This window comes from Oncorhynchus mykiss, chromosome 6, assembly GCF_013265735.2.
Source record: "Oncorhynchus mykiss isolate Arlee chromosome 6, USDA_OmykA_1.1, whole genome shotgun sequence".
Taxonomy (NCBI): Eukaryota; Metazoa; Chordata; class Actinopteri; order Salmoniformes; family Salmonidae; genus Oncorhynchus; species Oncorhynchus mykiss.
This window is the reverse complement of record NC_048570.1, coordinates 78,632,279-78,704,367: the sequence shown is the minus strand read 5'-3', so window position 1 is coordinate 78,704,367 and position 72,089 is coordinate 78,632,279. Positions and strand designations below refer to the sequence as shown.

General features: G+C 44.4%; 2 protein-coding genes across 3 annotated transcripts; one reads left to right on the top strand and one right to left on the bottom strand.

Moving 5' to 3' along the window:
* Nucleotides 1-20,961: 20,961 nt before the first annotated feature.
* LOC110526641 (tetraspanin-3) lies at nt 20,962-28,173 on the top strand. The gene is made up of 7 exons (XM_021607786.2): nt 20,962-21,191; nt 24,243-24,434; nt 24,545-24,619; nt 24,758-24,859; nt 24,991-25,143; nt 25,992-26,075; nt 27,042-28,173. The coding sequence occupies exons 1-7, from the start codon at nt 21,129-21,131 to the stop codon at nt 27,132-27,134; spliced, it is 762 nt and encodes a 253-aa protein (XP_021463461.1). The 5' UTR covers nt 20,962-21,128; the 3' UTR covers nt 27,135-28,173.
* Nucleotides 28,174-28,209: 36 nt separating this feature from the next.
* On the bottom strand, nt 28,210-47,258 carry LOC110526640 (proline-serine-threonine phosphatase-interacting protein 1). 2 transcript variants are annotated; one of them, XM_036981011.1, is made up of 14 exons: nt 47,005-47,258; nt 45,850-45,950; nt 45,630-45,704; nt 41,138-41,172; nt 40,953-41,059; nt 40,783-40,845; nt 36,052-36,150; nt 33,129-33,174; nt 32,832-32,911; nt 31,745-31,843; nt 31,422-31,518; nt 31,096-31,192; nt 30,615-30,846; nt 28,210-30,156 (listed from the first exon to the last, which is right to left on the bottom strand). In XM_036981011.1, exons 1-14 carry the CDS (start codon nt 47,035-47,037, stop codon nt 30,025-30,027), a joined length of 1,296 nt encoding a protein of 431 aa, XP_036836906.1. In that variant the 5' UTR covers nt 47,038-47,258; the 3' UTR covers nt 28,210-30,024. The 2 variants fall into 2 exon arrangements, with proteins under 2 accessions (XP_036836906.1, XP_036836907.1); XM_036981012.1 differs by having other exon boundaries at nt 30,615-30,816.
* Nucleotides 47,259-72,089: the final 24,831 nt, after the last annotated feature.

Genomic DNA, 72,089 nt, shown 5'->3' with positions numbered 1-72,089 from the left:
ATACCCCGGCGCGAACCAGGGACCTTCTGCACACATCAACAGTCACCCTCGAAGCATCGTTACCCATCGCTCCACAAAAGCCGCGGCCCTTGCAGAGCAAGGGGAACTTCAAGGTCTCAGAGCAAGTGACGTCACTGATTGAAACGCTATTTAGTGCCCACGCTAACCAAGCTAGCCGCTTCACATCCGTTACACTCACCCCCCTTTTGACCTTCCTCCTTTTTCCGCAGCAACCAGTAATCCGGGTCAACAGCATCAATGTAACAGTACAAATTTAGACCGTCCCCTCGCCCATACCCGGGCGCGAACTAGGGACCTTCTGCACACATCAACAACTGACGCCTACGAAGCGTCGTTACCCATCGCTCCACAAAAGCCGCGGCCCTTGCAGAGCTACTACTGGGAACTACTACTTCAAGGTCTCAGAGCAAGTGACGTCACTGATTGAAGCTAGCCGTTTCACATCCGTTACACTCACCCCCCTTTTGACCTTCCTCCTTTTTCCGCAGCAACCAGTAATCCGGGTCAACAGCATCAATGTAACAGTACAAGTTTAAACCGTCCCCTCGCCCATACCCCGGCGCGAACCAGGGACCTTCTGCACACATCAACAGTCACCCTCGAAGCATCGTTACCCATCGCTCCACAAAAGCCGCGGCCCTTGCAGAGCAAGGGGAACTACTACTTCAAGGTCTCAGAGCAAGTGACGTCACTGATTGAAACGCTATTTAGTGCCCACGCTAACCAAGCTAGCCGCTTCACATCCGTTACACTCACCCCCCTTTTGACCTTCCTCCTTTTTCCGCAGCAACCAGTAATCCGGGTCAACAGCATCAATGTAACAGTACAAATTTAGACCGTCCCCTCGCCCATACCCGGGCGCGAACTAGGGACCTTCTGCACACATCAACAACTGACGCCTACGAAGCGTCGTTACCCATCGCTCCACAAAAGCCGCGGCCCTTGCAGAGCAAGGGGAACTACTACTTCAAGGTCTCAGAGCAAGTGACGTCACTGATTGAAACGCTATTTAGCGCCCACGCTAACTAAGCTAGCCGTTTCACATCCGTTACACATATTCAGTCTTCCCAGCCTGGTGCAAGTCTACAATTTTGTTTCTGGTGTCCTTTGACAGCTCTTTGGTCTTGGCCATAGTGGAGTTACGAGTGTGACTGTTTGAGGTTGTGGACAGGTGTATTTTATACTGATAACAAGTTCAAACAGATAACAAGTGGAGGACAGAGGAGCCTCTTAAAGAAGAAGTTACAGGTCTGTGAGAGCCAGAAATCTTGCTTGTTTGTAGGTGACCAAATACTTATTTTCCATCATAATTTGCAAATAAATTCATTAAAAATCCTACAATGTGATTTTCTGGATTCTGGAAAATTACAGGCCTCTCTCATCTTTTTAAGTGGGAGAACTTGCACAATTGGTGGCTGACTAAATACTTTTTTGCCCCACTGTACATACACTACTCTTTTTTTTTTTAAACAATATTCTGAACCGATGTTTGCCCTTTTGACATACAGTGCCTTCCGAAAGTTTTCATACCCCTTGACTTCTTACACATTTTGTTGTATTACAGCCTGAACACACAATAATACCATAATGACAAAGAGAAAACATGTTTAAAAAAATGTTTGCACATTTATTGAAAAAAAAAAAAAACAGAAATGTTTCATTTACATAAGTGTTCACACCCCTGAGTCCATATATGTTAGTCACCTTTGGCAGCGATTACAGCTGTGAGTCTTTCTGGGAAAGTCTCTAAGAGCTTTGCACACTTGGATTGTACAATATTTGCACTTTATTTTATTTTTAATTCTTCAAGCTCTGTCTAGTTGGTTGTTGATCATAGCTAGACAGACATTTTCAAGTCTTGCCATAGTTGTTCAAGCCGATTTAAGTAAAAACTGTAACTAGGTCTCTCAGGAACATTCAATGGCATCTTGGTAAGCAACTTTAATTCAATGGCCTTGTGTTTTACATTATTGTCCCGCTGAAAGGTGAATTTGTCTCCCGGTATCTGTTGGAAAGCAGAGTGAACCAGGTTTTCCTCTAGGATGTTGCCTGTGCTTAGCTCTATTCCGTTTATTTTTATCCTAAACAAACTCCCTGTGCAGACTGCATTATTTTCACTCTGTCATTTAGGTTAGTATTGTGGAGTAACTACAATGTTGTCGATTCATCCTCAGTTTTCTCCTTTCACAGCCATTAAACTCTGTAACTGTTTTAAAGTTACCATGGGCCTTATGGTGAAATCCCTGAGTCGTTTCCTCTCCAGCAACTGAGTTAGGAAGTACGCCTGTATCTTTGTAGTGACTGGGTGTATTGATACACCATCCAAAGTGCAATTAATAACGTGACCATGCTGAAAGGGATTTTCAATGTCTGCTTTTGTTATTTTTACCCATCTACCAATAGGTGCCCTTTGCAAGGCATTGGAAAACCTCCCTTGTCTTTGTGGTTGAATCTGTGTTTGAAATTCACTGCTCGACTGAGGGGCCTTACAGATAATTTTATATGAGGGTACAGATATGAGGTAGTCATTAAAAAAAACATGTTAAACACTATTATTACGCACAGAGTGAGTCCATGCAACTTATTATGTGACTTGTTAAGCAAAGTTTTACTCCTGAATTTATTTAGGCTTGCCATACATAACAAAAGGATTGAATTATTATTGACTCAAGATATTTCAGAATTACATTTTTTATGAATTTGTAACAATGTCTAAAAGCATAATTCCACTTTGACATTATGGGGTATGTGATGCAAAATCTAAATTGTATCCATTTTTTATCATTCAGGCTGTAACACAACAAAGTATGGTGTGAATGTGAATACGGTGTGAGTGTGAATACGGTCTGAAGACACTGTATATGCTCTCATGGTGGGGAGGAAGAACTAAGAATAAACAAAGTTACTATGAAGGATAAATATTTGCCTCTTCAAATCAAGAGTTTTAAAGCTTTGGGACGCACCCTGACAAAGGGCCTTATTCAATAAACACTGTACAGCATCCAAATATTCTTGAGACGCGGCCAAACAGTATTCCTCCCACACCGTTAAAATTGTTACACAATAATACAATAAATACAACCATATTTGATACATTATTTATTAACAGATATCAAGGCATATTTTGCTCAGTCTTCATTTGATTGTTTCCCTGATGGTATGAGTTAAAATTCTAATTAACCGTGGGTGGTCACAGTCTTAAAATCATCTTGCATTTCTGGAGGATGTTGCTAATGTAGAGTGATAGAAGGTTTGATGGTGGTAGACTGGGATTTTAAAGCACAGCAGTTACTGCAAGTTGTTTTACTTCACATTCAGACAATCTTATAAGGACATGCAGTCTAGATGTGGTTTGCTTATACCGGTTCTAATTTATCTAATGGTGAATCCTATATGTCTTTATATAGAATACTGGAAATCCCTCCAACATAGTCTAATCCCCATCAAAAGGTTAATCAGGTATGTTTGTGGGACACCAACACTTTCCAGGTCTCTAGGGAATTACCTGCATTGACTCAGTCTGTAGGTACTTCACACATCCTTCAGGCACTTTAAGATGAAATAACCTCTAATCCTTGAGCCCTTCAAATTCATGGCTTCCATGCGAGTCGAGTCCAGCTCGACCATAGACCTCAATCAACCTTTCAAGTATTGTCCTTGTCAAGGTCATTTCATTTATTAAGAGACAGTTTCCCGGTCACAGATTAAGTTTAGTCCTGGACAATGAAGCAACTTGTAATTTTAATCCCTTTGTGTTATTGAAAATGGCTCGTAAATTAACATTTTCATGGTTAAGTTTACACCTGTTGTATTCGGCGCATGTGACTAATACAATTTGATTGGATTTCATGGAGATTTTACATTGACCATGCTTTTATTCCAGAACTAGGCTTAATCTTTGCCCTGAGAATCGGCCCCAAATGTCTGAACGTACTTTGTCTCTCTTGCATCAAACTCCTTCACCAATGCACTTGGTTGTCTTGATAGTCCATTCATAATATCCTAATTTCTGTCACACAAACCCACGGCACCCAAGCTAAATGAAGGAACAGCGTGACTGGAGTCTTGGATGTCAAAGGTTAGACAGGGGACAATACCAAGTAGTAGGCCTAGTTCTCTTACTTAACTTCCCAGTTAGCACCCCGAAGTGTCAAAAAGGACACTGTCTCAACAGATTTAATTTTAGGGTGAGAATCAGCAAGTCCTCTTCTGCATCTCAAAGGGCACCCGGTTCCATAGTGCGCTACTTTTGATCAGTACACTACGGGCCCTGGTCAAAAATACTGCACTACATAGGGAATAGGGTGCCATTTGGGGTCCAAGCCCTCCTGTCCTAAGACCGGAGGCTGAGGTCCGCGGGACTGAGACCCCGGTCCAGTGACCACGACTGCCTGTGTGCCACAACTGACAGCCAAATGTCAGGCTACTCATGTGGAACTAAGGCCTTGGGGGTGTCTTGGCAGGAAATAATGTTTGCATCCCAAATGGCACCCTATTCCCTACATAGCCCATAGTGCTCTGGTCAAAAGTAGTGCACCGTGTATAGGGTTCCATTTGTGATGCATCCAATTTGTTGGCCTGAATTTCCTGCCATGCATCCATGATGTAAGGAAAGCTGAAGGGATCTGTTGTGGGCAGAACTGATAATGGACCTAATTTACACGTCCAATCATTTCCCCTAAGATTTACATTTATCTCAAGGGGCTAATACTGACTTCTCTGTTGATAATACACATTAGTAGAGCTGCTGCATGACCCCCAGAAACATCTGAATAATACAAAAATATGAATAAAATGTTGTTGTATAAAGATTTTTTTTTTTGTCCAAAAAAGTAGTGCCTTTACCAGTGCTGTATTAGCGGACTGATAAAACCGTCTGTAATATGATCAACCACTTCAATAGTTGCATTGCAGAGTTCTCCAAAATAGGCCTATTCATCTATAGATTAGTCTTCTAAACCCCTGCAGTGCCCTTAATTGAGTTTACTATAGACTAATTCATTATGAAATCATTGACATGTTTCCACATAGCTGTTGATACTGATAGGCTATGTTAAAGCCACCTATTGTTCGAGCTAATCGCCCGTAATTTACGCAAATATAATTTATAGATTAAAAGATTACGCACGAATCATTACGTTGTGACCGATTTAAACTGTGAGAATGACTGACAGTTTGGGTTTGGTCAACAACCATGCTTGTGAATTGCTCTGCATAAAATTCCCCTGACTTCGTGTCGGTGTCACGCAAGAGAGCCCACCCAGATCAGCATGGTATAAATGCAGCATCGGATTGGGTTTGAAAGTCTGTCACGAATAACTGCGCTTCTATTGCCATTTGGAAATTTTGCGTCCAGGAGGAGAGTTCTATAGCCCATTTCTTCCGTAGAGATGTCCGGATTTTTTTTGAACGTTTGCCAACTTGGTTTTTTTACCTACCTTGTGCTTTTTTCTTACATTTCTGTAACCACTTCAGTGAGTTTTGATTTAACCGAACTTGGAAATAAAGTTGCGAAAATTAAAGTTAATCAAAGAGGAAATCTTTGGGCAACAGGTAAGGCATGCGAAGGCTATTCTCAATCTCATCTACAACACAGCATACAATTGTGAAAGTAAAATCTGGCAATTATATATTTTTTATTCCTAATTAAAACAATGTATTAAGTCTAGCTCTTATCACAAAAAGCTATTTTTACTCTTTCAAAATATAGACTTTCAACATGTTAGGAAATATTTCATTTCACTTGAGAATCAAATGACCAAAATATAACTTTCTCTTACCTCCAAGGTCATTTTATGGGCAAGAAGAGTGTCATGGATAGCCCTCTGCTCCAGTCTCCCGATGGACAGTCTGTTGATGCGTTCGAGGTCGCCTTGAGTCCGGAGCAGAACGGGATGGGAAATCTCTTCCAAGATGTGCTGAGGGTCGCGTTGCAAGCCCAACTCAGAGATGACACAGAGAACCGCTCTAAAAACCAGGTGAGCTATCAACAACACCAACCTCTATATGACCATAGATTTATCTATACAATTTATAATGAGACTATCTTGTGTCACAATTGCATTGTTTAATGGCATTATCTTAACCGGTCTGACAAGAGATTTAACTGTGCAGTAGAAAATACATGTCTACTGCATTATTTAATGGCATTCTCTTAATATCCCATAGGAGACTGGATTGTTGATGAAGATATTAGAGAGCTACATTCAAAACAACAGAAAGTGATGCAGAAGTCTATCATAATGTTCCTTATAACCAAGATGAAGTCATCCAGTCTATGTCTATAAAGGTTTTGGTCAATATGGAATCAAATCTCATATGCTTTAACATGATTGTAACATGTCTGTTCAGTTTACAGTTGACCAAAATGCTATTTGCAATGTCACTGGATCTGAAATGAAGGGTGAATCAAATGTACATGTGTATTTATCGTTTTGAGGATGTGCTGCGTTGTATTGTTGATATTAAATTATTTATATTCAATAAAAACAAATATTTTCAAATTCTTTGACATTTACTGTACATTAAATTATTAAAAGGTTCCAAAAAGGAAAAGGTAAGGTTTTCATACTTGAGGTATGAACAATTTATCAGGGTTGCAGAGTGTAAGTCCTGTATACTGGACGGTTCTGACTTAGAATACGTGGACAACTACAAATACCTACGTGTCTGGTTAGACTGTAAACTCTCCTTCCAGACTCACATTAAGTATCTCCAATCCAAAATTACATCTAACTTCACTCATGCTGCCAAACATACCCTCGTAAAACTGACCATCCTACCGATCCTTGACTTCGGCGATGTCATTTACAAAATAGCCTCCAACACTCTACTCAACAAATTGGATGCAGTCTATCACAGTGCCATCCGTTTTGTCACCAAAGCCTCATATACTACCCACCACTGCGACCTGTACGCTCTCGTTGGCTGGCCCTCGTTTCATACTCGTCGCCAAACCCACTGGCTCCAGGTCATCTACAAGTCTCTGCTAGGTAAAGCCCCGCCTTATCTCAGCTCACTGGTCACCATAGCAGCACCCACCCGTAGCACTTGCACCAGCAGGTATATTTCACTGGTCACCCCCAAAGCCAATTCTTCCTTTGGCTGCCTTTTCGTCCAGTTCTCTGCTGCCAATGACTGGAACGAACTACAAAAATCACTGAAGCTGGAGACCCATATCTCCCTCACTAGCTTTAAGCACCAGCTGTCAGAGCATCTCACAGATCACTGCACCTGTACATAGCCCATCTGTAAATAGCCCACCCAAACTACCTCATCCCCATACTGTATTTATTTATTTATCTTGCTCCTTTGCACCCCAGTATCTCTACTTGCACATTCATCTTCTGCACATCTACCATTCCAGTGTTTAATTGCTATATTATAATTACTTAGTCACCATGGCCTATTTATTGCCTTACCTCCCTTATCCTACCTCCTTTGCACACACTGTATATAGACTTTGTCTACTGTTTCATTGACTGTATGTTTGTTTACTCCATGTGTAACTCTGTGTTGTTGTATGTGTCAAACTTCTTTGCTTTATCTTGGCCAGGTCGCAGTTGCGAATGAGAACTTGTTCTCAACTAGCCTACCTGGTTAAATAAAGGTGCATTTTTTAATATTTTTTTAAATACTCCAGGGAATTGTAAGAACGGAATCCTTTAGTTTACCTGACAAAAATAATGCCTCGTCCCCTCGTAGCCTACACACATCATAGCCTACACAGACCAAAAACTAAGGGGAACGCAGCATACCATCGTAATAATCATTCCAAAATGTGAAATTCCAGGAATGATATCAACAGGCACTTCAGAAGACCAATAAAGGTATTTAATAACACAGAGAGATGTGAACAAGACCCATTCTTCACTTAAAATCATCTCATTACTACTTGTTGACTGGAAGACTAGTCTACTAATTGACTACATTCTCATGTGTTTGTCTCCTGAGGCTTTAATTGAAGAAACAGAGAGAAAACTCCAAATTGATCTGACTGATAAATAACTTTTTTATTTTAATACAAAGATTCTGTACTTGAGAATAGAATAAATCACATTATCACCATAATGCTCTGACTAATAAATAAACGTTTTGATTCTGTCCTTGAGAATTGAAATCCCATTATGTTGTGGAAACAGGGTTTATTAAAAATGCACAAAACAGTACAAGTGGATAGATATTAATTCTGTCAGTTTCTGCCCCCTTTAACACTGATATTGACTGATATTCCATAGGGGCCTATACCAGATTACTTTAGTCAGCCAGGGAAGAGAAGCTTCACTTTTCCTCAGGCTATAGCAGGACTGAGAAATCAACAGATTGTACTCACAGCGTGAGTGAGAGAAAATAACTTGCTTTTTATGCGAGGAAATATAACAAGTGTGTACTAAAAACCAAGTTGAAGCAAGCAACACTTACTTACATAAACACTACATGTGGGCGCCTTACATAAATAATGTATATTCATGATTTAATGTTTAAATCTTGTCTTCAAACTGAAAAAAATCAATATGGTACTCACATTCACCATTTCTCTCAGTATCGTCCAGTCTCTAAGTATTCAATCTCTTATTATCCAACTCATTTTTTATTATCTGCCTTTTTTTGCATGAAGGGATGATCTCTGGCCTTCTCAATCAATAATGGCAATGTAATATATTTCACCTTTATTACCCCGAGACAATCCATTGTATTATAAACTGAATCAATAACATTAGCCCACTGTATTTCAATGACATTTACCAATATGTTCTGCCAGTCATGACAGTTCCTGTAGGCAGGGTATCACATTTTTCCAAACTGTTATTTGTTCTGTGTAGCTTACTTGACTGAAACTCTATACGTCTATAATGAAACATTTACTAGAGTGTGGCCCGTTGACATGTAATACATTCAACTTTGCTAACAGATACATCATTCACAAACAAACAGGGCTTACACTGTACATATGAAGGCTGACTCAATGTAAACTCAGCAAAAAAAGAAACATCCTCTCACTGTCAACTGCGTTTATTTTCAGCAAACTTAACATGTATAAATATTTGTATGAACATAACAAGATTCAACAACTGAGACATAAACTGAACAAGTTCCACGGACATGTGACTAACAGAAATGGAATTATGTGTCAAAAATAACAGTCAGTATATGGTGTGGCCACCAGCTGCATTAAGTACTACAGTGCATCTCCTCCTCATGGACTGCACCAGATTTGCCCGTTCTTGCTGTGAGATGTTACCTCACTCTTCCACCAAGGCACCTGCAAGTTCCCGGACATTTCTGGGGAGAATGGCCCTAGCCCTCACCCTCCGATCCAACAGGTTCCAGACGTGCTCAATGGGATTGAGATCTGGGCTCTTCACCGGCCATGGCAGAACACTGTGTGATGACCCTCCCACTATGTCTGCCATATTCTTTCCCTTTGCTCTTGTTTTCCTTATTAGGATGTTGGCGGGCAGAGCTGGGAGGGTCGTTAGCAACATGGGACACACCTGGGCCCGGGTGTGTCCCGGGATAAATATACCTCTTCCCCATTCATTAAGGAGACTCTCTCCATGCAGACACACTGTTAGATTTTGGTTGTGTCCGTTTTGTTTGTTTGCTTTGGCACCTTTCAACACCCCTCATTATCACATTTATGCACGCAACCACTCACTTACACTACTGATTACTGACTACACACACCATTGTTAATTGTATTTACGTTACTTCAGTTAATAAATATGTTTGCTATTCCTTATCTCCACATTGTCTCCCTTTTTGTTATGGACTTCGAGCCGGTTTGTGACAAGTGGGGGCTCTATCCAGGTTCCTGTAAACTGACAGTGTGGGGTTTAAGTAGTTTTATGGACATTTACCGCACACAGCATCTAATACATGTAGATGTTAGGAACAAATGGTGGCCAATAGCCACATTTCCCCATCTCACACTATGGGTGCTTGATCATTCAGTAAGGTCTGCACCCAGGGTCTGCTCACTCCCACCACACATCTGCCACTTCAGTTCAGACCCACTTCAAATGTTCTGTTCACGCTCAAAAACACAGCTGAGAACACACCTGTTTAGGATTCCTTTTAAATAACCCAATGATGTTCTCTCTGATGTATTTGTGTCCTCGCCTGTCTGACTCCTCCCTCATGTCTGATGTCTGATGTTCTATTGTTTTGCCTCTGTATTTGTCAGTTATCTATCCACTGCTCTGTAACCAGGGTTGGGGTCAATACCATTTACATTCCAGTCAATTCAGAAAGTAAACCAAATCCCAATTCCATATTTTTCTAATTGGAAAAGCATTAAAATGGGAATTTCTGAGTATTTCCTGAATTGACTGGAATGGACCCCTACCCTGGTCTGTACTGTCTGATGTTTGAACTCTTCATTTTTTAAATCATTATGTTAGGTGACCTCCTATGTCACAAATAAATGCCATATCCTCAGCACCCAATGTCTGAAAAGCATTCATACAACCCAGTCAAAAGAGGTCTCTGTATAATAGAGGTTAGATGATTGATTAGATTAGGATGTTTTTTAATTAAGTGTATTAGGTATTGTCCTTGTGTTCTGTTCACACAGCATGAATGTATTTGTCCCTCTGGGTCTTGATTACTTACAGCTGTGTAGTTCTAATACACTAACACCTCTTCTCACATTGTTGTCTCATGTGGTTGATTTATGATTGTTCCTCTTCAAATGTTTTCTGATTAAAGTTTCCCAGTTGCAATTACTGTTTATAAACTGGGTGGTTTGAGCCCTGAATGCTGATTGGCTGACACCCGTGGTATATCAGACCATATACTGTATACTGCGGGTATGACATAACATTTATTTGTACTGGTCTAATTACTTTGGTAATCAGTTTATAATAGCAATAAGGCACCTTGGGGTTTGTGGTGTGGCCAATATACCATGGCTATGGGCTGTATCCAGGCACTCTTCGTTGTGACGTGCATAAGAACAGCCCTTAGCCATAGTATATTGGCCCTATACCACACCTCCTCAGGCCTTATTGCTTAAATATATGACACACAAGTATACATTATATATTTTATACATGTAGATTACACATTGATATTACCATATTTATACATCAAATCAAATCAAATCAAATTTGATTTGTCACATACACATGGTTAGCAGATGTTAATGCGAGTGTAGCGAAATGCTTGTGCTTCTAGTTCCGACAATGCAGTAATAACCAACGAGTAATCTAACTAACCATTCCAAAACTACTACATTATACACACAAGTGTAAAGGGATAAAGAATATGTACATAAAGATATGTGAATGAGTGATGGTACAGAACGGCATAGGCAAGATGCAGTAGATGGTATCGAGTACAGTATATACATATGAGATGAGTATGTAAACAAAGTGGCATAGTTTAAAGTGGCAAGTGATACATGTATTACATAAAGATGCAGTAGATGATATAGAGTACAGTATATACGTAGACATATGAGATGAGTAATGTAGGGTAAGTAAACATTATATTAAGTAGCATTGTTTAAAGTGGCTAGTGATATATTTTACATCAATTCCCATTATTAAAGTGGCTGGAGTTGAGTCAGTGTGTTGGCAGCAGCCACTCAATTTTAGTGGTGGCTGTTTAACAGTCTGATGGCCTTGAGATAGAAGCTGTTTTTCAGTCTCTCGGTCCCAGCTTTGATGCACCTGTACTGACCTCGCCTTCTGGATGATAGCGGGGTGAACAGGCAGTGGATCGGGTGGTTGTTGTCCTTCATGATCTTAGTGGCCTTCCTGTGACATCGGGTGGTGTCGGTGTCCTGGAGGGCAGGTAGTTTGCCCCCGGCGATGCGTTGTGCGGACCTCACTACCCTCTGGAGAGCCTTACGGTTGTGGGCGGAGCAGTTGCCGTACCAGGCGGTGATACATCCCGACAGGATGCTCTCGATTGTGCATCTGTAGAAGTTTGTGAGTGCTTTTGGTGACAAGCTGAATTTCTTCAGCCACCTGAGGTTGAAGAGGCGCTGCTGCGCCTTCTTCACAATGCTGTCTGTGTGGGTGGACCAATTCAGTTTGTCTGTGATGTGTACGCAAAGGAACTTAAAACTTACTACCCTCTCGACTACTGTTCCATCGATGTGGATAGGGGGGTGTTCCCTCTGCTGTTTCCTGAAGTCCACAATCATCTCCTTAGTTTTGTTGACGTTGAGTGTGAGGTTATTTTCCTGACACCACACTCCGAGGGCCCTCACCTCCTCCCTGTAGGCTGTCTCGTCGTTATTGGTAATCAAGCCTACCACTATTGTGTCGTCCGCAAACTTGATGATTGAGTTGGAGGCGTGCGTGGCCACGCAGTCGTGGGTGAACAAGGAGTACAGGAGGGCTCAGAACGCACCCTTGTGCGTAACATGTGTTGCATAGTGTTATTATTATTATTATTAGCCTTGCATAGCTCCCAGATACACCGTCAGTATGTCAGTATGGAGTAGGAGGAATACATTCTCCTACACAGCATTCATTCTGCGATATTGAATTTGGCTATAATCAGTGGCCCCTCAACTAGCCTATGTACATGCATGACACCTCTGGGGAAATGCTTTTACATTTAATTAGGCTGTCTCTTCAGAATGATATGCTAAATCTCAAATTGTCATCGTGATGTCATTTGTGGATACAGTAAATAAATAAACAAACAATCAACAGTTTGAATGGTCAGATGAGGTAACACCCACCCATGTATAGGCTACAGTGTAGCACATCATATCATAGTCTTAATTGTATTTCGCAATGAACAGTTGATTGAATCGAAATGTAATTGTCTTTCCGTGACTAATAGCTCGCAGCCTCGCACACATCGCACCGAATCTGTATCTAGGGTTTGTCTGCCGATCGTCCCGCGCGCTGTGTTTTGACCAACCACTGTAGACGTCTGACTGCCGTCATTTTTCAAGCGGTTCCACAGGTAACATCCGTGCGCACTGCGTTCGCAAATTACGTTCCGAGGTGTTAAGTACTCTCGGCCAGCAAACGCTATTGGTGTGTCTGAGCCCTAAGAAGGACATGACTGTAATGTTTTCAGTGTTGGTCATTGAGTAAGTAGTAGGCGGCATCCCCAGTTAGAGTATGACGTGCTAGTCCAGCCCGCCGGCCCCCAACACTAGATCTCCACTGACATATGCTCCTTCTCTCCTTGGGGAAGAGAGATTGAATTTGTCATCTCAATGGCCTTTCCTTGCTTCCCACTCACTCCAATACACAAGTCCCAGTTTTGCCTTCCTTGCGTGGTAGAAGATACACAGTGATCTGTCTCCTCTAACAGTCACATACACATCTGCTGACATGTCTAGCTGGAGGCTGATAGGATATTAACCAGGTTAATGATGAGGAGTGCAACAGGCAGACAGACAGCCAAGGAAGCAGTAATTTTCTCTCATTAACGCACTAATGTTGATTGGGTGGACAGCTTCTTTATTAAGAAAGTAAACCATATCCTTATATCATTTGATAGTGACACAGATATCACATTCATATAGATGACTCAAAGATATCCTGTATGAAGCCAATTTTATTTGCTTTTGGAGTTGTTTTGAGGAAATCATAATTTTGCAACGTTGGGTTGGCAGATGTTTTGTTTTTCTAAATTTACAGGGAGATATGAAATGGATTAAATGTATTTTGGGGCAGTAACTCCCAGCACCACAAACTACCTAAACTTGTTAGTGTGTGTTAACCCTCTTCTGAATGGTTTAAATTACCCCCACAATAAAATTATACTGAAGGAACAGGTCAAGCCATTGCAATGCTGATGGTGAGAGAGAATGAATCATTACACTTCTGTTTGTGACATCAGTATGATGAGTAACTGATTCCAATATAACAACAATTGTTCCTGGTTCAAATGTATGTTTGTAAAACAAAGATTATAGCATATTCCTGGACAATTTGAGTGAAATAGTAACAGTTTGTCTTGTTAGATAGGTCAAGATTTCCCGCCCTAAACGGATAAAAAAAGAAAGAATTTGCTCTGAATACCAATGAAACTCTTGGTGAAAGTTAGAGACTTGTTATCATGATGCACAAATGCATTTGGCTCCCAGCTTATAATACCTATGGCTGACTGATAGATGGATCTAGGTAGCATTTAATAGCTCAATAAAGGAAAGGCATTAGGCAAGGGCTATAGCCCACGTCCTCAGAGATAATGTAGACCCTAAGGTATTCATTCATCTGTCTAATTTCAAACCCTTGATGTTGGCTGTCAGGTAGAGGTAATTAATCCGTTTTATAATGCAAACTCACGAGACCATACCGGTATGTGGTTTTAACCGTTTGAATATAATCAACACATAAACCCCCAGTGGATCTGAGAAAGACAATGGGAATCCTCTCACAGGAGCTTTGTGTGTGTGTGCATCAATATTTTGTCTCCTATTGTGCAGAAACTGATGCAAGTCAAAGCTAACAACTGAGGGGTTATACTGCCACCTTCTGGTATGAATTATCATTTTCCTGTCTGTTTTTCTAATCTTTTACTGCTTACTCACTGCCTATCAATTTTTAAACCCTCATTTATGGTAGCTATTAGTATAGGCCTTGTATGTGTGTACTATGTACAGTGTGTGTGTATGTGTGTCATATTTTGTGTTTGATTGATATATTTTGATAATTAAAAGCTACTAGGCATGTTGGAGTTAATTGAAACTAATCTGTCATCTGTTTTAACAAAACAAGTTATACATTGTATCAATTCATAATGATACAGTATCCAACAGTTTACTGTCTGCAGGTACTGCTGGATATTGGGAGGTCTTTATTTGCAGATGATGGCGCCTTAGGGCTACTGTATCATTATGAATTGATACAATGTATAGATGACAGATTAGTTTCAATTAACTCCAACATGCCTAGTAGCTTTTAATTATCAAAATATATCAATCAAACACAAAATATGACACACACACACACACACACTGTACATAGTACACACATACAAGGCCTATACTAATAGCTACCATAAATGAGGGTTTAAAAATTGATAGGCAGTGAGTAAGCAGTAAAAGGGGGACGATATGTACCATACATAGTCAGGAAAGTACAGGAAGAAATTGATGAGGTAGAGCGGTGGGCATTAATGTGGGGATTCTGGTTCTCTGTAGAGAAACTCAGACAATGTTCTTTACCAGGAAGAAAGTGGGAGATGAGGTTGTACGGGAGAGAACTGGAGAGTGTGGGGGTCTTTAGGTTCCTTGGGGCATACTTTGACATTAGACTGACCTGGGCAGAACACATTGAGAGAGTGGTGGGAAAGTGTAAGAAGGTGCTAAATGTGATGCGCTGTCTGACAGGGATGGAATGGGGGGCTGTGTATTCCTCACTGAGGACCATGTATGTTGCATTGATTCCATCTGTAATAGACTTTGAGCATATGGTTTGGGAGCCCGGACCTCACTGAAAAGATGTCATACAGGCACTAGGACTCAGAATATGTAGTTGGGTGTTTTGGACCTCCCCAGTGTCAGGTGGAGATGAGGGAGATGCCATTACAGATTAGGAGACAGCAGCTGGCAATTAACGATTGGCTCAACCTACAGGGACATGGGGTGTCTCATCCTGTGAAAGGGATGCTACAGGCATGCTGGGAACATGAGCTTTGGGTGGTGGGTAGTTATTCCCTCCATAAGGCAATCAAACAGGCAAACGTCAGTACAGAGACAAAGTGGAGTCGCAATTCAACGGCTCAGACAGGAGACGTATGTGGCAGGATCTACAGACAAACACGGATTACCAGCCACACCGACGTCTTGCTCTCAGACAAGCTAAACACCTTCTTCGTCCGCTTTGACGATAACACAGTGCCACCGATGCAGCCCGCTCCCAAGGACTGTGGGCTCTCGTTCTCTGTGGCCGACGTGAGTAAAACGTTTAAGCGAGTTAACCCTCGCAGGGCTGCCGGCCAAGATGGCATCCCTAGCCGCGCACTCAGAGCATGAGTAGACCAGCTGGCTGTTTACGGATACATTCAATCTCTCCTTTATCCCAGTCTAGTTTCCGCACCTGCTTCAAGATGGACACAGCTGATTGCATAAGACAGCATCCAACAGGAAGGTGTGATTTTTGCCAGGAAACAGACAGTGGTGCATGTGTTGATATAGTGTGGGCAGTATGAAAGGGAAAAGAGACAGATCCAGTATGAGGTAGAGGGGGACACAGGAATTGAGTTTAATGAGCATACTAAGTAGAACATCATCAAATCAAATCAAATGTTACTGGTCACATACACATGGTTAGCAGATGTTTTTGTGAGTGTTGCAAAATGCTTGTGCTTCTAGTTCCGACAGTGCAGAAATATCTAACAAGTAATCTAACAATTCTACAACAACTACCGAATACACACAAATCTAAGTAAAGGGATGGAATAAGAATAAGTACAGTTGAAGTCGGAAGTTTACATACACTTAGGTTGGAGTCATTAAAACTCGTTTTCAACCACTCCACAAATTTCTTGTTAACAAACTATAGTTTTGGCAAGTCGGTTAGGACATCTACTTTGTGCATGACACAATTAATTTTTCCAACAATCCTTTACAGATTATTTCACTTATAATTCACTGTATCACAATTCCAGTGGGTCAGAAGTTTACCTACACTATGTTGACTGTGCCTTTAAACAGCTTGGAAAATTCCAGAAAAGGATGTCATGGCTTTAGAAGCTTCTGATTGGCTAATTGACATTATTTGAGTCAATTGGAGGTGTTCCTGTGGATGTATTTCAAGGCCTACCTTCAAACTCAGTGCCTCTTTGCTTGACATCATGGGAAAATCAAAAGAAATCAGCCAAGACCTCAGAAAAAAAATTGTAGACCTCCACAAGCCTGGTTCATCTTTGGGAGCAATTTCCAAATGCCTGAAGTTACCACGTTCATCTTTACAAACAATAGTACGCAAGTATAAACACCATGTCACCACACAGCCGGTATCTATATCCACAGTAAAATTAGTCCTATATCGACACAACCTGAAAAGCCGCTCAGCAAGGAAGAAGCCACTGCTCCTAAACCGCCATAAAAAAAGCCAGGCTACAGTTTGCAACTGCACATGGGGACAAAGATTGTACTTTTTGGAGAAATGTCCTCTGGTCTGATGAAACAAAAATAGAACTGTTTGGCCATAATGATCATCCATCGTTATGTTTGGAGGGAAAAGGGGGAGGCTTGCAAGCAGAATAACACCATCCCAACCGTGAAGCACTGTGGTGGCAGCATCATGTTGTGGGGGTGTTTTGCTGCAGGAGGGACTGGTGCTCTTCACAAAACAGATGGCATCATGAGGACGGAAAATTATGTGGATATATTGAAGCAACTTCACAAGACATCAGTCAGGAAGTTAAAGCTTGGTCGCAAATGTGTCTTCCAAATGGACAATGACCCCAAGCACACTTTCAAAGTTGTGGCAAAATGGCTTAAGGACGACAAAGTCAAGGTGTTGGAGTGGCCATCACAAAGCCCTGACCTCAATCCTATAGAAAATGTGTGGGCAGAACTGAAAAGGCGTGTGCGATCAATGAGACCTACAATCCTGACTCCGTTACACCAGCTCTGTCAGGAGGAATGGGCCAAAATTCACCCAACTTATTGTTGGAAGCTTGTGGAAGGCTACCCGAAATGTTTGACCCAAGTTAAACAATTTAAAGGTAATGTTACCAAATACTAATTGAGTGTATGTAAACTTCTGACCCACTGGGAATATGATGAAAGAAATAAAAGCTGAAATAAATAATTCTTTCTACTATTATTTTGACATTTCACATTAAATAGAGTGGTGATCCTAACTGAACCAAGACAGGGATTTTTTTAGTAGGATTAAATAATAGGAATTGTGAAAAACTGAGTTTAAATGTATGCGTCTAAGGTGTATGTAAACTTCCGACTTCAACTGTACATATAAATATACGGATGAGCAATGACAGAGCGGCATAGCCAAGATGCAATAGATGGTATAAAACACAGTATATACTGCTGTACATATGAGGTGTGAGTAATGCAAGATATGTAAACATTATTAAAGTGACCAGTGATCCATTTATTAAAGTGGCCAATTATTTCAAGTCTGTATGTAAGCAGTAGCCTCTGTGTTGATGACGGATGTTTAACAGTCTGGTGGCCTTGAGATAGAAGCTGTTTTTCAGTCTCTCGGTCCCAGCTTTGATGCACCTGTACTGACCTCGCCTTCTGGATGATAGCGGGGTGAACAGACAGTGGCTCAGGTGGTTGTTGTTCTTGATGATCTTTTTGGCCTTCCTGTGACATCGGGTGCTGTAGGTGTCCTGGAGGGCAGGTAGTTTTCCCCCCGGTGATGCGCACCACCCTCTGGAGAGACTTGCGGTTGTGGGAGGTGCAGTTGCCGTACCAGGCGGTGATGCAGCCCGACAGGATGCTCTCAATTGTGCATCTGTAAAAGTTTGAGGGTTTAAGGTGACAAGCTAAATTTCTTCAGCCTCCTGAGGATGAAGAGGCACTGTTGCGCCTTGCTCACCATACTGTCTGTGTGGGTGTACCACTTCAGTTTGTCCGTGATGTGTACGCCAAGGAACTTAACTTTCAACCTTCTCCACTGCTGTCCCGTCGATGAGGATAGGGGAGGTGCTCCCTCTGCTGTTTCCTGAAGTCCATGATCACCTCTTTTGTTTTGTTGACGTTGAGTGAGAGGTTGTTTTGCTAACACCACACTCCGAGTGCCCTCACCTCCCTGTTGGCTGTCTCGGTGTTGTTTGTAATCAAGCCTAGTACTGTTGTGTCATCTGCAAACTTGATGATTGAGTTGGAGGCAACGCAGTCATTGGTGAACAAGGAGTAAGGAGGGGGCTGAGCACGCACCTTTGTGGGGCCCCAGTGTTGAGGATCAGCGAAGTGGAGATGTTCTTTCCTACCTTCACCACCTGGGGGCGGCCCGTCAGGAAGTCCAGGACCCAATTGCACAGGGTGGAGTTGAGACCCAAGGGCCTCTAGCTTAATGATGAGCTTGGAGGGTACTATGGTGTTGAATGCTGAGCTACAGTCAATGAACAGCTTTCTTACTTGTCCAAATGGGTTAGGGCAGTGTGCAGTGTTATGGCAATTGCATCGTCAGTGGACCTATTGGTGCGGTATGCAAATTGAAGTGGGTTTAGGGTGACAGATAAGGTGGAGGTCATATGATCCTTGACTAGCCTCTCAAAGCACTTCATAATGGCAGAAGTGAGTGCTACGGGGCGATAGTAATTTAGTTCAGTTACCTTTGCTTACTTGGGTACAGGAACAATGGTGGGCATCTTGAAGCATGTGGGGACAGCAGACTGGGATAGGGAGAGATTGAATATGGCCGTAAACACACCAGCCAGCTGGTCTGCACATGCTCTGAGGACGCGGCTAGTCATGCCATCTGGGGTGGCAGCCTTGCAAGGGTTAACACGTTTAAATGTCTTACTCACGTTGGCCACGGAGAAGCAGAGCCCACAGTCCTTGGTAGCGGGCCGTATCAGTGGCACTGTATTATCCTCAAAGAGGGCAAAGAAGGTGTTTAGTTTCTGGAAGCAAGACGTCGGTGTCCGTGACATGGCTGGTTTTGTTTTTGTAGGTCACGATTGTCTGTAGACCCTGCCACATACATCTTGTGTCCGAGCTGTTGAATTGCGACTGCACTTTGTCTCTAAACTGACATTTTGCTTGTTTGATACCTTGTGGAGGGAATAACTACACTGTTTTCGGCTATAATCCTAGTCATGGTTAAATGCGGTGGTTCGTGCTTTCAGTTTTGCGCAAATTCTGCCATCTATCCACGGTTTCTGGTTAGGGTAGGTTTTCAATAGTCACAGTGGGTACAACATCTCCTATACACTTCCTTATAAACTCACTCACCGACTCAGCATATAGGTTGATATTATTCTCTGAGGCCACCCGTAACATGTCCAAGTCATGTCCATGATCAAAACAATCTTGAAGAGTGGTTTCCGATTGGTCAGACCAGTGTTGAATAGTTCTTAACACAGGTACATCCTGTTTGAGTTTTTGCCTAAAGGAAGGGAGCAGCAAAATGGAGTCGTGGTCAGATTTGCCAAAAGGAGGGCGGGGGAGGGCCTTGTATACATTGCGGAAGTTAGAGTAGAATTCTAGGTCAGGTGAACGAAAGGACTTGAATTCCTGTATGAATTCCTGTATGTTGTTACAATTACACCACGAATCATGAAACACACCCCCGCCCTTCTTCTTCCCGGAGAGATGTTTATTCCCGTCGGTGTGACGTACAAAGAATCCAGGTGGCATTATCGACTCCTACAGCATATCCCAAGAAAGCCATGTTTCTGTGAAACAGAGTATGTTACAATCCCTGATGTCTCGCTGGAAAGCAACCCTTGCCCTAATGTAATCTACCTTATTATCTAGAGACTGGACATTAGTGAGTAATATACTTGGAAGCGGTGGGTGGTGTGCGCGTCTCCGAAGTCTGACCAGAGGATCGCTCCGTCTACCTCTTCTCTGGCGGCGTTGTTTTGGGTCAGCCTCTGGAATCAGCTCAAATTCCCTGGGTAGTTCGTACAAAGGGTCCGCTTCGGGAAAGTTGTATTCTTGGTCGTGGTGCTGGTAAATTGATGCCGCTATGATATCTTATAGTTCTTCCTGGCTGTATGTAATAACACAAGATTTTCTGAGCTAACAAATTAAGAAATAAAACAAAAAAACAAAATACTACAACATTTCCTAAGGACTAGAAGTGATGCAGCCCTCTCTGTCAGCACCATTTTTTTAAACATTAGATACAGTATAATTGTTTTTATTTTTTATTGGAGAAACAGGGCTGGCAGGTAGGATTTATGTATGATTCCTCTCCCTCACACTTCAGTGCAGTAGGTGGCAGTAATGACCCATAACAGTGGATGCCATCCGTCGATAAACCCCACAGAAGAAGTTTACCGTCGGGTTGTTTTGACAATCTCATCTGCACACGTGACATATCCGCTCTTTTGGCGATTTTGTAGAAGAAGAAGGCAGTGGGGCAGAACCTACCACTGCACTGTAATAAGAACGGACAGGACAGCCATTTTATTATCATAACATCCATGATCCATCCGAAATTCCAGTAACATATTTGGATTCCAGCGCAACCATGGGCCAGTGTGGGATTACTTCATCAAAGACAGTCCTGGTGTTTCTGAATCTAATATTCTGGGTAAAATATCACGAACTTGTTTCAAAACATGTATTTGACGCTAGGTAGTCAAGGTTGGGATTAATTACAGTACGCAACAGAAATTGCTAACGTTAGCTGCAGCAAAGAGAGGCGTCTGCTAACATTAGCTAGCTCACGTTAATTATCTACAAAATGAATATGTGGAGCTTTCCAACCATCTTGTCTAGGTTGTTTATTAAAATATACATTATTTCTGAAATGTATACTTTGCTGTTATTGCAAGCACGAGTAGAACAAGGACAGGTAGCCAGCAGATCCGACCCGTTAGTGGATAGGACAGCATTCCTGTATATACGACACTTTCCGTAAATGGCTGCTGTTGCCACATGCTAGCTAACTTGAGGAAGAGAACCACTACTAGTTTTAATTATACAATCTTCTCAGTGTAACAGTTGGGAAATGTGACAATTCAGAGTACAACGCATTTCCCATCTATGGATTAAAGTACATTTAACGAGTCATATCCCGGGCCGGTTTCGCGGTGTCAGAGACTAATGCAGCTGTGAGCAAGCGTGTCGGATCTGCTGGCTAGCGCCGGACAGGCTTTTTCCATTGTTGTTAGCTCTAGCTTTTAGCTAGCTAACCGTCTGATATTTACTGCTGCAATTGGTTGCATGAAAACTAGCGAGATTTAATGTGAGAGTGCATAACGGTAGGTAAGACTATATGCACGATTGTAGTTTGTGCCAGTCAGTTTAGCAGAAAACGTATCACCACAGAGAACAATGACAAACATATTTGGTATCACTGTGAGAAACCTAGCTAGCCTGCTAGCTAACGCCTAGCCGCCATGCGCCGATGTCCCCGACATTTCATTGCAGTATCAGTGTTTTAACAAGTTACTATTTCATATTGTTTAGGCCTAACCTCTCACCCAATCTCATCTGATAGTAGCCTGACGACTAACACTAAATTATTAAGCTGCTCTGTCGTTCGCGATATACTTTAATTACCGATAAGAAATTAACGGTCGTAGAGTTTGGCCGGAGCAAGGAGTCCGGCAGCCAGACTTTTAATTTATTTAAAAAAATAAATAATTTCAAATCAATACATAAAGCACATGAGGGAAAACAAGCATACATAGATTACAAACAATAAACAATCGAGCTAGGGGGTACAATATCACATTACAATTACACAAGGGCCTAAAGGGACATGCATATACTTACAATTCTAACAGCTTTTTATGTTAGTAGAGCATTTAACTGTCTTAAAATACAGTTCAATTTCTTTTTGTAGGGTACGAAAATGTGGTTTTCTGTTTGTAAATTTACATTTGTGTATATGAAATTTGGCCAAAAGAATAATGAAATTAATTACATAAAAATGATTCTGCTTATTTCTATTGTATGTAAAGAATCCAAACAGTATATCTCTCCACAATAGTGTAAAATCTTCATAAATGTGTTCAATTATAAACCTACTGATGTCTTGCCACAGTTTTCTTACATGCATACAATGCCAAAAAATATGCTGTTTGGGTGGGTGGTCATTACAAAAGGAGCAATTTGAGTTGATGTTTTCCTTAAACTTCTTCATATAGTGGTTGGCAGGATAATATTTATGAATAATTTTAAAGGAAACTTCCTTAATTTTGTTAACAAGTAGGTGTAGATGTGTGTGGCAACATCCAAACTTTTTTCCAACAGATATTATCAATAAATCCATTCCAATAAGGCATGACATAAGGTATAGATAGATACAACATCCTGCTGAAACAAGGTTCGTATCGCTCTGTTGTTGAATGGACCAAAAGAGAAACAAATCTTTCCTACTGATGAGTCAACAGGGTCAACAGAAGGTAGGCTCTGAGGGTCAGGTCTTGACATGTTCCTGAATAACATAGCAACACCTGAGGGAATGGCATCTAAAACAATTGCAAAATCTTTAGGTGTTACAGGGACCTTGTAAAGTGATAAGAATTCTTTATAACTGAGTAAAATACCCTCTGCATTTACCAGTTGGCTCACCAATAGGATATTATTTCGGAACCAATATTCTAAAAACTTTATTTATTTATTTTATAAGTTATTTTTATACAATATATCCCAATTATTCCATATATAATATCTGTGTGGAGAAAAATTGTGTTTATAAATTAAGGACCATGACAAGAGAACCTGCCGATGAAAAGCAGAGAGTTTCACTGGAATCATGTCAATATTATAACTGCAAAACAACATGAAGTTAAGGCCACCAAAAGTAGAGAAGACATGATGAGGAATAAAATTCCAGATAGAAGTGGGGTCCGGCAGCCAGACACATCTGATAGTGCTTGGTAATAGTGTGCTGCAATGTTCACTTAGCTTAACTTTACATGACTGAGGATTCCCTTTTATTTTATTTTTTCCCCAATTGTAATATAATAGCAAAAAACATAGGACATCACTACACATGTATATTTCTCTGAAGAAACATAAAATAGCATTAAAGTAAAATAATAAACAAGAAATAAAAATCCCTATCTATACATGAATTGCCAGTGACAACAGTTTTAAATGTTAAAGTACCTCAAATTAAATAGAATGTCAGGGGTTACAATTGTTGTAACAATATATTGTTTTTTTAAAATATTGACTAATTGTAGGTATTTTATAAAATATTGGATTTCAAATAAAAATATATATTGCATTTAGGGATAGATTTCAAGTAGTTTTTTTTATTTGAATAAGATATTACCTCATTGTAAATACATGGGTCATATTAATGAAAAAAAAATGTAATTACTTAACTCACTTCAGAGTCACACTTTATCACAAAAATGGCATATGTCTAAATTCACGGACTTAAGAGGACAAGTTATGGCAAGGGTATATTTTGTGCAAGTTTTTAGTGAAACTGAGTATACCCTTGCTACACACCAGCAGCTAGCCAGTGACCACATACCAACATTGTTTTAACAAACACACATAAAGCCATGTCTGTCTGCACACAATATTGGGGTTTCTTTCTGATAAGCCAAAAAACTTTGGATGTTACATGCCACACTCTTTCTCTTGCTCTGTCTCCCTCTCACTGCCCCCTCTCTAGGCTGCAGCTGGAATTCTGTGTTACATTGGAGCCTATGTGTTCATCACATATGATGACTATGACCACTTCTTTGAGGATGTGTACACCTTGATCCCAGCGTCCATTATAATAGCAGTCGGGACTCTGCTGTTTATCATTGGGCTGATTGGATGCTGTGCCACAATACGGGAAAGCTCCTGCGGACTAACAGCTGTAAGTATTGAAATGCACATGGATACAAATGTAATTTGTATAATGCAAGTAAATGTAATTTCTTATCTTTGGACTAGATATTGAATTGATCATATCTCTTCTCTTTGCAGTTTGCTGTCATTCTCCTGCTGGTGTTTGTCACAGAAGTTGTTGTGGTTGTTATTGGCTATATCTACAGAGCTAGGGTTAGTATTGGCCTACTGTCTAGTGTCTTATCACACAAAAGCAATAGAAAAGGGTGAATGGGAATGCAGTTTGTTAGAATTGAATATGAATGTTACAATTCTTACACGGATGACATTGACGTTGTTGCTTGTACTCAGGTGGAAGATCAGGTGAACCACTCCATTCAGAAGGTGTATGATGAATACAATGGCACCAACACAGATGCCCCCAGCCGAGCCATCGACTATGTGCAGAGACAGGTGAGAACAACACCACTGGATTTATTTCTCCTGACATGTTAACAAAAAAATATGACTATAGGTGAGTTTGCAGGTGCCTACAGCAGTCTCTCTCTCTCCCCATCTCTCTCCTACCCTCTCCCCCGTCATAGCTCCACTGCTGTGGCATTCACAACTACTCTGACTGGAGGAATACTCGCTGGTTCAAGGAGTCCAGAAACAACAGTGTTCCAGTCAGCTGCTGTAAACCCAACATCAGCAACTGTACTGGAACCATGAGCCGGCCTGGTGACCTCTACCCAGAGGTAAGAGAGAACACGCACACCCAAGAGTTTCCTTTAACTGGTAAATAGCCTAATGAAAATAAATATGGTCTATAATTGGACCTTTGTAGCTCAGTTGGTAGAGCATGGCGATTGTAACACCAAGGTAGTGGGTTTGAATCCCAGGACCACATCAACGTAAAATGTATGCACGCATGACTGTAAGTCACTTTGGATAAAAGTGTCAGCTAAATGGCATTTATAACAAATCCAATTGGCTATGAATGGTGATTGGTTCAGGTTGTCTTTCAATCGCATCATATCTCTACTATGCCTGGTTGTCTTGATATTGCGCTCTCACTAGCGAACTTACAGCATTGTATCAACTGGTACCGGCCCACAAGGTTTCCTGCACCTGTGAGTCTGAAAAGTGTTCACTGTATTTTAAAGAGAATTTACAGATGTCCACCAAGGAGGAATATTTAGATTAAGTCATTTTGCTTCCCTCTTCCTCCTAATCTAATGCCTAGTCAAGTAGCTTACAAATGCTGGATACCGTGCAAATCAAGTTAGCTAGATAGCTAACTAGCTACTGTACCAAGGATGGAGGCACAGAATTTATTTTTAAATTAACACTGAAACAGGATATTGTGCAAGGAGCCAACGTTCACTTCATAGGCCCTCATTTCTCCTTGCATATTTATTGTAGTCACTTGCATGTGGTGTCAATGAATTGTCAGTGGGGACTCCTAGAACACCATTACCTAACACATGACGGCATTCAAATGGGAATCTATTTGATTTGATTGGACATTCGACTCGCGCATGTCTTTCCTAAAGAAAATACTGACATACACACACGTTTTTAATATTTGTCTTTTTTCCTCTAGGGCTGTGAAGCTCTTGTTGTGAAAAAGCTGAAAGAAATCATGATGTATGTCATTTGGGCTGCTCTGACCTTCGCTGCAATACAGGTAAACAAGATTGAATCCCCGAGCCGACAAGGTAAAAATCTGTCATTCTGCCCCTGAACAGGGCAGTTAACCCACTGTTCCTAGGCCCATATGTGAGTCCTTCTGTAATAACATCTGAACCATGTGTACCAGGTGCATGTTAACTAGAGCTGCAGTAATGTCCTCCTGCAGTGGGAGTATCTAGCCTAGTCGGCTGCTGCTGCTGCTGAGAAGCTGACCTGATTGTGTCAAATTGCTTTTTCAATGTTTCAACACTACCTTACGGGGACATCACAACATGAGTTCTGCTGACCAGTCACTTCCCTTCTCCTTATGAGGATAACTTGATGTATTTGTGGAGTCACTGGATGTATAGTAATTATGAAATGCATGTTCAAATGCAGTCTCATGAGTCATAACAATGTAGAACGCTTCAGGTATCCCAAACAGCCACGGTTACCTCTGGGATGGGGGAGATCAGGAAGAAACATATCCACCAAAAAGGAGTAAAGTGGTAGAAAACTCGAGGTTGAAGCGCTCTAGTGGGTTTTAATATAGAGAGCCTTTATTCTCCAGGCATGAAGAGCATTTAAAAACCAGCCCTGATGAAGGCATGTGTCACATTGTGCAGGTGTTAATGTTCAATGTACCCGGTTAATGAAGACTAGAGTGCCTCGACCTGTGTTTTATTTCTACCTTTTTTGTAGGTATGATTCTTCTGGTTCTCCATTTTGTTCTCCTTCATTCGAAGAACTTCACTTCACACACCAAGTTCTCTTCAATTTATCGAATCACGTGTGATGGCATGGCACAAGGCTGGGACAGAAACCCTGCACTACTGTCGCTCTAGGAGCAGGACTCCTGGAAATTCTAGTCTTTCACAACAAGACTCAGTAGCTGGCCAGTGCACGTGAAATTTTATTCTGGGTGCAGCGGTGATGATAATGCTAACTATGCATACTGTTGTACTCCTCCATCTGCCCGTAGATGCTGGGGATGCTGTGTGCCTGTGTGGTGCTGTGCAGGAGGGGGCATGACCCGGCCTATGAGCTACTGGTCACTGGCGCAACCTACGCATGAGGAGGACACAGGCCCCGCCCGCACCAAGGGCTCCACCAATAAGAATGAAGAAAAGAAGCCTCACCTGACATGTCCACAATTTGTAGTTTTCAGCAGTAGTAAGCTCATGCACACCTTGCACAGGATAACTATTGGGTATACACTGGTGATGGGGGAGGGGGGATCTGTGAAAATAATTATTTATTGAACATGCTTTGTAACTTTATATTAATTTTAAATGTTGTTGTTTTTTAGACACTATGGAAAGCCTAAGGCCAAAGTTGTTAAATGGTGAATTGATATTGTTTTTCTTTTAGCTCAAGAAATACAGCCTTGTCTATTTTCTTTTCCCTTTTGGGGCACAATGGATGATAACTACTGCTCAGTGCAATATGTGGAATGTACTCCTGTCTCCTGTCATTTTGCCCTATGACTAGAGCTCTGGAGGTATTTAAGGAATATTTAATCATGTGAATATTAGTACCTTTATCTATGAGGGACCCTGTAGTTTACCACTAAATTGTGAGTCAGTCAACCCATCTCCAGTCTCCATTCATATGTAGTGTAGAGGTACTTTACCAGTGTTACCTAAGACCCATGTGTAGATAGAGCTTTGTGTTACAAGTTGGTACATATGTAGGTGTTTTCTGACACACACATTCTAATACCAAGTATGAAAGGGAAGGGGTGAATCTCAATTGTATTTTCTTGAGTCCCTTGTCCTCTCTCCTTGCCTCCCTTTTAAAATGCATTGGAGGAGAAGATCCAAGTGGAGAAACCTCAGATCTGTGCATTGAGAAGCTGAGGAGGGAGGACATGAGGAATACAATTGAGATTCAACCCTGCCTGGGAATTTGATATAAACCACCAAAGAATTGGGTCTGGGACTGAGGGAGTCACTTTTGTTTTGTGTTTTTGTGGCATTGTGTATTATTTTTCAAACGGAAGTTGATATTTAGACTTGTAGCATTGCAGAAAATAATGTGAAACAAAATCATGTAAATAGATTGGGGAGAGGAAGAACTTTGATTGAAATAAACCTCCTACATTTAAACTAAAACATGTTTTATTGTTCACTGATGAATTGAAGCAGCACTTTTCAATGTATCCAAACTAAGGAAACTTCAAAGTAAACATTACATATTTTATTCATCAAATATCACATCAAATACAGTACAGCTGTTGGTCTTGATTCAGATACTTTTCTACTTTCTCTTGTAGATCACTTCTCAGGTTGGTGTAGACCAGTGCAGTTATTTTATCCTCACACATATTTACAATTGATACAGTTGGAAGTTTGACTTGTTTTCTGTATGGTATCTGAGATTCTCTACAGTGCTGTGAAAAAGTATTTGCCCCCTTTCTGATTTGTACTTTTTCATGTTTTTGATACTGAAAGTTTTCAGATCTTCAACCAAAACCTAATATTAGATTAAAGGGCCGGAGTTTACAAATTACGACAAATTTAATATTTATTTTACTTATTTAATTAAAGTTATTCAATTCCCCTGTGTGAAAAAGTAATTGCCCCCCAACGCTCAATAACTGTTTGTGCCACCTGTAGCTACAATGACTGCAACCAAATGCTTCCTGTAGTTGATCAGTCTCACATTGCTGTGGAGGAATGTTGGCCCACTCTTGCATGCAGTACTGCTTTAACTCAGTGACATTTGTGGGTTTTCAAGCATGAATTGTTTGTTTCAAGTCCTGCCACAACATCAAAATTGGGATTAGGTCTGGACTTTGACTAGGCAATTCCAAAACAAAAAAATGGGATCCATATCATCCAAAAAGTTGATTCAAGTTTGCAAAAAAGCACATGCATGATCATCAAGACTCTTGAATGTTCTATGGACAGATGAGTCAAAAGTATAACTTTTTGGATGACATGGGTTCCATTATGTCTAGCGAAATCCAAACACTGCATTCTACAGTAAGAACCTTATACCCACGGTCAAGTATGGTAGTAGTGTGATGGTTTGGGTATGCTTTGCTGCCTCAGGACCTGGATGAGTTGATTAAATAGAAAGAACCATGAGTTCTGGTCTATATCAGAATTCTACAGAAGAATGTCAGGCCATCTGTCTGTGAGCTGCATCTGGGTTATGCAGCAAGACAACGATCCAAAACTCAAGTCGACATGAAAAGAGCTAAAAAGCAACATGTGTTTTGGAATGGCCTAGTCAAAGTCCAGACCTAATCCCAATTGAGATGTTGTGGCAGGTCTTGAAACGAGAAGTTCATGCTTGAAAACCCACACGCCTCTGAGTTAAAGCATGGAAGCATGGGACAAAATTCCTCCACAGCGATGTGAGTGATCAACAACTACAGGAAGCTTTTGGTTGGAGTCATTGCAGCTAAATGTGGCACAACTAGTTATTGAGTGTAAGGGGGCAATTTCTTTTTCACACGGGCATAACTTTGTTTATGAACTAAATGAAATAAGTATACAATTGTTGTTATTTGTTCACTCAGGTTCCCTTTATCTAATATTTGGTTTTGGTTGAAGATCTGATACAATTCAGTATAAAAAATGTGTAAAAGTAGAGAAAATTCAAAAGGGGTCGAACACTTTTTCACATCACTGTATGTATGCAGTAGGCCTGTTGGGTGAAAAGACTGACAATCTCTGGTGCAGCATAGCCTAATAGTTAATGGGGAACACACTGTCATGACTCATGTTCCAAGTCAGTTCAGTGAGTCATCTCTACTGCTGGAGAATCTATTAATCCGAAGTCTTGAACCAAGGATCAGAACATCTGAGTAAGAAGCAGAAAGGGGTCCGCATAGTAAGGTTTTGAAGACTACAGTATGTATGGGTGAGTGTGCATGAGTATGTGTGTGTGAATCCCTGTACCTGTGTGCATGAGTGTGTGCGTGTGTCCATGCATGAATGTGTGTGTGACTATGTCTAGACTTTGGCCAGGTAGGAGCCAGGTACCAGCCCAACTTGTCCGTTTCTCTCCACTGTCCACCAGCCGTCTTCACTCTGTTCTATCACCAACACCACATCCCCTTTAGACACTGACAGCTCATCTGGGTCCTGGGAGCACAGGGAACACATTGTTAGTAGTAACAGAAGTATGAAGCTTTGAATTACAGTATGGCTCATATACAGTACATACATACAGTATAATACAGAGCAGTGGAATAGTTTATGTAAACATGATCCATCAATATCTCAACTAGTTATATTTCATGTCAGCCGCATCACAGAGTTTTGTAACGACGTCTGTAACTTGACACCTGTAACTATGTGTGCAGGTTTCACCTGTAACATGACACATGTAACCGTGTGTGCAGGTTTCACCTGTAACTTGACACCTGTAACTGTTTGCAGGTTTCACCTGTAACTTGACACCTGTAACTGTTTGCAGGTTTCACCTGTAACTTAACACCTGTAACTGTGTGTGCAGGTTTCACCTGTAACTTAACACCTGTAACTGTGTGTGCAGGTTTCACCTGTAACTTGACACCTGTAACTGTGTGTGCAGGTTTCACCTGTGCAGAGTAGTCATAAAACACCATGAAGGTATCATCATCATCATCCTCATCAGTTGTCACTGCAGGCAGGGCAGCTGCAGCTGCAGACTGGAAGCCAGGTATGGATGCATACACTCCATCTGAACTCTCAGGCACTGTTTGACCAACAGTTGGCGCCGCTGGCTCGGAAGCTGAACCCTCACTGATACTCATCTTTGAACTAGAGTTTCGTGGCAGAAGATTGGAGAATCTGCACAAATATTTTTCATGTCACGTTCTCAAATATATGTGAATGTGTTGATGATGTATAGCTATGAGAATGTAGTGATACAATGTCCATATTAGAATTCCTATGCATTCAACTGTTATTCCAGTGTTACAAAGTGATAGAGCTTGTTTCATAGAAACACTATGGGGTGGTTTCCTGGACACAATTTAGCCTACTCCTCGATTGTCTTCAGGAAACTGCCCCTACGAGTCCCAAGTTCTGCCAGCTGACCTTTTCCTGACCCCTCCCCCTCCGAAGCGAGCGCTGCCGTTGTTGTCGCCAGTTGGTGATGGCTCCCTCTCATAGTAGTTCTCAAACACAATGGGGTCTAGAGAGAAGACGATGGAGGTCCACAGAACTTAAGCCTAGCCAATAGAGGTGTATTGCATATAATTTTTCAAATGGCAAATGTTATTCAGAGGAAAAGTTACACTTGAAAAGCAGAGACACACAGTACAAACCCGTTATAATTACTCTAAGAAGTGTTCGCCATTGGTGCCAATGTTGACAGCAACCCTGGCCCTTCACGCTCTGTCCTGTATTCAGTGAGCTTTTACCTGGTGGACTTGAACCTGTTGTCTTCATCTCTATGAAACAGTTGTTATCTGCTGTGATGTCACACGTCTCCAGAATATTCCTCACCTCCTCGTAAAACTGCAAAAAAAACACTTCTCATATTCATGCTCAGTCTTCAAAGAGGCTTCATTGATTTAAAATTGTTCTGGTTGACAAATAGGATCCATTTTGGTTGATCACCAGATACATTGCATGTTAGGTAGTGTAGTACTGGTACTAATAGAGTTTAATGTAGACAGTAGTTCATGGACCCATCCATAATCCATTTGCCTATCGTCTGAAGTGTGGTCATTGTTGAGCTCACCTCGTCGTCTTTGACACATTGCACAGAGAAGTGATTACAGTGGTCCCAGAGGACACACCTCAGGATAGTGATGCGGTCCACCTCCTGCTGCTGAAACACCTGGAACAGCAGAGACACACATACAGTACAAACCCTTAATCATCTATCCCTATATATACACACTGAACAAAAATATAAATGTAACATAAAGAGTTGGTCCCTTGTTTCATGAGATCCCAGAAATGTTCCAAACACACAAAAAAACGTATTTCTCTAAAATTTTGAGCACAAATTGGTTAACATCCCTGTTAGTGAGCATTTCTCCTTTGCCAAGATAATCCATCCACCTGACAGGTGTGGCATATCAAGAAGCTGATTAATTAGCATGCTTGTTACATAGGTGCACCTTGTGCTGGGGACAATAAAAGGCCACTCTAAAACGTGTAGTGTTCCACAGATCCATAGATTAGTGCCTAATCAATTTATTTAAATTGACTAATTTCCTTATATGAACTGTAACGCCGTAAAATAATTAAATTGTTGCATGTTACGTTTATATTTTTGTTAAGTAATCAATCTGGCTCAAAAGCGACTGCATACATTAAGGAGGCTAACCAGGCGTAACCAGGCTCTAAATAGCTTTACAAGCTACTGTAATAGCTGATTCATCAGGCTTACCTGCTCAATCGGTAACATTCAATATTGTGCTTTGAGAGGCATAGACTACACTGTTAGAACAGAAAGGTGCTATCTAGAACCTCAAAGGGATCTTCGGCTGACCTCATAGGATAACCTTTTTTGGTTCTGTGTAGAACATTCTGTGTAAAGGGTTCTACATGGAACCCAAAAGGGTTCTACCTAGAACCAAAAAGGCATCTTCAAAGGGTTCTCCTACGGGGAAAACCGAAGAACCCTTTTAGGTTCTAGATAGCAGCTTTTTGCTCTAACAGTGTAGTCTATTCTGGGGGGGGGGTGTTATACTGAGAAATATAGGCCTACTCAGACATACTGCGGAAGGGGGCGTGGTGTGCTGTGGTGTGAGGTCGTAGTTGCGCTAATAACAGTTGTGGGTGTGAAAAGTTGTTGCTGTGTAACAGAGAGCTCTAACCTCACACGTGCCCTTGTGTGTTCCCTCCCAGTCCTGACGAACTCTCTCCAGCTGCTCTACGTTCAACATGTATTGTTTCTCTGTACAGGTGGAGCACAAGAGAGGTTAGGGAATACTTTACATTTATTGCATCCTAAGCGCTCTTCTTTACTTGGATTACCATAATAAATACATGTTTTTTAAATAATCAGATCAATGATAATAAATTCGTAATGGATTTACAGATTCATTGATTCATTCATCCATTGATATCACCAATAAATAAATGTACAGTATATTGTATGGTATGATTCAGACCTGCTTCAGTGACGGCTTGTCTGCATTGCTTGGCCTTGTGTTGTACCTGAGAAAGACAGCAGTAGAGGAACTGGTCATGCTCTGAATCAAAACATGACTGCTAAACAACAAAATAAAAGAGACAGTTCTCCTTTAGAAGAAAATATCAGGATGTGTTCTCTTTACTCTCCTGACTCTCTGTTCCTCTACAGACCTCCATTTTCAGAACGCACACAGAACAAGCATTTCTAATAAATAGATAACTCAATTCCAGGAATTGACAGCATTTCATTGGACCTTCAATTGTAAATTACTTGCATTATAACCAACTCATAGACTCACAGAACCAGTCTAGTTAACGAAAAAATGAAGAGGTGGGTAAACTCTGCTCGCTGGTCGTGGTGAAAAAAGTAACACTTCCTATTCTTTCAATGCATTTTTCTGCAAAAGGTGGATGAACTGTTGGGCAAAAGAAAAAAGTGGGTAGACTGTGTTTACTTGTGCTTTCCTCCACTATACCACTGTTTTACTTGTAGTAGGAAAACAGTGACAAAGGGAACTGTTTCATAGGCTTCTCTGATACTGAGAAATTGAGTTGCAGTAGCACAACAATAACTACAGTGCATTCGGAGAGTATTCAGACTTTCCACATTTTGTTACGTTACAGCCTTATTCTAAAATGGATTACATTGTTACGTTACAGCCTTATTCTAAAATGGATTACATTGTTACGCTACAGCCTTATTCTAAAATAGATTACATTGTTACGTTACAGCCTTATTCTAAAATGGATTACATTGTTACATTACAGCCTTATTCTAAAATGGATTACATTGTTACGTTACAGCCTTATTCTAAAATGGATTACATTGTTACATTACAGCCTTATTCTAAAATAGATTACATTGTTACATTACAGCCTTATTCTAAAATGGATTACATTGTTACATTACAGCCTTATTCTAAAATGGATTACATTGTTACATTACAGCCTTATTCTAAAAAAGATTACATTGTTACATTACAGCCTTATTCTAAAATGGATTACATTGTTACGTTACAGCCTTATTCTAAAATGGATTACATTGTTACATTACAGCCTTATTCTAAAATGGATTACATTGTTACATTACAGCCTTATTCTAAACTGGATTACATTGTTACGTTACAGCCTTATTCTAAAATGGATTACATTGTTACGTTACAGCCTTATTCTAAAATAGATTACATTGTTACGTTACAGCCTTATTCTAAACTGGATTACATTGTTACGTTACAGCCTTATTCTAAACTGGATTACATTGTTACGTTACAGCCTTATTCTAAAATAGATTACATTGTTACGTTACAGCCTTATTCTAAACTGGATTACATTGTTACGTTACAGCCTTATTCTAAAATAGATTACATTGTTACGTTACAGCCTTATTCTAAACTGGATTACATTGTTACGTTACAGCCTTATTCTAAACTGGATTACATTGTTACGTTACAGCCTTATTCTAAAATGGATTACATTGTTACGTTACAGCCTTATTCTAAAATGGATTACATTGTTACATTACAGCCTTATTCTAAACTGGATTACATTGTTACGTTACAGCCTTATTCTAAACTGGATTACATTGTTACGTTACAGCCTTCTTCTAAAATGGATTACATTGTTACGTTACAGCCTTATTCTAAAATGGATTACATTGTTACATTACAGCCTTATTCTAAAATGGATTACATTGTTACATTACAGCCTTATTCTAAAATGGATTACATTGTTACGTTACAGCCTTATTCTAAAATGGATTACATTGTTACGTTACAGCCTTATTCTAAAATGGATTACATTGTTACGTTACAGCCTTATTCTAAAATGGATTACATTGTTTTTTTGTGTCATCAATCCACACACAATACCCCATAATGACAAAGCAAAACAGGTTTTTACACTTTTTGCAAATTTATAAAAAACATTTTATTTTTAAATATTACATTTACATTACTATTCAGATCCTTTACTCAGGATTTTGTTGCAGCACCTTTGATAATGATCACAGACTCAGAGTCTTCTTGGGTATAACGCTACAATGGATGATCAACGGAAACATGATGCACTTGAGCTCAATTTTGAGTCTCATAGCAAAGGGTCTGAATACTTATTAAAATAAGGTATTTCTATTGTTATTGTTAATACATTTGCAAACATTTTATGAAAACCTGTTTTCGCTTTGTCATTATGGATTATTGTGTAGAGACTGATGAGTAAAAAATATATATAATTGAATCAATTTTAGAATAAGGCTGTAACGTAACTAAATGTAGAAAAAGTGAAGGGGTTTGAATACTTTCTGAATGCACTGAATAACAAGGCGTATTACATGTGTATAATTGCAGGGTTGGCAGTGGTGTTACCTTCTCAGACTGGTTTGGTGTTGTGGCTGTGTGTGTGTATAGTTCCAGGGTTTGGGGAGGTGGTGTTACTTTCTCAGACTGTTTGGGGGCTGTGTGTTTGTATAGTTCCAGGGTTTGGGGAGGTGGTGTTACTTTCTCAGACTGTTTGGGGGCTGTGTGTTTGTATAGACTGGTTGGGGGCTGTGTGTTTGTATAGTTCCAGGGTTTGGGGAGGTGGTGTTACTTTCTCAGACTGGTTGGGGGCTGTGTGTTTGCATAGTTCCCGGGTTTGGGGAGGTGGTGTTACTTTCTCAGACTGCTTGGGGGCTGTGTGTTTGTATAGTTCCAGGGTTTGGGGAGGTGGTGTTACTTTCTCAGACTGTTTGGGGGCTGTGTGTTTGTATAGTTCCAGGGTTTGGGGAGGTGGTGTTACCTTCTCAGACTGTTTGGGGGCTGTGTGTTTGTATAGTTCCAGGGTTTGGGGAGGTGGTGTTACTTTCTCAGACTGTTTGGGGGCTGTGTGTTTGTATAGTTCCAGGGTTTGGGGAGGTGGTGTTACCTTCTCAGACTGTTTTGTTGTTGTGGCTGTGGTGCTCCTGTCAGCAAGCTGCTCTGCCTCGTCTGCTTCTTTACATTTCTGCTCATAGGACTTCTTAGACTGGAGATGGACAGAAGAGACATTCAGGGAATCATCATTGAAGCAGCCACAGTGGTCTGTGGTGTCATGTTTTATGTAACAATCAATTAAAACAGTAGCAATGTTGGATCTCTGTAAAACTGTATGCAACTGTATGCAATGTCAAAATGGTGAATGGTGCTGTCCTCACTTAGCAGTTTAAGCAAACATTTAGGTCAATATGTATTTCTGGCTTCAGGGCGGCAGGGTTAGAGCGTTGGATTAGCTTCACGGTTGTTTCTTTGTTTGTTGTTTTGTTGGCGACATTTAACAAATAAAAGGAAAATATACGCACACCACGCTGCACCTTGGTCTCCTTTCAACGACGTCTGTGACAGAACTACCCACCACAAAAGGACCAAGCAGCATGGTAAAAAGGAGGACTGGGCATGGGATGACATCTTGAACGGCAAAGGATCCTGGACATGGGAGGAGATCCTGGCCGGAAGGGATCGCCTTCCATGGGAACAGGTGGAAGCTACCAGGAAGGCGGAGGCAGCTGGTAAAGGGGCCCATCTTTACGAGGGAACACGGCTAGCAAGGAAGCCCGAGAGGCACACGGGGAGATTGGCAGAGTAGGGTTATAGACCTGAGCCAACTCCCCGTGCTTACCATGGCGAGCATCGTACTGGTCAGGCACCGTGTTATGCGGTGGAGCGCACGGTGTCTCCAGTGAGCGTTCACAGCCCGGTGCGCTACCTTCCAGCTCCCCGAATCGGCCGGGCTAGAGTGGGCACCCAGCCAGGTCGGAGGGTGCCGGCTCAGCGCATCTGGCCACCAGTACGTCTCTACGGCCCAGGATATCCTGCGCCGGCTCTGCGCACTGTATCTCCGGTGCGTCTGCACAGCCCAGTGCGTCCTGTGCCTGCGCCCCGCACGTGCCGGGCCAAAGTAACCATCCAGCCAGGACGGGTTGTGCAGGCTCTATGCTCGAGACCTCCAGTGTGCCTCCACGGCCCAGTGTGCCCTGTGCCAGCTCCCAGAACCAGGCCTCCTGTATGTCTTCCCAGCCTGGTGAGTCCTGTGCCTGATCCCAGAGCCTCCAGTGATTATCCATGACACGAAGCCTCCAGTGAGGATCCATGGCACGAAGCCTCCAGTGATAATCCATGGCACGAAGCCTCCAGTGATGATCCATGGAACGAAGCCTCCAGTGATGATCCATGGCACAAAGCCTCCAGTGATGATCCATGGCACGAAGCCTCCAGTGATGATCCAAGGCAAGAAGCCTCCAGTGATGATCCATGGCATGAAGCCTCCAGTGATGATCCATGGCACGAAGCCTCCATTGCTGATCCATGGCAAGAAGCCTCCAGTGATGATCCATGGCACGAAGCCTCCAGTGATGATCCATGGCACGAAGCCTCCAGTGAGTAGTCATGGCACGAAGCCTCCAGTGAGGAGTCATGCCACGAAGCCTCCAACGACGGCCTCCAGTCCGGAGCCTCCAGCGACAACCTCCAGTCCGGAGCCTCCAGCGACGGCCTCCAGTCCGGGAGCCTCCAGTCCAGGAGCCTCCAGCGACGGCCTCCAGTCCGGACTGTCCAGCGACGGCCTCCAGCGACATCCTCCAGCGACATCCTTCAGTCCGGAGCCTCCAGCGACATTCTCAAGTCCGGAGCCTCCAGAGACGGTCTCCAGTCCGGAGCCTCCAGTGACGGCCTCCAGTCCGGGGCCTGCAACGAGGGTGCCCAGTCCAGGGCCCACAGAGAGGGTCCCTAGTCCAGGGTCAGCGGCGAGGGTCCCCACACCAGAGGCGCTACCAAAGTGGGGTGAGCCAGAGGTGGAGCGGGGTCTACGTCCCGCACCAGAGCCGCCACCGCAGATAGATGCCCACCTGGACCCTCCCCTATAGGTTCAGGTTTTGCGGCCGGAGTCCGCACCTTTGGGGGCGGGAGGTACTGTCACGCCCTGACCTGAGAGAGCCTTTTTATGTCTCTATTTTGGTTTGGTCAGGGTGTGATTTGGGTGGGCATTCTAGGTTTTGTTTTCTAGGTTTCTTTATTTCTATGTTTTGGCCGGGTATGGTTCTCAGGGACAGCTGTCTATTGTTGTCTCTGATTGGGAATCATACTTAGGTAGCCCTTTTCCCTCCTTTCAGTGTGGGTAGTTATCTTTGTTAGTGGCACTTAGCCCTGTAAGCTTCACGGTTGTTTCTTTGTTTGTTGTTTTGTTGGCGACATTTAACAAATAAAAGGAAAATGTACGCTGCACCTTGGTCTCCTTTCAACGACGGCCGTGACACATAGGATAGGGTTATACAGTGCCTTCGGAAAGTATTCAGGCCCCTTGACCCTTTCAACATTTTGTTGCATTACATCCCTATTCTAAAATTGATTAAATAAAAAAGGATCTCCTCAGCAATCTACACACAATACCCCATAATTACAAAGTGAAAACATGTTTGTAGAATTTTTTTTTGCAAATGTATTAAAATAAAAAACATTATTCAGACCCTTTGCTATGAAACTCTAAATTGAGCACAGGTGCATCCTGTTTCCACTGATCATCCTTGTGATGTTTCTACAACTTGATTGGAGTCCACCTGTAGTAAATTCAATTGATTGGATATGAGTTGTAAAGTCACACACCTGTCAAATAAGGTCCTACAGTTGACAGTGTATGTCAGAGCAAAAACGAAGCCATGAGGTTGAAGGAATTGTCTGTAGAGTTCTGAGACATGATTGTGTCGAGGCACAGATCTGGGGAAGGGTACAAAAACATTTCTGCAACATTGAAGGTCCCAAGAACATAGTGGCCTCCATCATTCTTAAATGGAAGAAGTTTGGACACTAAGACTCTTCATAGAGCTGGCTGCCCAGCCAATCGAGGGAGAACTCAGGACCTTAGACTGGGATGAAGGTTCACCTTCCAACAAGACAATGACCCTAAGCACACAGCCAAGATAACGCAGGAGTGTCTTTGGGACAAGACTCTGAATGTCCTTGAGTGGCCCAGCCAGAGCCCGGACATGAACCCAATCAAACATCTCTGGAGACTGAAAATAGCTGTGCAGGGACTGCGGTTGAAAATTAGCCGGCTGGCTAAAACCGGCACTTTTACTGAAACATTGATTAATGTGCACTGTCCCTGTAAAAATAAAAAACTTAACTCAAACTCCCCATCCAACCTGACTTGAGAGGATCTGCTGAGAAGAATGGGAGAAACTCCCCAAATACAGGTGTGCCAAGCGTCATAGCCAAGAATACTCAAGGCTGTAATCACTGCCAAAGGTTCTTCCACAAAGTACTGAGTAAAGGGTCTAAATGCTTATGTGAATGTAATATTTCAGATTTTTATTTTTAATACATTTGCAAAAATGTGTAAAAAACATTTTTTTCTTTGTCATTATGGGGTATTGTGTGTAGATTGATGAGGGAAAGAAAACAATTTAATCAATTTTAAAAGTCAAGGGTTCTACTTTCCGAAGGCACTGTATACAGGATGTTATACAGGGTGTAAGTATGATACTGTAATGATACTCACAAAAATAGGCCCAAGTTTATGTATATTTGAGCAATAAGGCCCGAGGAGATGTGATATGTGGACAATATACCACAGCTAAGGACTGTTCTTACCCTCTATGCAACGCGGAGTGCCTGGAATACAGCCCCTTAACTGTGATATATTGACCATATACCACAAACCCCCGAAGTGCCTTATTCATATTTTATAAACTGGTTACCAACGTAATTAGAGCAGTAAAAATACATGTTTTTGTCATACCCGTACGGTTTGAAATACCAGCCATCAGGGCTCTAATCATCTGGTTTATAATTGAGCATAAATCATAGGACTATGAGAGGTGAGATATGTATTGATGCAGACCAAAATGTTCATTTTCAAGGCCTGTGTTATCCTACCAGTTCCCCCACTATAATAGGGCCAAAGTCTGTGGTTGGTGTGTGAGTGTGTGTGTCTATACTTTGTTTCCTACCCTCTTCCTCTTGCAGAATTGCACTGTGATGTATGTTCTCTCTTGGGTAGCTCACCCATCTCTGAGAGGTAGCTAGGTCTACTGGGTGTAATTTCAGCCTTCCTCTTTTCTGGGTATGAACTCTACACTGCGCTCTTAGAAAAACGAGTTCCAAAAGGGTTCTTTGGCTGTCCCCATAGGAGAACCCTTTTTGGTTCCAGCTAGAACCCTTTTGGTTTTCAGGTGGAATCGTTTTGGGTTCAATGTAGAACACTCTGTGGAAAGGGTTCTACATGGAAACCAAAAGGGTTCTACCAGGAACCCGTAGGGTTCTTCAAAGGATACTCATTTTACATTTAAGTCATTTAGCAGATGCTCTTATTCAGTGACTTACAGGAGCAATTATGGTTAAGTGCTTTGCTCAAGGGCACGTAGGCAGATTTTTCACCTAGTCTGCTCTGAGATTCAAACCACTGACCTTTCAGTTACTGGCCCAATGCTCTTAAATGCTAGACAACCTGCCACCTGTCTCCTATGGGGACATCCGAAGCACCCTTAAATTCTAGATACCTTTTTTTCTAACCGTGTGGATAAAGTCCCACTTTCAGACTGTTCTATTACCCTCTGTGTATGTACCTCTGTACTTAAGCTGACTTACTAAGTAAGCATGTTATTCCCTGAGTAAATAGTATGCCTACCTCCATGGTCTTCTTGTATAAGGACACCTTCATCTTCTGAACTTTCTCCATAATCCCCTCAAACTGAACGAGGATAAACAACATGGTTGAAATTTACTGGCACCTCATAAATACAGGTTTTCAAAATGGATTTTCAAAATGAAATAAGCACTCAATAACACATTTCAAACCTTCCTCCTCTGTTCTTTCTGCCGCTCTCTGAATATTTCCATCTTCTTGATCTCTTCCCGTAACATTCCGGATAGCTGGATATGCAGATTCCCGATGTTTTCAATTTCTGTCAAAGAAAACAGTTATTTTAGTAAACTGTCATTGGGCTTTGTTGTGAACGATGCAGTAGACAGGATAAACTTACGTGTTTTAAGTTGATCAAAGGAGGCTTTCAGAGTGCTGAAAAAATAGGAATGATGCATTTATCAATAACAGGTAGTGTAGCATACTAAATACTAGTTAAACACAGTATGCATAAACAGATTGCCAAATCACTGCATTCAACTGTATCTAGATATCAATGACTTGTCATGGTTCCACCTGTCACCAGAGGGCAGCAGAGACCGTCCTATAGACATTAACGACACTCTGGTGTGTCCAATTTATTCATCATGATTTCCCTGTTAAAAGAGGTGTGTTTTCTGTTGTCCTTTGCAGAAGCTTGAATTGTTTACCGTGTGCGTTCATTTCCTGAGTGAGTTTTTGAGACTTAGTGTTTGTTGTTTTTTCATGTGTACTGTGATCCTGCGGCTACCGTTTCTCAGTAAAGTATGTTAATCCTTAACCACTGATTCCTCGTCTGTTCTCTTCTCTTCACCTGGGTCCAACCTTACCATGTCACAGCAAGCTTCTGCACCAAACATGGACCCAGCCGAGATCACCCAGATCAAGAATGTTGTAACCCACCAAGGAGCACTGCTGGGGTGGCAAGAACAAATCTCCCAAATATCAGAGACCCTCCAGGCACTTACCGACTCCCTCCAAACACAGTCCAACCTCAACCCAAGAGGGGCCAATGTCGCCCAGTGCTACAGATGATACCGTAGTTCCTCCAGGGAACCTGCACCGGGAACCCAAGATCCCAGCCCCCGAGTGGTATGACGGCCACCCAGGAGGATGCAAGGGGTTCCTTCCTCATTCAGTGTTCTCTGGTGTTTGAGCTACAGTCCTCCTCGTTCCACACCGATCGGCCATGATCGCCTACATCATCTCTCTACTCTCGGGCAAGGCCCTGGCGTGGGAAATGGCAGTGTGGGAACAGCAGCCAGCATCCTGCAGCTCCAGATTAGCCTTCATTGCTGAGTTACAAATCTTCGACCACCCAGTCGGCGGAAGAGAAGCAGCCAGCCGACTGTTCAACATCTGCCAAGGGGCCAGACCAGTTGCTGACTTCGGCATTGAGTTCCACAACCTCGCCTCCAAGAGTGTGTGGAATACGGAGGTCCTGGAAACTGCTTTCCACCAGGGTTTGTCTAACTCCAAGGATGAACTGGCCTCTCGGGAACTGGGAGAGGACCTTGAGTCCCTGATAATACTGGCAATAAGGATCGCCATCTCCGTGCTATATGTCCAGAGCTGACGAGAAACGCCAGGACAAGGGGAGAGCCTGACGAGCTGTGCAGCTACCTCTCAGTCACCGTCTGTCACTACTCGCAACCCTCCACTGGGACAACCGTCAGCACCAGATTCAATCCTTCATGGACTCCGGGACCACATATAATTTTATTGATCAGGACTACACCAGATAATTACCAATCACCTGCGTGAAGTGTCCCATCCCTCTGCAGATTCAAGCCCTCAATGTATGGCCCATTTGCTCCGGTCAGGTGGAATATCAGACCAAGCCCATTCTACTGCAGGCTGGGGTGAAACACTCAGAGACTCAGTTTTCTTTTGATCACTGCTCCTGAGAACCCCCTTATCCTAGGGTACCCCTGGTTAGCACTACATAACCCACTATTATCCTGGTCCAAGGGACACCTACTAGACTGGGGTAAGGACTGCCAGAATAAATGTCTAAGACCCCCACCAAGAGCCTTGCAGTGTCCTCCTGCATCCATTGAAGTCCAAGACTTCTCCACTCTCCCTCCTGAATACTTCGACCTCCCTGAGGCCTGCAGTAATAGGCAAGCCGCCACCCTTCTTCCACATCGTTCATACGACTGCCATAGAACTCCTACCCGGCTCCACACCTACCCAGGGCCATCTGTACTATCTCTCAACCCCTGAAGCCGCAGTCATGGACAATTACATCTGGGAGTCGCTAGAGGCAGGTTTCATTAGCCCCTCTACATCCCTAGCTGGTGCAGGCTTCTTCGTGGGTAAGAAGGATGGAGGCCTGCGTCCTTGCATTGATTATAGAGGGCTGAACTGGATTATGATCAAGAATCGTTACCACTGATGTCCGCCGTCTTGGAGTTGGCCCAATTCTTCACCAAATTGGACCGCCGCAATGCTTAAAATCTGGTGAGAATCAGGAAGATGAGTGGAAAACTGCCTTTAACACCCCTAGTGGACACTATGAGTATTTAATAATGCCCTTCGGATTATCGAACTCACCGGCAGTCTTTCAAGCATTGATCAATGACACTCAAATCGGTTTCTTTGTTTACCTCAACAACATCCGGATCTTCTCCAAAACCCTTCCAGAACACATACTGCACGTCCACCAAGTCCTGAGACGCCTCCTGCAGAGCCAACTATATGTCAACATGGAGAAGTGTGAGTTCCACATATCCCAAGTTTCCTTCCTGGGTCACATTATCTCTACCACAGGCATCCAAATGGACCCCAAAAAGGTTGAGGCGGTCGCCCACTGTCCCCGTCCCACCTCACTCAAGCAGGCCCAGTGGTTCCTCGGGTTAAACCATTTTTACAGGCGTTTTATAAGCAACTTTGGTGCAGTGGCAGCGCCTCTCACTGTCCTAACCCGCATGTCAATGGGGTAGGCCGTCATTGTAAATAAGAATTTGTTCGTAACTGACTTGCCTAGTTAAATAAAGTTGACATTGTTTTTTTTAAAGTCCCAGACCCATTTTTGCTAGACTCCTGAGGTTGACAGGGCATTCATAGAGCTTAAGGGATGTTTCACCTCTGGACCCATCCTCGTTCATCCTGATCCTACTCTGCCCTTTGTAGTAGAGGTGGACGCCTCGGACACCGGAGCAGGGGTGGTCCTTTCACAGCAGAACGAAGAGGACAAGAAACTGCACCCACGCGCCTTTCTCGCCAGTAGAACGTAACTACAATGTAGGCAACTGTGAGCTCATTCAAGAAGCCAAGAGGTTGAACGCTCGCCAGGCTAGGTGGGCTCTGTTTTTTAACAGGTTCGATTTAACACTAGCCTATCGCCCGGGATCCAAGAATCAGAAAGCAGGCGCCCTGTCCCACCAACACGATACCTCTAACGAGGAGAGGGACTCCAGGCCATCATCCCCAGCTCCCGCATTGTGGACTCTGTGATATGGAGTATTGAGACCACGGTCCGACAAGCTCAGACACGAGAACCTGACCCAAGGCGATTTTCCTGTTAAGAGGTGTGTTTTCTGTTGTCCTTTGCAGAAGCTTGAATTGTTTACTGTGTGCATTTGTTTCCTGAGTGAGTTTTCAAGACTTAGTGTTTGTTGTTTCAAGTGTACTGTGATCCTGCGGCTACCGTTTCTCAGTAAATTATGATGTTTATCCTTAACCACTGATTCCTTGTCTGGTCTCTTCTCTTCGTCCAACTTTACCATGTCACATGACTGGCTTATTAGCAATGGTGTAAAGATTAACTGTGTGAACAGGAAACTGGATTGAGGATGCACACACACACATTTTCTCTCTCTCTCTCTCTCTCTCTCTCTCTCTCTCTCTCTCTCTCTCTCTCTCTCTGTTGGAAATGATTCCACGAGGGCTAGAATGTGTGACTTAATGGCATTGAAGCCTGACTCTATCATTATTATGTTCTAAATACCACTATTGTTCTATTGACTACCTATTATATTCCCTGTGAAGTGGTTGTGGCATATAAGCAAGTAGCAGGCGTGCCACACCAGGTATTGGCAAATTATTTAAAGAAAAAAAAAGAACATTACATTTGATTTGGGCCGATGTCCCCCCAATGTTATTTGTATCTGTTATGACAGCATTTTGGCTAACTTGTGCATAGTAGGTATTATGGTCCAAACATATCATCTCTATATCAGCCTCCAGTATTTATGCTGCAGTAGTTTGTGTCGGGGGGGGCTAGGGTCAGTTTGTTATATCTGGAGTACTTCTCCTGTCCTATTCGGTGTCCTGTGTGAATCTAAGTGTGCGTTCTCTAATTCTCTCCTTCTCTCTTTCTTTCTCTCTCTCGGAGGACCTGAGCCCTAGGACCATGCCCCAGGACTACCTGACATGATGACTCCTTGCTGTCCCCAGTCCACCTGGCCGTGCTGCTGCTCCAGTTTCAACTGACCTGAGCCCTAGGACCATGCCCCAGAACTACCTGACATGATGACTCCTTGCTGTTCCCAGTCCACCTGACCGTGCTGCTGCTCCAGTTTCAACTGTTCTGCCTTATTATTATTCGACCATGCTGGTCATTTATGAACATTTGAACATCTTGGCCATGTTCTGTTATAATCTCCACCCGGCACAGCCAGAAGAGGACTGGCCACCCCACATAGCCTGGTTCCTCTCTAGGTTTCTTCCTAGGTTTTGGCTTTTCTAGGGAGTTTTTCCTAGCCACTGTGCTTCTACACCTGCATTGCTTGCTGTTTGGGGTTTTAGGCTGGGTTTCTGTACAGCACTTTGAGATGTCAGCTGATGTAAGAAGGGCTATATAAATACATTTGATTTGATTTGATATATGTACGTAACCAGCCATTTACCTGATCTCTGTCTGCCCCCCAGCTTTACGTGCTATTGTCACCAGATCCTTCCCATACCTCTCTTCTGCCATGGCCCTGTAGACAGACAAACAGGCAGACTTAAAAGTGCTGTGTTTTGTAGAGTGTAGACCAATCTTTGAGTTGTATGAACATTCCGATTCAGTGTGCAATCACTGCGTACATTTTGTATGAAGTTTTAATGACGTCAGAGAAACCCTACCTCATTTTCAGCAGTTCCTCCACATCTTTGCACATCCGCCTGCCATCACATAGTCTCTGAATAAGAACCTCATAGCCCTGATGATTAGTGAAATCAACTCCCTACAGAGAGAGAAAGAGTGGTGTTGTAATCCAGTTACACAACAATAGTTACAAAATAAACGTTTGACTCAAACTGCCCAGTGGTTTGTCTCTGTATTTAGTGGCACATACTGAACAGTTAGATTTCACAGAAGTTGGAACTTGTTTAGGGATTGGTTCCCATAGAATGGGGTCTAGTGTCTTTACAACATGGTATATGAACCTGGTGAAATTCACAAAGCATTTAAGATTGATATTACGTTTCACTGAAATGTGCATTGCGTCATACCTTGTTACAGTACTTACAAACAGACAACATAGTCAGAGGACTGTCCAGAGGACCATATAATATTCACTTTGAACAACTTTTAGTTGCAGACAGCATAATAGAAACCCATTTAATATGTTCTCTTTCATGTCTGAAGATGACAGGTAGATTATCAACTGTTGCCTTGGATGCAAATCTATCTGGACAATGAGAGGGCTAAATTCATAACCACCGTGAGCAGGAAGGGAGCCAAAGCAAACAACACCTCAGGGAACATCTGTGCAAAAATACTATGATACCTCACAAGTTAAACAGAATATAACAGATGTGGAAATTGTGGTGAAAGCACAGTGCCTATCCTACAGTACCTATCATACAGTGCCTATCCTACAGTACCTATCCTACAGTGCCTATCCTACAGTACCTATCCTACAGTGCCTATCCTACAGTGCCTATCCTACAGTGCCTATCCTACAGTGCATATCTAAGGGGTTAGCAGTAAGAGTTGAACCCAGACCTTTCCAGCTTTCCCACAGCACTCAGTTCAGTTCCAAATTTCATTGGCATGTTGTTACTGTGGACATCATATTCTGTCAGACAACTGTCACATTTTAGAAGCCTAATGCTGTTTGCTTTAAAAGGCTCACTACACTTTCAAGTCTGTAAATGACTGAGAATGAACAAAATACTAATATTTCTGGATAGAGAGATTTTAAATGAGTTATCAGCAGACTATCTAGTTATATCTAGTTACACACACCAACGCAGGACATCAAGAGACAATGGTAGTAGACTGAGGGAACTTACCCAAAAGGCATCTTTATACAGCAAGGGAGTCATTCTGTGTTATACATGCACTTCCTCAAAGTTGAATGTTAATATCCTCTTTATCAACGTTTCCAAAAAACATAAACCACTTCAGTTTAACAGATTCCTTATTGAGATCCAAAAAAAAGTATATACATATATATGAAGGACAACTCCAGAATACCTCAGCTGTTATAACTGCAATACCACTGTTGAACTTTGAATTGGTCTTGAATGAGGAAGAAGTACCCTGTGATGTCACTATCCACAGACACAGCCTCTTGCTGAGATATGTAGATAACTACAGTTTTGATTATTATTTGAATAATAGATCATATAGAATTTCAGACCTAAAACGGATTCACATACTATATTGGGCACAGATTGTGCCCTTGCTCATGAAGAATAGCCATTGGTTTGATTATATCCAGGGTGTATCACGTCTGACCGTGATCTGATTCCCATAGGGTGGCGCACAATTGGCCCAGCGTCGTCCGGGTTTGGCCGGGGTAGGCCGTCATTGTAAATAATAATTTGTTCTAAATTAAATGACTTGCCTAGTTAAATAAAGGTTAAACAAATACATTAAAATGTATTATAAATAATATCTGTATAAATATAGTTTTTGTTTATTTATGTTTAATAATATGTTTGACATGCCTACACAGTAAGTGCTTTCCCAATTAACTGCTGCTTGTAAAAGCCATCATATCCACCTGTGAACATCAGACAACTAACTGAACTTTAACAGCTAACAAATACCGACCTCTAGTGGTGTACTCAGGGAGATACATAAACCATCACCTTGAAAGTTGAAACAACGTAGCAGTACAACTTTAAACATTAGGCCTACATGTTGTGGTTAAATATTCAAGTTCTTGAAAAGGGCCATGCAGGTAAAATGCCATCAAAGGGAAGGGAGGTAAACCAAGAGGCAGAATGATGTCGAGGTTCGATTCAAGAATTGAGAGCGTTGATATTTATTGTCTGGTCATCTGATGTGTATTTTTTTCAACGACTTGCTAAATAGGCTTAGCCTACGCTCGTACCTATGACAAGATGACTGCGTCATCCTTCAGAATGGACATCCCATGGACTGGACATAGTAATACGTTTGATACATTTTTCATTTCATTACATCTTTGCCCATGGGTATAGGCCTTAGTATCACATTAAGGTACTTGTCCCCAATAACTGTTTTTTTTGTTGCATTTATACACTGGAATATGGAGTATTGTTTTTCTAATTTCAAAGCGGTAGTGCAAATAAACATACTTTATTCAGATTAGGGCTACAATAAATTAATGTTTCACAATATGACCACAAGAGGGAGACCCAGACCTTTTCTGCTCTCCTCATGGCACTAAGCATTAACCGACAATAAAATACTGTATAGGTCCACCAAATCCCACTAGACAGAAAATCGACCCAAAACCTAAATCTCAGTTTTATGTCGAAATTGTGCCCTGGGCATGTGTGACTGAGGACATGGTAACACATGGATGAACAAACACATGAAGGCCTATTGATTTTCAGAGTGAGAAAGGATAGCTGTGTGGTGTCTCAGTCTCTCACTGTCCTCCTGATCAATAAGATCTGTGAAAATCCGAAGCTTCTCTCTCTCTCTTAGCAGGGGAATCACCTAGTTACTGTTATCTACCCAGAGAGAGAGACAGGTTACAGAGGGCATTCCCATCAATACACAGTTCAGCACTAGAATTATAGCACTCTGTCTGACAAAACGATAGGCCTGAGGTATTGGGCTTACAAGTTAACATTTTCAACTACTCTGTATTGTTTGTCATCAACTCATTTATTACCAATAATGCCATCGGACCCTAAATAATCCCAAGGGTTTTAGTGATGGAGCTTTGCCCCTTCTCTACACTCTTAGAAAAAAAGGTGCTATCTAGAACCTTAAAGGGTTATTCGGCTGTCCCTATAGGACAAGGGGGGGGCAAAGTATGGCCTGCGGGCCGTGTCCGGCACTTCAATCCGGCCCGCGAGACATTTACAAAAACAAATATGTATATATTTTTTGTAAACATTTTTTCTCCCCAATTTCATGGTATTCAATTGGTAGTCTTGTCCCATCGCTGCAACTCCTGTACGGACTCGGGAGAGGTGAAGGTCGAGAGCTTTGCGTCCTCCAAAACACGACCCAACCAAGCCACACTGCTTACTTAACCCAGAAGCCAACCGCACCAATGTGTCAGAAGAAACACTGTACACCTGGCAACCGTGTCAGCCTGTGTGCGACTGGCACGCCACAGGAGTTGCTAGTGTGCGATGGGACAAGGAAATCTCGGGCCTGCCAAACCCTCTCCTAACCAGGACGATGCTGGGCCAATTGTGCGCCGCCTCATGGGTCTCCCAGTCACTGCCAGCTGTGACACAGCCTGGGATTGAACCCGGGTCTGTAGTGATGCCTCAAGCACAGTGATGCAGTGCCTTAGACTGCTGCACCACTCGGGAGGCCCCCGCAAATTGATTTTAACAAATAATTGGTCCCACAAAAAATACGGCCCTCCATTGAATTTCAATATCCCGATGTGGCCCTCGAGCCAAAATGCTTGCCCACCCCTGCCATAGGAGAACCCTTTGAAGGACCCTTTTTTTGGTTGGAGGTAGAACCCTTTTGCTTACAGGTAGAACCCTTTCTACAGATGGTTCTACATGGAACCCAAAAGGGTTCTCCTGAAGGACCCTTTTGGAACGCTTTATTTTCTAACAGTGTACATCATCCTCAAAGTTTCTAATCCTTCCAGTCTGCATGAATATGGGAATTGACATTTATCCAGCCTATTAGCTATGGCTACTGATTCCTGCAGCCCAGGGTCCGTGTGAGCATGTCTGTCTGCGTGTGGGACCCCGTGTGAGGGCTCTAATGGAGGGCCAGGCAGCACTAGAAATCAGCTGTGTAGTCATGTCCTACCCAGGCCAATGGGTCCACAGACACACACAGCCTCCACACAGGGGCTCCCTGGAGTGGCAGTTATTGAACTGTGACAAACGAGCCGTGTCAGGGCCAGGACAAGCCTCCTACCTGGGGGATTCTCTCTAAATGACCTTCCCATTAACCAACCACTGGTGTATTCCCCCTCCTCTGCCTCCTCAGATAGGGTTACACAGGGAGGCAGATCATTCACCGCAGTCCATTGTCCCCACTGCCATAGAGTTTTTCCCAATGACCGAATGGAGTTTTCACCCGTTTCAACTTGTGAAGTTATTTTCCACTATTTTCATTTCCAGGTCCATATTGTCATGTCCATTCAGAATGTGCGTATTGGTATACAGTATGTAGGTGTGTGTGCTGTGCAACTGGGCATGCATATATTCCTGTGACTTGACCTGAGTGTGTTTGCCTGCCTGAGTGCTTGCTTGCGTGTGTGAGGCTCTGTGCCTCTGGGGTAGTGTGAGTGACTTCACTGCTTTCACACATTCTCCATCCCTTCATCCCTCCTTCCCTCCATCCCTCCATCCTCTGTAATCCCCAATTGACTACTGGCACCAGCCCTTTATCTCTACCTCCCCTCCGATGCCCTGGGTACATGTCTGCAGAGTGTTGTGTGTGTGTGTGTGCATGTGGGCGTACGTGCGTGCGTAGGTGCGCTGTGTATCCCCTCCGACTCTGGTGAATAGGAATGCAGTGAAGTGAGCATTGATTGGCCACGTTGGTGCAAACCTGTTAGTATCCTGACAGATGGATGGCTAATGATGTGTAGGCAGCAGTGCAGGGGCCTGTAGTTGTTAGTGAGATGATCCGCTGTCATAATAATACAGTTCATAAAACCAACAGCTGGGGACCGTCCCACATGGCACCCTATTCCCTACATAGTGCACTACTTTTAACCAAGGCCCTGGGCTCTGGTCAAAAGTAGTGCACTTTGTAGGGAATAGGGTGCCATTTTGGACGCTGATTATAACCCAGGACCCAAGACATTGAAGCCAATGAACAAAGCAAGCTGAAGGCCTTGGCTTTCTCACATTTGATCTAAATCTGCCTTCAAATTAAACATTAATTAGCAGGTTAATCTGCTGTATCACTCCTAAAATCGCTTAATCAATCTGATCCTCCTCGTCCATTACTCCCTGTTGTGTTCCCTATGGCTACTGGGGTCTGTGCAGCAGGGCCGGGGAAGCTCTCATCCTCTCTCTTTCACACACACACACACACACACACACACACACACACACACACACACACACACACACACACACACACACACACACACACACACACACACACACACACACACACACACACACACACACACACACAGCCCTGATGTCACAGTCTGGTAACCCATGGCTACAACATTTTGGATCCTTTAGTTGTTGTTTTCAACATCCTGTGGTCTGGTCCTATAAAGGATAGTTGAGTTCTCCTGAAAGGGGATAAATAGATGTTCAGAAGAACTAGAGGGGGTGTAGCAGGCTGCTAGGTGACCCCAATGAGAGGATGCATGCCAGGGGCAGAACCTGCCCCCTGCCTGGGTCCCACTGACCGACTGGATGCTGGTTTGGTCTAATTTGCCCCACGGCTGGTCCCTCCATGGGGACCCCTGTCCTCTACATCTGCACCCAGGGCTCTCCATACTGTCTTGCCCTCCTACACATCCCACTTTCTTTCTTCTCCTTCCTCTCCGCTTAGGCCTCTACATGTTTCTATCCCTCATGGTGAGGCTCTCAAGCCTGGCCTTTTGCCATCCCGGCCGCTGTGTGTGTGTGTGTGTGTGTGTGTGTGTCCGGAGAGATAGGGGCAAGGCTGCTAATTTGCTAAGTGGGTTCATCCATTTGACAGAGGACAGGGATTCTGCTTGGTTACCCACCTCACAGCCCACACAGAGAGCTGACCAGACATGCTAACATGTTACACACCTCACAGCCCACACAGAGAGCTGACCAGACATACTAACATGTTACACACCTCACAGCCCACACAGAGAGCTGACCAGACATACAGTGGGGCAAAAAAGTATTTAGTCAGCCACCAATTGTGCAAGTTCTCCCACTTAAAAAGATGAGAGAGGCCTGTAATTTTCATCATAGGTACACTTAAACTATGACAGACAAAATGAGAAAAAAAAATCCAGAAAATCACATTGTAGGATTTTTAATGAATTTATTTGCAAATTATGGTGGAAAATAAGTATTTGGTCAATAACAAAAGTTTATCTCAATACTTTGTTATATACCCTTTGTTGGCAATGACAGAGGTCAAACGTTTTCTGTAAGTCTTCACAAGGTTTTCACACACTGTTGCTGGTATTTTGGCCCATTCCTCCATGCAGATCTCCTCTAGAGCAGTGATGTTTTGGGGCTGTTGCTGGGCAACACAGACTTTCAACTCCCTCCAAAGATTTTCTATGGGGTTGAGATCTGGAGACTGGCTAGGCCACTCCAGGGCCATGAAATGCTTCTTACGAAGCCACTCCTTCGTTGCCCGAGCGGTGTGTTTGGGATCATTGTCATGCTGAAAGACCCAGCCACGTTTCATCTTCAATGCCCTTGCTGATGGAAGGAGGTTTTCACTCAAAATCTCACGATACATGGCCCCATTCATTCTTTCTTTTACAAGGATCAGTCGTCCTGGTCCCTTTGCAGAAAAACAGCCCCAAAGCATAATGTTTACACCCCCATGCTTCACAGTAGGTATGGTGTTCTTTGGATGCAACTCAGCATTCTTTGTCCTCCAAACACGACGAGTTGAATTTTTACCAAAAAGTTATATTTTGGTTTCATCTGACCAAATGACATTCTCCCAATCTTCTTCTGAATCATCCAAATGCTCTCTAGCAAACTTCAGACGGGCCTGGACATGTACTGGCTTAAGCAGGGGGACACGTCTGGCACTGCAGGATTTGAGTCCCTGGCGGCATAGTGTGTTACTGATGGTAGGCTTTGTTACTTTGGTCCCAGCTCTCTGCAGGTCATTCACTAGGTCTCCCCGTGTGGTTCTGGGATTTTTGCTCACCGTTCTTGTGATCATTTTGACCCCACGGGGTGAGATCTTGCGTGGAGCCCCAGATCGAGGGAGATTATCAGTGGTCTTGTATGTCTTCCATTTCCTAATAATTGCTCCCACAGTTGATTTCTTCAAACCAAGCTGCTTACCTATTGCAGATTCAGTCTTCCCAGCCTGGTGCAGGTCTACAATTTTGTTTCTGGTGTCCTTTGACAGCTCTTTGGTCTTGGCCATAGTGAAGTTTGGAGTGTGACTGTTTGAGGTTGTGGACAGGTGTCTTTTATACTGATAACAAGTTCAAACAGGTGCCATTAATACAGGTAACGAGTGGAGGACAGAGGAGCCTCTTAAAGAAGAAGTTACAGGTCTATGAGAGCCAGAAATCTTGCTTGTTTGTAGGTGACAAATACTTATTTTCCACCATAATTTGCAAATAAATTCATTAAAAATCCTACAATGTGATTTTCTTGATTTTTTGAAGTGTACCTATGATGAGAATTACAGGCCTCTCATCTTTTTAAGTGGGAGAACTTGCACAATAGGTGGCTGACTAAATACTTTTTTGCCCCACTGTACTAACATGTTACACACCTCACAGCCCACACAGAGAGCTCACCAGGCATACTAACATGTTACACACCTCACAGCCCACACAGAGAGCTGACCAGGCATACTAACATGTTACACACCTCACAGCCCACACAGAGAGCTGACCAGACATACTGACATGTTACACACCTCACAGCCCACACAGAGAGCTGACCAGACATACTAACATGTTACACACCTCACAGCCCACACAGAGAGCTGACCAGGCATACTAACATGTTACACACCTCACAGCCCACACAGAGAGCTGACCAGGCATACTAACATGTTACACACCTCACAGCCCACACAGAGAGCTGACCAGGCATACTAACATGTTACACACCTCACAGCCCACACAGAGAGCTGACCAGACATACTAACATGTTACACACCTCACAGCCCACACAGAGGGCTGACCAGGCATACTAACATGTTACACACCTCACAGCCCACACAGAGAGCTGACCAGACATACTAACATGTTACACACCTCACAGCCCACACAGAGAACTGACCAGGCATACTAACATGTTACACACCTCACAGCACACACAGAGAGCTGACCAGACATACTAACATGTTACACACCTCACAGCCCACACAGAGAGCTGACCAGGCATACTAACATGTTACACACCTCACAGCCCACACAGAGAGCTGACCAGGCATACTAACATGTTACACACCTCACAGCCCACACAGAGAGCTGACCAGACACACTAACATGTTACACACCTCACAGCCCACACAGAGAGCTGACCAGGCATACTAACATGTTACACACCTCACAGCCCACACAGAGAGCTGACCAGACATACTAACATGTTACACACCTCACAGCCCACACAGAGAGCTGACCAGACATACTAGACATGTTACACACCTCACAGCCCACACAGAGAGCTGACCAGACATACTAACATGTTACACACCTCACAGCCCACACAGAGAGCTGACCAGACACACTAACATGTTACACACCTCACAGCCCACACAGAGGGCTGACCAGGCATACTAACATGTTACACACCTCACAGCCCACACAGAGAGCTGACCAGACATACTAACATGTTACACACCTCACAGCCCACACAGAGAGCTGACCAGGCATACTAACATGTTACACACCTCACAGCCCACACAGAGAGCTGACCAGGCATACTAACATGTTACACACCTCACAGCCCACACAGAGAGCTGACCAGGCATACTAACATGTTACACACCTCACAGCCCACACAGAGAGCTGACCAGGCATACTAACATGTTACACACCTCACAGCCCACACAGAGAGCTGACCAGACATACTAACATGTTACACACCTCACAGCCCACACAGAGAGCTGACCAGGCATACTAACATGTTACACACCTCACAGCCCACACAGAGAGCTGACCAGGCATACTAACATGTTACACACCTCACAGCCCACACAGAGAGCTGACCAGGCATACTAACATGTTACACACCTCACAGCACACACAGAGAGCTGACCAGGCATACTAACATGTTACACACCTCACAGCCCACACAGAGAGCTGACCAGGCATACTAACATGTTACACACCTCACAGCCCACACAGAGAGCTGACCAGGCATACTAACATGTTACACACCTCACAGCCCACACAGAGAGCTGACCAGACATACTAACATGTTACACACCTCACAGCCCACACAGAGAGCTGACCAGACATACTAACATGTTACACACCTCACAGCCCACACAGAGAGCTGACCAGGCATACTAACATGTTACACACCTCACAGCCCACACAGAGAGCTGACCAGGCATACTAACATGTTACACACCTCACAGCCCACACAGAGAGCTGACCAGGCATACTAAAATGTTACACACCTCACAGCCCACACAGAGAGCTGACCAGACATACTAACATGTTACACACCTCACAGCCCACACAGAGAGCTGACCAGGCATACTAACATGTTACACACCTCACAGCCCACACAGAGAGCTGACCAGGCATACTAACATGTTACACACCTCACAGCCCACACAGAGAGCTGACCAGACATACTAACATGTTACACACCTCACAGCCCACACAGAGGGCTGACCAGGCATACTAACATGTTACACACCTCACAGCCCACACAGAGAGCTGACCAGACATACTAACATGTTACACACCTCACAGCCCACACAGAGAACTGACCAGGCATACTAACATGTTACACACCTCACAGCACACACAGAGAGCTGACCAGACATACTAACATGTTACACACCTCACAGCCCACACAGAGAGCTGACCAGGCATACTAACATGTTACACACCTCACAGCCCACACAGAGAGCTGACCAGGCATACTAACATGTTACACACCTCACAGCCCACACAGAGAGCTGACCAGACACATTAACATGTTACACACCTCACAGCCCACACAGAGAGCTGACCAGGCATACTAACATGTTACACACCTCACAGCCCACACAGAGAGCTGACCAGACATACTAACATGTTACACACCTCACAGCCCACACAGAGAGCTGACCAGACATACTAGACATGTTACACACCTCACAGCCCACACAGAGAGCTGACCAGACATACTAACATGTTACACACCTCACAGCCCACACAGAGAGCTGACCAGACACACTAACATGTTACACACCTCACAGCCCACACAGAGGGCTGACCAGGCATACTAACATGTTACACACCTCACAGCCCACACAGAGAGCTGACCAGACATACTAACATGTTACACACCTCACAGCCCACACAGAGAGCTGACCAGGCATACTAACATGTTACACACCTCACAGCCCACACAGAGAGCTGACCAGGCATACTAACATGTTACACACCTCACAGCCCACACAGAGAGCTGACCAGGCATACTAACATGTTACACACCTCACAGCCCACACAGAGAGCTGACCAGACATACTAACATGTTACACACCTCACAGCCCACACAGAGAGCTGACCAGACATACTAACATGTTACACACCTCACAGCCCACACAGAGAGCTGACCAGGCATACTAACATGTTACACACCTCACAGCCCACACAGAGAGCTGACCAGGCATACTAACATGTTACACACCTCACAGCCCACACAGAGAGCTGACCAGGCATACTAAAATGTTACACACCTCACAGCCCACACAGAGAGCTGACCAGACATACTAACATGTTACACACCTCACAGCCCACACAGAGAGCTGACCAGGCATACTAACATGTTACACACCTCACAGCCCACACAGAGAGCTGACCAGACATACTAGACATGTTACACACCTCACAGCCCACACAGAGAGCTGACCAGGCATACTAACATGTTACACACCTCACAGCCCACACAGAGAGCTGACCAGGCATACTAACATGTTACACACCTCACAGCCCACACAGAGAGCTGACCAGACATACTAACATGTTACACACCTCACAGCCCACACAGAGAGCTGACCAGGCATACTAACATGTTACACACCTCACAGCCCACACAGAGAGCTGACCAGACATACTAGACATGTTACACACCTCACAGCCCACACAGAGAGCTGACCAGGCATACTAACATGTTACACACCTCACAGCCCACACAGAGAGCTGACCAGGCATACTAACATGTTACACACCTCACAGCCCACACAGAGAGCTGACCAGACATACTAGACATGTTACACACCTCACAGCCCACACAGAGAGCTGACCAGACATACTAGACATGTTACACACCTCACAGCCCACACAGAGAGCTGACCAGGCATACTAACATGTTACACACCTCACAGCCCACACAGAGAGCTGACCAGACATACTAACATGTTACACACCTCACAGCCCACACAGAGAGCTGACCAGACATACTAGACATGTTACACACCTCACAGCCCACACAGAGAGCTGACCAGACATACTAAAATGTTACACACCTCACAGCCCACACAGAGAGCTGACCAGGCATACTAACATGTTACACACCTCACAGCCCACACAGAGAGCTGACCAGACATACTAACATGTTACACACCTCACAGCCCACACAGAGAGCTGACCAGACATACTAACATGTTACACACCTCACAGCCCACACAGAGAGCTGACCAGGCATACTAACATGTTACACACCTCACAGCCCACACAGAGAGCTGACCAGGCATACTAACATGTTACACACCTCACAGCCCACACAGAGAGCTGACCAGGCATACTAAAATGTTACACACCTCACAGCCCACACAGAGAGCTGACCAGACATACTAACATGTTACACACCTCACAGCCCACACGGAGAGCTGACCAGGCATACTAACATGTTACACACCTCACAGCCCACACAGAGAGCTGACCAGACATACTAGACATGTTACACACCTCACAGCCCACACAGAGAGCTGACCAGGCATACTAACATGTTACACACCTCACAGCCCACACAGAGAGCTGACCAGGCATACTAACATGTTACACACCTCACAGCCCACACAGAGAGCTGACCAGACATACTAACATGTTACACACCTCACAGCCCACACAGAGAGCTGACCAGGCATACTAACATGTTACACACCTCACAGCCCACACAGAGAGCTGACCAGACATACTAGACATGTTACACACCTCACAGCCCACACAGAGAGCTGACCAGGCATACTAACATGTTACACACCTCACAGCCCACACAGAGAGCTGACCAGGCATACTAACATGTTACACACCTCACAGCCCACACAGAGAGCTGAGCACAGACATACTAACATGTTACACACCTCACAGCCCACACAGAGAGCTGACCAGGCATACTAACATGTTACACACCTCACAGCCCACACAGAGAGCTGACCAGGCATACTAACATGTTACACACCTCACAGCCCACACAGAGAGCTGACCAGGCATACTAACATGTTACACACCTCACAGCCCACACAGAGAGCTGACCAGACATACTAACATGTTACACACCTCACAGCCCACACAGAGAGCTGACCAGACATACTAACATGTTACACACCTCACAGCCCACACAGAGAGCTGACCAGGCATACTAACATGTTACACACCTCACAGCCCACACAGAGAGCTGACCAGGCATACTAACATGTTACACACCTCACAGCCCACACAGAGAGCTGACCAGGCATACTAAAATGTTACACACCTCACAGCCCACACAGAGAGCTGACCAGACATACTAACATGTTACACACCTCACAGCCCACACAGAGAGCTGACCAGGCATACTAACATGTTACACACCTCACAGCCCACACAGAGAGCTGACCAGACATACTAGACATGTTACACACCTCACAGCCCACACAGAGAGCTGACCAGGCATACTAACATGTTACACACCTCACAGCCCACACAGAGAGCTGACCAGGCATACTAACATGTTACACACCTCACAGCCCACACAGAGAGCTGACCAGACATACTAACATGTTACACACCTCACAGCCCACACAGAGAGCTGACCAGGCATACTAACATGTTACACACCTCACAGCCCACACAGAGAGCTGACCAGACATACTAGACATGTTACACACCTCACAGCCCACACAGAGAGCTGACCAGGCATACTAACATGTTACACACCTCACAGCCCACACAGAGAGCTGACCAGGCATACTAACATGTTACACACCTCACAGCCCACACAGAGAGCTGACCAGACATACTAACATGTTACACACCTCACAGCCCACACAGAGAGCTGACCAGGCATACTAACATGTTACACACCTCACAGCCCACACAGAGAGCTGACCAGGCATACTAACATGTTACACACCTCACAGCCCACACAGAGAGCTGACCAGGCATACTAACATGTTACACACCTCACAGCACACACAGAGAGCTGACCAGGCATACTAACATGTTACACACCTCACAGCCCACACAGAGAGCTGACCAGGCATACTAACATGTTACACACCTCACAGCCCACACAGAGAGCTGACCAGGCATACTAACATGTTACACACCTCACAGCCCACACAGAGAGCTGACCAGACATACTAACATGTTACACACCTCACAGCCCACACAGAGAGCTGACCAGACATACTAACATGTTACACACCTCACAGCCCACACAGAGAGCTGACCAGGCATACTAACATGTTACACACCTCACAGCCCACACAGAGAGCTGACCAGGCATACTAACATGTTACACACCTCACAGCCCACACAGAGAGCTGACCAGGCATACTAAAATGTTACACACCTCACAGCCCACACAGAGAGCTGACCAGACATACTAACATGTTACACACCTCACAGCCCACACAGAGAGCTGACCAGGCATACTAACATGTTACACACCTCACAGCCCACACAGAGAGCTGACCAGACATACTAGACATGTTACACACCTCACAGCCCACACAGAGAGCTGACCAGGCATACTAACATGTTACACACCTCACAGCCCACACAGAGAGCTGACCAGGCATACTAACATGTTACACACCTCACAGCCCACACAGAGAGCTGACCAGACATACTAACATGTTACACACCTCACAGCCCACACAGAGAGCTGACCAGGCATACTAACATGTTACACACCTCACAGCCCACACAGAGAGCTGACCAGACATACTAGACATGTTACACACCTCACAGCCCACACAGAGAGCTGACCAGGCATACTAACATGTTACACACCTCACAGCCCACACAGAGAGCTGACCAGGCATACTAACATGTTACACACCTCACAGCCCACACAGAGAGCTGACCAGACATACTAGACATGTTACACACCTCACAGCCCACACAGAGAGCTGACCAGACATACTAGACATGTTACACACCTCACAGCCCACACAGAGAGCTGACCAGGCATACTAACATGTTACACACCTCACAGCCCACACAGAGAGCTGACCAGACATACTAACATGTTACACACCTCACAGCCCACACAGAGAGCTGACCAGACATACTAGACATGTTACACACCTCACAGCCCACACAGAGAGCTGACCAGACATACTAGACATGTTACACACCTCACAGCCCACACAGAGAGCTGACCAGGCATACTAACATGTTACACACCTCACAGCCCACACAGAGAGCTGACCAGACATACTAACATGTTACACACCTCACAGCCCACACAGAGAGCTGACCAGACATACTAACATGTTACACACCTCACAGCCCACACAGAGAGCTGACCAGGCATACTAACATGTTACACACCTCACAGCCCACACAGAGAGCTGACCAGACATACTAAAATGTTACACACCTCACAGCCCACACAGAGAGCTGACCAGGCATACTAACATGTTACACACCTCACAGCCCACACAGAGAGCTGACCAGACATACTAACATGTTACACACCTCACAGCCCACACAGAGAGCTGACCAGACATACTAGACATGTTACACACCTCACAGCACACACAGAGAGCTGACCAGGCATACTAACATGTTACACACCTCACAGCCCACACAGAGAGCTGACCAGACATACTAGACATGTTACACACCTCACAGCCCACACAGAGAGCTGACCAGACATACTAACATCTTACACACCTCACAGCCCACACAGAGAGCTGACCAGACATACTAACATGTTACACACCTCACAGCCCACACAGAGAGCTGACCAGACATACTAGACATGTTACACACCTCACAGCCCACACAGAGAGCTGACCAGGCATACTAACATGTTACACACCTCACAGCCCACACAGAGAGCTGACCAGACATACTAGACATGTTACACACCTCACAGCCCACACAGAGAGCTGACCAGGCATACTAACATGTTACACACCTCACAGCCCACACAGAGAGCTGACCAGGCATACTAACATGTTACACACCTCACAGCCCACACAGAGAGCTGACCAGACATACTAACATGTTACACACCTCACAGCCCACACAGAGAGCTGACCAGGCATACTAACATGTTACACACCTCACAGCCCACACAGAGAGCTGACCAGACATACTAGACATGTTACACACCTCACAGCCCACACAGAGAGCTGACCAGGCATACTAACATGTTACACACCTCACAGCCCACACAGAGAGCTGACCAGGCATACTAACATGTTACACACCTCACAGCCCACACAGAGAGCTGACCAGACATACTAGACATGTTACACACCTCACAGCCCACACAGAGAGCTGACCAGACATACTAGACATGTTACACACCTCACAGCCCACACAGAGAGCTGACCAGGCATACTAACATGTTACACACCTCACAGCCCACACAGAGAGCTGACCAGACATACTAACATGTTACACACCTCACAGCCCACACAGAGAGCTGACCAGACATACTAGACATGTTACACACCTCACAGCCCACACAGAGAGCTGACCAGACATACTAGACATGTTACACACCTCACAGCCCACACAGAGAGCTGACCAGGCATACTAACATGTTACACACCTCACAGCCCACACAGAGAGCTGACCAGACATACTAACATGTTACACACCTCACAGCCCACACAGAGAGCTGACCAGACATACTAACATGTTACACACCTCACAGCCCACACAGAGAGCTGACCAGGCATACTAACATGTTACACACCTCACAGCCCACACAGAGAGCTGACCAGACATACTAAAATGTTACACACCTCACAGCCCACACAGAGAGCTGACCAGGCATACTAACATGTTACACACCTCACAGCCCACACAGAGAGCTGACCAGACATACTAACATGTTACACACCTCACAGCCCACACAGAGAGCTGACCAGACATACTAGACATGTTACACACCTCACAGCACACACAGAGAGCTGACCAGGCATACTAACATGTTACACACCTCACAGCCCACACAGAGAGCTGACCAGACATACTAGACATGTTACACACCTCACAGCCCACACAGAGAGCTGACCAGACATACTAACATCTTACACACCTCACAGCCCACACAGAGAGCTGACCAGACATACTAACATGTTACACACCTCACAGCCCACACAGAGAGCTGACCAGACATACTAGACATGTTACACACCTCACAGCCCACACAGAGAGCTGACCAGGCATACTAACATGTTACACACCTCACAGCCCACACAGAGAGCTGACCAGACATACTAACATGTTACACACCTCACAGCCCACACAGAGAGCTGACCAGACATACTAGACATGTTACACACCTCACAGCCCACACAGAGAGCTGACCAGACATACTAACATGTTACACACCTCACAGCCCACACAGAGAGCTGACCAGACATACTAACATGTTACACACCTCACAGCCCACACAGAGAGCTGACCAGACATACTAACATGTTACACACCTCACAGCCGACACAGAGAGCTGACCAGACATACTAACATGTTACACACCTCACAGCCCACACAGAGAGCTGACCAGGCATACTAACATGTTACACACCTCACAGCCCACACAGAGAGCTGACCAGGCATACTAACATGTTACACACCTCACAGCCCACACAGAGAGCTGACCAGGCATACTAAAATGTTACACACCTCACAGCCCACACAGAGAGCTGACCAGACATACTAACATGTTACACACCTCACAGCCCACACAGAGAGCTGACCAGGCATACTAACATGTTACACACCTCACAGCCCACACAGAGAGCTGACCAGACATACTAGACATGTTACACACCTCACAGCCCACACAGAGAGCTGACCAGGCATACTAACATGTTACACACCTCACAGCCCACACAGAGAGCTGACCAGGCATACTAACATGTTACACACCTCACAGCCCACACAGAGAGCTGACCAGACATACTAACATGTTACACACCTCACAGCCCACACAGAGAGCTGACCAGGCATACTAACATGTTACACACCTCACAGCCCACACAGAGAGCTGACCAGACATACTAGACATGTTACATACCTCACAGCCCACACAGAGAGCTGACCAGGCATACTAACATGTTACACACCTCACAGCCCACACAGAGAGCTGACCAGGCATACTAACATGTTACACACCTCACAGCCCACACAGAGAGCTGACCAGACATACTAACATGTTACACACCTCACAGCCCACACAGAGAGCTGACCAGGCATACTAACATGTTACACACCTCACAGCCCACACAGAGAGCTGACCAGACATACTAGACATGTTACACACCTCACAGCCCACACAGAGAGCTGACCAGACATACTAGACAAGTTACACACCTCACAGCCCACACAGAGAGCTGACCAGGCATACTAACATGTTACACACCTCACAGCCCACACAGAGAGCTGACCAGACATACTAACATGTTACACACCTCACAGCCCACACAGAGAGCTGACCAGACATACTAGACATGTTACACACCTCACAGCCCACACAGAGAGCTGACCAGACATACTAGACATGTTACACACCTCACAGCCCACACAGAGAGCTGACCAGACATACTAACATGTTACACACCTCACAGCCCACACAGAGAGCTGACCAGGCATAATAACATGTTACACACCTCACAGCCCACACAGAGAGCTGACCAGACATACTAAAATGTTACACACCTCACAGCCCACACAGAGAGCTGACCAGACACACTAACATGTTACACACCTCACAGCCCACACAGAGAGCTGACCAGACATACTAGACATGTTACACACCTCACAGCCCACACAGAGAGCTGACCAGACATACTAACATCTTACACACCTCACAGCCCACACAGAGAGCTGACCAGACATACTAACATGTTACACACCTCACAGCCCACACAGAGAGCTGACCAGACATACTAGACATGTTACACACCTCACAGCCCACACAGAGAGCTGACCAGGCATACTAACATGTTACACACCTCACAGCCCACACAGAGAGCTGACCAGACATACTAACATGTTACACACCTCACAGCCCACACAGAGAGCTGACCAGACATACTAACATGTTACACACCTCACAGCCCACACAGAGAGCTGACCAGACACACTAACATGTTACACACCTCACAGCCCACACAGAGAGCTGACCAGACATACTAACATGTTACACACCTCACAGCCCACACAGAGAGCTGACCAGACATACTAACATGTTACACACCTCACAGCCCACACAGAGAGCTGACCAGACATACTAACATGTTACACACCTCACAGCCCACACAGAGAGCTGACCAGACATACTAACATGTTACACACCTCACAGCCCACACAGAGAGCTGACCAGACATACTAACATGTTACACACCTCACAGCCCACACAGAGAGCTGACCAGGCATACTAACATGTTACACACCTCACAGCCCACACAGAGAGCTGACCAGGCATACTAACATGTTACACACCTCACAGCCCACACAGAGAGCTGACCAGGCATACCAAAATGTTACACACCTCACAGCCCACACAGAGAGCTGACCAGACATACTAACATGTTACACACCTCACAGCCCACACAGAGAGCTGACCAGACATACTAACATGTTACACACCTCACAGCCCACACAGAGAGCTGACCAGACATACTAGACATGTTACACACCTCACAGCCCACACAGAGAGCTGACCAGGCATACTAACATGTTACACACCTCACAGCCCACACAGAGAGCTGACCAGACATACTAACATGTTACACACCTCACAGCCCACACAGAGAGCTGACCAGACATACTAACATGTTACACACCTCACAGCCCACACAGAGAGCTGACCAGGCATACTAACATGTTACACACCTCACAGCCCACACAGAGAGCTGACCAGACATACTAACATGTTACACACCTCACAGCCCACACAGAGAGCTGACCAGGCATACTAACATGTTACACACCTCACAGCCCACACAGAGAGCTGACCAGACATACTAACATGTTACACACCTCACAGCCCACACAGAGAGCTGACCAGACATACTAGACATGTTACACACCTCACAGCACACACAGAGAGCTGACCAGGCATACTAACATGTTACACACCTCACAGCCCACACAGAGAGCTGACCAGACATACTAGACATGTTACACACCTCACAGCCCACACAGAGAGCTGACCAGACATACTAGACATGTTACACACCTCACAGCCCACACAGAGAGCTGACCAGGCATACTAACATGTTACACACCTCACAGCCCACACAGAGAGCTGACCAGACATACTAACATGTTACACACCTCACAGCCCACACAGAGAGCTGACCAGACATACTAGACATGTTACACACCTCACAGCCCACACAGAGAGCTGACCAGACATACTAGACATGTTACACACCTCACAGCCCACACAGAGAGCTGACCAGGCATACTAACATGTTACACACCTCACAGCCCACACAGAGAGCTGACCAGACATACTAACATGTTACACACCTCACAGCCCACACAGAGAGCTGACCAGACATACTAACATGTTACACACCTCACAGCCCACACAGAGAGCTGACCAGGCATACTAACATGTTACACACCTCACAGCCCACACAGAGAGCTGACCAGACATACTAAAATGTTACACACCTCACAGCCCACACAGAGAGCTGACCAGGCATACTAACATGTTACACACCTCACAGCCCACACAGAGAGCTGACCAGACATACTAACATGTTACACACCTCACAGCCCACACAGAGAGCTGACCAGACATACTAGACATGTTACACACCTCACAGCACACACAGAGAGCTGACCAGGCATACTAACATGTTACACACCTCACAGCCCACACAGAGAGCTGACCAGACATACTAGACATGTTACACACCTCACAGCCCACACAGAGAGCTGACCAGACATACTAACATCTTACACACCTCACAGCCCACACAGAGAGCTGACCAGACATACTAACATGTTACACACCTCACAGCCCACACAGAGAGCTGACCAGACATACTAGACATGTTACACACCTCACAGCCCACACAGAGAGCTGACCAGGCATACTAACATGTTACACACCTCACAGCCCACACAGAGAGCTGACCAGACATACTAACATGTTACACACCTCACAGCCCACACAGAGAGCTGACCAGACATACTAGACATGTTACACACCTCACAGCCCACACAGAGAGCTGACCAGACATACTAACATGTTACACACCTCACAGCCCACACAGAGAGCTGACCAGACATACTAACATGTTACCCACCTCACAGCCCACACAGAGAGCTGACCAGACATACTAGACATGTTACACACCTCACAGCCCACACAGAGAGCTGACCAGGCATACTAACATGTTACACACCTCACAGCCCACACAGAGAGCTGACCAGACATACTAACATGTTACACACCTCACAGCCCACACAGAGAGCTGACCAGACATACTAACATGTTACACACCTCACAGCCCACACAGAGAGCTGACCAGACATACTAGACATGTTACACACCTCACAGCCCACACAGAGAGCTGACCAGGCATACTAACATGTTACACACCTCACAGCCCACACAGAGAGCTGACCAGACATACTAACATGTTACACACCTCACAGCCCACACAGAGAGCTGACCAGACATACTAACATGTTACACACCTCACAGCCCACACAGAGAGCTGACCAGACATACTAGACATGTTACACACCTCACAGCCCACACAGACAGCTGACCAGACATACTAACATGTTACACACCTCACAGCCCACACAGAGAGCTGACCAGGCATACTAACATGTTACACACCTCACAGCCCACACAGAGAGCTGACCAGGCATACTAACATGTTACACACCTCACAGCCCACACAGAGAGCTGACCAGGCATACTAACATGTTACACACCTCACAGCCCACACAGAGAGCTGACCAGACATACTAACATGTTACACACCTCACAGCCCACACAGAGAGCTGACCAGACATACTAACATGTTACACACCTCACAGCCCACACAGAGAGCTGACCAGACATACTAACATGTTACACACCTCACAGCCCACACAGAGAGCTGACCAGACATACTAACATGTTACACACCTCACAGCCCACACAGAGAGCTGACCAGACATACTAACATGTTACACACCTCACAGCCCACACAGAGAGCTGACCAGACATACTAACATGTTACACACCTCACAGCCCACACAGAGAGCTGACCAGACATACTAGACATGTTACACACCTCACAGCCCACACAGAGAGCTGACCAGGCATACTAACATGTTACACACCTCACAGCCCACACAGAGAGCTGACCAGACATACTAACATGTTACACACCTCACAGCCCACACAGAGAGCTGACCAGGCATACTAACATGTTACACACCTCACAGCCCACACAGAGAGCTGACCAGACATACTAACATGTTACACACCTCACAGCCCACACAGAGAGCTGACCAGACATACTAACATGTTACACACCTCACAGCCCACACAGAGAGCTGACCAGACATACTAGACATGTTACACACCTCACAGCCCACACAGAGAGCTGACCAGGCATACTAACATGTTACACACCTCACAGCCCACACAGAGAGCTGACCAGACATACTAACATGTTACACACCTCACAGCCCACACAGAGAGCTGACCAGACATACTAACATGTTACACACCTCACAGCCCACACAGAGAGCTGACCAGACATACTAGACATGTTACACACCTCACAGCCCACACAGACAGCTGACCAGACATACTAACATGTTACACACCTCACAGCCCACACAGAGAGCTGACCAGGCATACTAACATGTTACACACCTCACAGCCCACACAGAGAGCTGACCAGGCATACTAACATGTTACACACCTCACAGCCCACACAGAGAGCTGACCAGGCATACTAACATGTTACACACCTCACAGCCCACACAGAGAGCTGACCAGACATACTAACATGTTACACACCTCACAGCCCACACAGAGAGCTGACCAGACATACTAACATGTTACACACCTCACAGCCCACACAGAGAGCTGACCAGACATACTAACATGTTACACACCTCACAGCCCACACAGAGAGCTGACCAGACATACTAACATGTTACACACCTCACAGCCCACACAGAGAGCTGACCAGACATACTAACATGTTACACACCTCACAGCCCACACAGAGAGCTGACCAGACACACTAACATGTTACACACCTCACAGCCCACACAGAGAGCTGACCAGACATACTAACATGTTACACACCTCACAGCCCACACAGAGAGCTGACCAGACATACTAACATGTTACACACCTCACAGCCCACACAGAGAGCTGACCAGGCATACTAACATGTTACACACCTCACAGCCCACACAGAGAGCTGACCAGACATACTAACATGTTACACACCTCACAGCCCACACAGAGAGCTGACCAGACATACTAACATGTTACACACCTCACAGCCCACACAGAGAGCTGACCAGACATACTAACATGTTACACACCTCACAGCCCACACAGAGAGCTGACCAGGCATACTAACATGTCACACACCTCACAGCCCCCACAGAGAGCTGACCAGACATACTAACATGTTACACACCTCACAGCCCACACAGAGAACTGACCAGGCATACTAACATGTTACACACCTCACAGCCCACACAGAGAGCTGACCAGACATACTAAAATGTTACACACCTCACAGCCCACACAGAGAGCTGACCAGGCATACTAACATGTTACACACCTCACAGCCCACACAGAGAGCTGACCAGACATACTAAAATGTTACACACCTCACAGCCCACACAGAGAACTGACCAGGCATACTAACATGTTACACACCTCACAGCCTACACAGAGAGCTGACCAGGCATACTAACATGTTACACACTTCACAGCCCACACAGAGAGCTGACCAGACATACTAACATGTTACACACCTCACAGCCCACACAGAGAGCTGACCAGGCATACTAACATGTTACACACCTCACAGCCCACACAGAGAGCTGACCAGGCATACTAACATGTTACACACCTCACAGCCCACACAGAGAGCTGACCAGACATACTAACATGTTACACACCTCACAGCCCACACAGAGAGCTGACCAGGCATACTAACATGTTACACACCTCACAGCCCACACAGAGAGCTGACCAGACATACTAACATGTTACACACCTCACAGCCCACACAGAGAGCTGACCAGACATACTAACATGTTACACACCTCACAGCCCACACAGAGAGCTGACCAGACATACTAACATGTTACACACCTCACAGCCCACACAGAGAGCTGACCAGACATACTAACATGTTACACACCTCACAGCCCACACAGAGAGCTGACCAGACATACTAACATGTTACACACCTCACAGCCCACACAGAGAGCTGACCAGACATACTAACATGTTACACACCTCACAGGCCACACAGAGAGCTGACCAGACATACTAACATGTTACACACCTCACAGCCCACACAGAGAGCTGACCAGACATACTAACATGTTACACACCTCACAGCCCACACAGAGAGCTGACCAGACATACTAACATGTTACACACCTCACAGCCCACACAGAGAGCTGACCAGACATACTAACATGTTACACACCTCACAGCCCACACAGAGAGCTGACCAGACATACTAACATGTTACACACCTCACAGCCCACACAGAGAGCTGACCAGACATACTAGACATGTTACACACCTCACAGCCCACACAGAGAGCTGACCAGACATACTAACATGTTACACACCTCACAGCCCACACAGAGAGCTGACCAGACATACTAACATGTTACACACCTCACAGCCCACACAGAGAGCTGACCAGACATACTAACATGTTACACACCTCACAGCCCACACAGAGAGCTGACCAGACATACTAACATGTTACACACCTCACAGCCCACACAGAGAGCTGACCAGACATACTAACATGTTACACACCTCACAGCCCACACAGAGAGCTGACCAGACATACTAACATGTTACACACCTCACAGCCCACACAGAGAGCTGACCAGACATACTAGACATGTTACACACCTCACAGCCCACACAGAGAGCTGACCAGACATACTAACATGTTACACACCTCACAGCCCACACAGAGAGCTGACCAGGCATACTAACATGTTACACACCTCAGAGCCCACACAGAGAGCTGACCAGGCATACTAACATGTAGAAGTTGTTGCTTTTTTCTTCTTTTTCAGTGATCACATCCATTATTTAGACAATTACAGTGGTAATGTGGCTGTTATCTGAGGCAATACCCCAGAATGACAGCATCACATCTTAGATGAAATACAGTCCGCTGAAACATTTCTGGCTTCTCTACTATAGTGCTACTTCTAAGGATGAGTTTGTCGAAAACATTTTTAATAATAAGACGCAATTACATATATCCACCAGCAGGTGGGGGTGTTGAGATTTTTCCTTTTCTTAAGTTTTCCTCTGACATTCTTTTTATTTTCTGGTTAGTATCACAACGCTGTGATGGCTCCTGGTGAGAGAATTATCACTGGCCATTGCCCTGGTCATCCTGCACAGACTGATGACAGAGGATTAACACTCACTGTGTGTAGCTGAATGGTGAGGGACAGACTGTCTAAAGGTGCCATTGTGTGTGTGCGTGCGTGTGTGTTTCCGTGCCTGCGTGCTGCATGCATGTGTATATGAGCAGGGAGGAAGGACCTTCCCCCCGTGACTTGCTCTGTCTATGTGACTCAGAGTTCCCCAGCCAGCCTTAGTAGTTTAGCAGAGTTCCCCAGCCAGCCTCAGTAGTTTAACAGAGTTCCCCAGCCAGCCTCAGTAGTTTAGCAGAGTTCCCCAGCCAGTCTCAGTAGTTTAACAGAGTTCCCCAGCCAGCCTCAGTAGTTTAACAGAGTTCCCCAGCCAGCCTCAGTAGTTTAGCAGAGTTCCCCAGCCAGCCTCAGTAGTTTAGCAGAGTTTCCCAGCCAGTCTCAGTAGTTTAACAGAGTTCCCCAGCCAGCCTCAGTAGTTTAGCAGAGTTTCCCAGCCAGTCTCAGTAGTTTAACAGAGTTCCCCAGCCAGCCTCAGTAGTTTAACAGAGTTCCCCAGCCAGCCTCAGTAGTTTAACAGAGTTCCCCAGCCAGCCTCAGTAGTTTAACAGAGTTTCCCAGCCAGCCTCAGTAGTTTAACAGAGTTCCCCAGCCAGCCTCAGTAGTTTAACAGAGTTCCCCAGCCAGCCTCAGTAGTTTAACAGAGTTCCCCAGCCAGCCTCAGTAGTTTAACATAGTTTCCCAGCCAGCCTCAGCAGTTTAACAGAGTTCCCCAGCCAGCCTCAGTAGTTTAACAGAGTTCCCCAGCCAGCCTCAGTAGTTTAGCAGAGTTCCCCAGCCAGCCTCAGCAGTTTAACAGAGTTCCCCAGCCAGCCTTAGTAGTTTAACAGAGTTCCCCAGCCAGCCTTAGTAGTTTAGCAGAGTTCCCCAGCCAGCCTCAGTAGTTTAACAGAGTTCCCCAGCCAGCCTCAGTAGTTTAGCAGAGTTCCCCAGCCAGTCTCAGTAGTTTAACAGAGTTCCCCAGCCAGCCTCAGT

Coding starts and splice junctions, on each gene's coding strand:
- LOC110526640 (XM_036981011.1), bottom strand. CDS start 47,037: ATGACTCCCTTGCTGTATAAAGATGCCTTTTGG. Junction 40,846..40,952: donor AGAAAGAACAGAGGAGGAAG/GTTTGAAATGTG, acceptor ATCCTCGTTCAG/TTTGAGGGGATTATGGAGAA. Junction 36,151..40,782: donor TATACAAGAAGACCATGGAG/GTAGGCATACTA, acceptor GTCCATCTCCAG/TCTAAGAAGTCCTATGAGCA.
- LOC110526641 (XM_021607786.2), top strand. CDS start 21,129: ATGGGCCAGTGTGGGATTACTTCATCAAAGACAGTCCTGGTGTTTCTG. Junction 24,860..24,990: donor TCGACTATGTGCAGAGACAG/GTGAGAACAACA, acceptor CCCCCGTCATAG/CTCCACTGCTGTGGCATTCA. Junction 26,076..27,041: donor TGACCTTCGCTGCAATACAG/GTAAACAAGATT, acceptor ATCTGCCCGTAG/ATGCTGGGGATGCTGTGTGC.